Source organism: Amblyomma maculatum, chromosome 2 (assembly GCF_055883805.1).
Source record: "Amblyomma maculatum isolate TAMU_Amacu chromosome 2, ASM5588380v1, whole genome shotgun sequence".
In the NCBI taxonomy this organism is placed as follows: domain Eukaryota; kingdom Metazoa; phylum Arthropoda; class Arachnida; order Ixodida; family Ixodidae; genus Amblyomma; species Amblyomma maculatum.
In genome coordinates, this window is record NC_139345.1 from 122,204,284 (window position 1) to 122,276,372 (window position 72,089).

The 72,089-nt window shown below is 42.7% G+C and overlaps 1 protein-coding gene across 1 annotated transcript; it reads right to left on the minus strand.

Annotated features, from left to right (window-relative positions):
- Positions 1-9,026: 9,026 nt before the first annotated feature.
- LOC146199735 (calcitonin gene-related peptide type 1 receptor-like) lies at positions 9,027-33,369 on the minus strand. The gene is made up of 17 exons (XM_084595225.1): positions 33,324-33,369; positions 28,789-28,924; positions 27,491-27,601; positions 24,109-24,194; positions 22,280-22,442; positions 22,076-22,195; positions 21,225-21,331; positions 20,020-20,111; positions 18,448-18,574; positions 18,161-18,314; positions 17,911-17,977; positions 17,020-17,086; positions 16,551-16,636; positions 14,471-14,603; positions 14,095-14,136; positions 13,362-13,451; positions 9,027-9,173 (listed from the first exon to the last, which is right to left on the minus strand). Exons 1-17 carry the CDS (start codon positions 33,354-33,356, stop codon positions 9,099-9,101), a joined length of 1,689 nt encoding a protein of 562 aa, XP_084451351.1. The 5' UTR covers positions 33,357-33,369; the 3' UTR covers positions 9,027-9,098.
- Between the last annotated feature and the right edge of the window lie 38,720 nt (positions 33,370-72,089).

Here is a 72,089-nt window from a genome sequence, read left to right on the forward strand (position 1 = left end):
GGTCCGTTTTCGGTCCGTTTTCAACGGACCGATACGGACCAACTAAAGAGCTTGCGAGTCTCAACCAATTTCCGCCAATATAATAACTTTAGTCACCACCAACATTCGTTGTTGTAGCGTAGACCTGGATTCCGGCTTGGCTGTCACGTTGCTGTGAATTTTTCGAGAGACCTCAAAGGAAAACAAAACTGTCCTCCCGTAGGCAAGATTGCGTAGGCATGAATAGAAACAAAAACTCACCTATGCACGCAGTATTAATGACGGTTGTTAGCAGCGTTGACTACGGTTTGGTTTGGTAAAACTTTATTTCCCACAGTAGGGGTCCTGGAAGACACTCGGCTAGGCGCCAGGTGTAGAGGGCAGCTCCCACGTCGGCACGGAGAGCCCGAAGCTCTCCGCCGCCGCGCGGACCTCCTGGACAGCCCGAAGCTGATCATGTAGTGAAGCACTTTTTAACACTTTGTCCAAACGTTCCTTGTTCTTGGCGTAGGCGTCGTTCGATGCACAACCACACAGCATATGGCTATCATTGCCCAAATATCGACGGTGTCAGACGAGGAGACAAGTATGCGCTTCTGAAGCCTGGAATATGTAATGTTTTCAAAGCGGCTAAGACTGCAGAGAAAATCGGTCGATTATGAATATAAACGCTTGTTAAGTTCATTTTTTCTGTTTTGTTCTCGTTAAAATAAAACGCTTTTAATTTAGTTTCAATAGAAACAGTAGCGAAGGGATCAAACCGGGCTTAAATTGCTTTCTCTTGCTGAAGAAGTCATGGTGTAAAAACACGTGGTATACGCGAATGATGCGACAACGAAGCGTAAACACACTCAACTATTTGTCAGCGTTTAAACATTGTGACAGTACCCCAAAGAAAGTAAGACCGCTTTCAATCTGCGCCCCCTCCCCTCCTTCCTCTCCCCCTGTCTCCCCCCCCCCCCCACCCCAGGCAGATCCATTTTTTCTCACTATGAGGATATTTTAAAACTGCACATCCTCCCGTCACTTATCAAAAAGGTCAGGAAAGAACCGAGCTCGCTGGAAACTTAATCAAAGCAAATATTGATTTTCCTGGAGTCGTCTCATTTCTAAAGCGTTACACCCACTAGGAAAGCAATTCCATCAAACTGTTTAGCGTTCAGCAAACATAACTATGAGTTCTGTTAAGTCCACAACTCCTCATGATTTTTTACTTCTTCAGCGTTGCTATTGAGAGACATCAGAACCATTCGGGGCGAATGTTCGATCGAAGAGGTGGTTCCACAAATCGCTATGTTTGCAGAGTGCACAAAACTCGGGATTGCCTCCGTGTAAACAATACTATCTTCTATTTGTTTGAACTGTTTTATTTTGCCATATTGTCCTCTTTGCGGCGTCAAGGGTAAGGAGAAGGCTATTCACTGTGCTCCTTCTCTACCCTTAGAGGCCAGTGAAGTTTGGAATCAAATAGAGGGCATCGAATTTTAGTAACGTTATGGAACTGTTAACCAAGGACCCTTCCTCTTTCACACTAAGCTGGACACTGAAATCAAATTATTCTACTGAGTTTATGGCACGTGTCAACAAATTTCCAGTCCCCTTGTGCCGTCTATTAGGTAGATGTTTAAAAAAAAGTCTGTACAGAGGATGTGTGCACGATAGAATCAATTTCATTTCAATAGCATACCCAATAAAATATGTCGCCCTAGAATGGGCCTTAGTAGAGTTTGTACGAAGTTCGCATAGCGCAAAAGATTTATAGCCTTGCGTTAAGCATCGCTTTCTCCCAGGTAAAGGAACCTTACCTTTGTTTTTCTTGTTTTTTAGGGCGTAACATCTCAAAGCGACTCTGACTATGAAACACGCCGTAGTGAAGGACTCCAGTATAATCACAAATGGAAAGAAACAGCGCTACTAAAACGCGGAAGGAAAGTAGAAACACACAGCGCTTGTGTTTGTCTGCTCTCTTGTGTCGTCTTAGTAGCGCTGTTTCTTTCCATTCGTGATCATGTACCAACCAGCCCGTATTCACCCTCTTCTGGACTCCTGTATAATTTCTACCACTTTGGGCTTTTTACTGGGCACTTTCATCGCACAGCAGACGAGCGCTTTGCTTTTCGCCTCCACCGAAAAGCGGCCGTCGTGGCTGGGATTCGATCCCGCGTCCTTGGGCACAGGTTTCGATCTCTGTAATCTCATTGAGCCAGCATGGCCGGGCTAGCCCTATCTTTTGCAAGAACTGAAATACGACGACGGCATTGTGCAGGAACACGATGCACATGATTAATCCGATTGATTTGCTTGGTGAATTTAATGCTCCAAAGTGACTGGTTCAATATTTAGGGGAATCCTCCAAGGTGGAGAAGATTTATAATAAGGGAGTAACTACTCCGTGACGTCCACCCAAACGCAGCCCGGATGAGGACGAATGTTTCGTTAACTACAGAGTTTCTGAGAAAGCTGTATAGCTTTCCTTTGTAGCCGTATGGCTGAGTTTGGGTTAACATCACTGAGTATTTATTGCCTTATTCCAAAGTGACTAAGGCGTTGGGAGACGTCGTAGTGAAGAGATCCTAAAATGTCGACCGCATGGGGATCGGCACGGGAGCTTTACTTTTCATTTCCATCAAAAAGCAGCGGCAGCAGCCGGTGTTCGATGTTGTGTCCTTCATTTGAGCAGCAATCGAGCGCCCTAACCACCGAGCCACGGAGGTGGGGCAGTGGGTAGGCTAACAATTGAAATATTTACGGGACAAAAAATTCAAAAATGTAAAAACATTATCATGGGAATTTAATTGCGCTAACTGCTATTGCGATAATAATAGTAGCTATTGATGCATTCATGTCGAATTTTGATTCTTTCTTCAAATGATGTGTTCGCACCCCAACGTGTATGTTTGTTTTCCTGCAATCATCTACCCGTGCAATGTTGTTGGGAGTAAGGCGGTTTCCCGAAGGTGTCCAGTTTTGGTGGCAGAAGCTCAAAGAAGATACATCGAAATGAAATAGCGTCACATCCGGTCTAGTGACGCCACTTTTCTCTAGGTAATAGAAATTATTGTATCGGTAGGCATCAGTTCCCTCCACCTCCCGCCAATAAATCAATTCTATTACCTTTAACACTACTTTCCCAGATTCGTCTTTAATATAACATGATCGCCATTATAGGTAACTGAAGACGGTTACGAGTGTGTAATGCGAATGTTTGAGCCTACGCTCTGTTGTTAAACAAAAGTAATGTTTCACGAACACCTGTTGTTCTTTTCTCCGGCAAGGTAAAAGAGAAGAAGGTGAATCCGGATTCAAGCAGGGCTCGAAGAATAGTCTGGAGTGAACGTCTTTTGAAAGATCGCTTGCAGTAATGATAGGTAACATGCACGTTCGTTAGACAAGATGTCTGGAACGCACTGAATGGAGCCCTCGTTAAAGCACGCATCTTCTAAGCACACACACCTATATAAGCTAGCAGGCCATCCCGGCCTGCTCGGTGGTGGGTATGACAGCGTTCTTCGGAGTTGGATACAAACCCATCACCTCCTGCAGTCGAGGCAGACGTTCAAGCCACAAGGCCAATCGTCGTCTCTCCTCCTTCGCCTTCCCTTCCTTCCTCTACTTTTTGTCTTTTTAATGCAGAATGTGCAGAAAGGGAGACATACCACCCATATTAAAGCAGTGTGAAACACAACACGAAGAGGAACAGGAGACGACACGAGCGCACTTTTCCTCTTCGTCTTGTGTTTCGCGCTGTTTTACGATGTATCCATTTCAACTCGCCCAGTTTTCGGTTCTCGGGAGACATACCTCTTGAGTTTGCCACCAGGCACGGACATAGGCGCGAAATCGAGGAAAGAGCTTACGCCCCGAGACGAATGCACTGGAAAATATAAGACCAAGATTAAATTTGAAGAGGGATAGCCGCAGCTCTATACGCGTGGCATGCTAACCGGTACGCATTTGTCACGGAGTAAGCCTCGTCAGAAATCACCGGACGTAGAAGTCACAGTGCACAGAGTGACAAAAAACTAACCAGGGCCAGCGCTTCAACTGGAGAATTTCGGTTTATTTGCCTCTAGGAGGCACACGTTCACGATTAGCACAGAGATAAGACAAAAGGGCCATTTTTTTTTACCCTACACCAGCTACACCGGTGCAGCAAATTTCCAACACCCCCAATGGTGTTTGCTACACTAGTGTAGCTGGTGTAGGTTAAAAAAAGTGGCCCTGAAGATTGCACCGTGTCAATATATTGCTTTTCTGTGCAGCTAAACAATGACCTGGACCACTTACGTGCTACACTCCTTGCCATTCTCATGCTTTAAGGGGGGGGGGGGGGGGGGGCTTTCATTCCTTCAGCACAAAAAGAACTGGTATATCTAGACGGTACTAATCTCTTCCGACGCTTACTTCTTTTTTTGGTAATTTTTGTTCACTATTGTGACTATGAAGTTCCTTGCCTTTGCTTCTTATCTTAGTTAATAAACACCCCACCATCAGTATCGTGCCCTGCCCTTTTCTTGATGCTATCACGTTTGTTTTCTTCTGTCTTTGGTTTCATGACGGGTATTTATTCTTTGCTTTTCAATAAACAATTTAGTTGCGTATAAGCGCTATTGTTGTATCCTTCTACTCCTCTGTCCTCGTTTTTTTGCGCTACCTTTGCGCTACTGCTAAGATAGCAATGCTGGGCAGCTGCCTGGTGACAACGCGTTGTACACAATATCGGAGAACGCTTTGCGCTGGTGCCATTCACAATGACACCGGGTATCCAATCTGCAAAGTTATTAACGGTTTATGGGCTTAACTTCAACTACAAATAGAGAAATAGCTGCGTAACATCTGCACTGTTATTTGTGCACCTAGCGAAATATATTAAATATTAAATGTACGTTTCTTCCATCTGCGCCGAAGAAGGCGGCCAATCTCGCCCCACGGAGTTAAGTCAGGAGACAGTGGCGCACTAGTTCCAACGGACTGACGTTACTAACACACTCCCATAGGTGACGAGATCAAGTTGTGAAATCAAGGCTAGTTTGTGTTAATTACTGCTGATAGCAGTTTCTGAAGCAATCCGCTAGTTAAAACCTCCAAGTTTATTTATTTATTTTTTTGCAAACCGTTTCAGTTTCAGTTGTCACAACCTTATACAAATGCCTTGTTGGTATCGCCACTAAATTACACTGTTAAAAGTATATGAAACAACAGCCGAAGAACCGAATGCATCTATCTGTCGTAAGTAAATATATTCGCCGAGCACTTCCACTGTTAAGCTGCCTATTGTAAACTTAGTGAAATTCACATATGTTGCCTAGTTTTTGAAACATGCATTACACGGCTATTTGTTTTTTTTGTGAGTGTATCGTGTACTTCGCTTGCACTTTATTGTACTTTGTAACCATGTTCTTGCTAATTCTCGTTTTCTTCATTGTAGTACTATTATGCTTATCGATTTTATTTGGTACTCATAATTATGTGGGTATTTTATTTTACTTGCAGTTTGCTGTTCTCTTGCATATGTATGCAATTGTAGCAGTAATGTTGCGTTTATATCATTATTTGTTCCTTTCAATCCTTGATCCTCTATGGCTGAACCTGAGAGTAATATTTGTATTTGGACCGGCCATTAGCCTACTGAGCTATCGGTCCAAACAGAGTTTTTATATTTTATTTGGTTTTGTGAATAAAGTTCCTTGGGAAAAAAACTGCTTCTCATAACCGAGGCTGTGGAATATTACCACGTAGATGAGCAGCGCAAGATAACAAGGACACAAGAAAACAATGAAAAACAAGACTAGCGCAGACTACTATCTTAGTTGGAAGCCTGGGTTAGCCCTGTTTTTAATTGTGTTCTTGTGTCCTTGTTTTCTTGTGCTGCTTCTCTCAGTGATGCCTCACCGACTGGCCCACGCGAAGGTATCAGTGTAATATTATACCTCCGTTTCCTGCATATGCTCAAGCGCGGAAGAGCATACGTTTTGTAACTGATTTCGCGTGGCGGGCGTCCTTTTAAGGCTTACAGTGGTGAATACGCATAAGCATTGCTGCTAATGCGTACCGCACAAGCACACTGAAAAGGAGGACTCAAAGAAAATTATCGCCATCATCGCTCGCTCTTCACACCTGATGTGAAGACTCGCTAATGGCAAGATCAAAGGAACATAAACGCCACATAAATACGCCCAGAAACAGTATGACCGACTTTTGATCGCTATGGAGCTTCCTGTGACCGGTTGACACAAGCTAGGCAGGAACCCCTTTCATCTTGCCTTTTGTCGTACAATGTGTTTGTTATTTTTAAATTAGATGCACCCTCCATCACAATTTCAGTTGCTGGTTCCACCTCGTCCCTCATGCTGGTCTTCACCGTTCGTCGTTTTTTTTTTTTTTTTTTTTTTTTTGGGGGGGGGGGGGGGGGGTTGTTAGGAAATCTATCATTCGTAACTAAGCAGCAGAAGTTCATCATCGCTTGTGCATAGGAAGCTGAGATTTGAATAAATTAGGTGTAAATAATTGGGGTAAAAGGCAAAAAGAAATAAAATATTTGAAAATGCACCGAGTCGTCTAACGACTTAGGGATCAGTTCTTTTATGGAAAAAAAAAACGAAATTTGATTGTATTTTGGGTTTATGTTATGAGGCACAAATGGTATACGACGAGGGTATGACGGAAGGTTCACTAAATAATTTAGACTACCTGGGGTTGGTATAATGCGCTGGCGTCGCGCGTACGGCAGCGTTTCATCATTTCCCCATCATCCAAATAGGGCCGCCATAACTGGAATCGAATACGTGACTGTAAGATTAGTTTCGGAGCGCAAATGTCATTGAGCCACCACCATCTTTGATACAGAGGTGGGAACCCAGAAGCACTGATTTGCATGTCGGAAACATTTCCCGACCTCTTTACTGGTCTGTGCTAATGGCAGTTTTGTGAGCATGCACTGCGGTTGGCAAAAGAAAAAATGTTTTATATTCCTTGGCATCTGCTCCGGGTTTCCTTTTTGCGCACCGTAGGGAAAGTGTACTACAGGCCGAATAATGAAACTTACCACTATATTCAGATCCCTCGTAGCTGGCGTATTGCTGCGTCTTCTCTAGTTTGCAGCATTCTGTATCGGCGAATACACTCAACATTGCAGAATACATCATCTCGGCGAATAATTCCTACCAGGCTATATATTCGCTCTAGTTGGGTTTTCTTTTCTTTTTTTTACTTCATTTCTGTCTTTCTATTTGAAAAAACGTAGTATAGCTGTATGTCACCAAAGCTTTTACGCATTAATGCATGGTAATATCCATGTTTTCCTTGCTAAAACATTTTCATTCGTTTTAGAAAGAGTTCACGTTTTAGTTCATTTGATTCAATTCCTTTTGTCGATCTTTGGTTCGATCATTTCTTGATTTCATAATATTGAACTCATATCAACAGGTTCTTCGTAATTGGTGACTGCAGACAGTAAACAAATGTATGTAGGGCTTTTTGGCTCTTAAACTTTTCAGTTAGTTTTATGATGCCAAAGCCTTTTGGGCAGAAAGGTATTTTTTCTTCGCTGTTGAACCTAATGAATCTCTTTCGGTTGGCGAGCCAGGAAATTTGAAAGAAAAAAAGGCACTCGTGCGTGATTACTGCAGTAAACAGAATTTTTCAATAGCGACGCAGACCCGCTCATTTTCGATGGCGGTTTCGTGTCCGACAATGGTTCAGAGGAGCTGTATTGCCTCTTACTCGATTGTTGCACTCGTCTGGATGTAGGATGTGGTGTTGATCATTTGCTATCCTATATTCAAGCTTTGCGTGGAAATCTTATCTTCTTAAAGATTTGTATCACTCTGTTTTCAAGTGTCGCAGTGCTCATCCATGTCAGTGATGTAATTTGCAAAAAGCATATTTTCAAAGCAGTTTAAAGCAAAATGCTGTCACCCTCAGTCGTATAGACAATAAATATTTGAGCGGGACAACTAAACAACATTAAGAAAAGAGACAGAGCTCACTGGCAGCATACAAAAGTGAATGACCTAATATTCTGCTCCTAGCAGATAGTTTCAAAAAGATCGTCGTTAAGGTAGGGTGCTTTAAAATAAGAGGGAAGATATAGTTCCTCTAGTAAGCGACTTTTTGTAGCCAGTTGCACAGATTTTTTCGTTTCTAAATTTCATTTAGCTTTTCAGTTTCTGAATACTGTGGAGAAAAAGGTAAAACAACTCAGGCGCACCAAGGTAACGTGCATTCAGCATGTTTCATATGACATTTGTGTGTTTTTACAAAATGCCCAGTTATAAAACCGTGGATTAAACCTAATCACAGGCAGGCAGTATTTATTAGGAAAGGTTTCTAAGCGCACAAAATCACTGGAAGATGTTTAAGTTCATGCTCAATAATAATAAAAACAAAAATATGATGAGTTTTGTGATGCAGAGTTCATGTTTCACCTTGCAAAAAATACTTCTGTTCTTATCGCATAGACGCTGGCCACTGTATTTGTTTTCAAATATTCTTAAACATGCTCACAACGCATGGTACTTTCCTTATGAGGGGAACTTGATTGGTTGTTTCTAAATGCAGGGAAGTTCCAACAAAACAGCTCTTGAAAGCAACGCTTTTAGCCTTACGCCCTTTACTCTGTCCTATCAGGTTCTTTATTTTGCATTGTTAAGCATTAAACTAGTTATCATGAAAAACTTGTTCGTTTTCGTTCTAAGTTTAGATGTTACTCTAGAATAACATAAATCACAGGACGCGTGGTGCGTAAAAGCTTAAAAAAACGTTAAAAACAGATATACAAAAGCAAATGTTAGTTAGCGAGGATCATAACCGTAGGGTGGGAGTGGCAGTGAGCCGGTAGCCAGTTTTTTAATAACAAAAAATCAGAATTTGTCTTTTTCATAGTGTCAGGAGCTTCGGCACCACAGTTCTTTATTCGGTAACATGTAAGCGGGTAGCACAATCGGCAATGATGTATTATCCAGGGTGATGTATATGTGCACATAGTGAATTTGTGTGAGAGTGTTGTTGCAGAGTGTCCTTGACTCTGCCATTGTTTTACCTACCTTACAAAAAAAAAAAAAAAAGAGCCATCATAAAATATTCTAAACATCAGCCTGCATGTCTGTTTTGTGTTTGTTTCATATCAGGGTCTGTTGAAGGTGATTTGGCGACACGGACGGGCTTCTACCGTCAGATGGACGTCTTGGCAGAAACTGTAAGAAAAACATCTGCTTTGTAAGCCGCGGTTTCAGAAATAGATAACATATGGTCACGAAAGTTGCATAAAGTTACAATGTTTCTTTTTGCTTTTAAAAACTTCGATATACCTTTAACACTTTGCGAGGCACTAGGACTCTCTCAGGAATAATAATGTCTAGAATTCCAAAATGCAAGACCGAAATGCAGTTCTTAAACAATTTATAGTCTGCATGTTACTTCTTTTCTTGCTTGAACAAGCACTCAGACCTGTGTGCTGTGTCAGTCTAGTTTTGGCGTTACGTGATAAAACAAATATAAAATCTATTTTTTATCCCTTGCAACGAAAGTAGACATGAAATTATGAACGCCAGCAATAGTTATCGTGGTTTTATCCTGTTTTCTGCGTATCAGTTCGAAGTTGATAAGCCATCATAGACTAGCATTAACTGCCAGTCATTTGCACAGTTCAGTCATGCCAGGGGATTTAAATTGAAATTTTTAAAAATCTTTTGAATGAATGAGGATTAGACTGCATGCAAGAACGAAGGTTTTGGTCATTGCGGGGCTGAAAGCTCGGAGGCAAAATGCACTGCATGCATTTGCTGTTAATCGGCATCACAATCTAACGACTGATAATAACAATGAAATAAATGCCAGCGTGATCTTTCATATTTTATTGCACACATGCGGCAAAACACGTAATGATACAACCAGTATGAAACATGTATGCTTAACTACGATCAACAATAACTTATAATGTGATCTCCAATGGCCGCCCCCGAGTTGTATCCTGTACAACAATTCAGATCACTCTTACTTCGAATAGACACTTATTTACACGGTTTACTTGGGCAGATATTCACTCATTGGTATTTGATAACAAGTGGAATAAGAGGCACGACGTATACAATGTCGATATTATAATTAACAGCAAAGGACGCAGTTACTACATCACAGCACAACTAGGCTACACATTTGGCACAGAGCTAGTGCAGAAACCTGCGGTGGCATTACTTGTATCATAGACAAGGACGTCAAAAATGTACATACGTCCGCTACACCGCTTAAGGGTATCACATGGGCATAGCACAAACGACACAAAAACGTACCGTAAACCCTCGTTTAAAATTTTGTCTTACTAAAATTTTGCTATAAATATACATTATAGAGCTCTAATTCGGAGCTGCAGTATTTGGGAATGGCTATTGAAACTTTTCCCAGAAGAAAAGCAATTGCTTGCTGAGACTTAGAAAAGCACGAACGCTTTTCAACGACACCTTCCGCTTATACCAAGGTGAAGAGCTACGTATCTGCGCCGTATCCGGACAGCTGTCTCGCGTGTCCGGTAGCCATACAGAACATCTCTGTACATATGGGTAGTGTATGCTGGGCCACCGTAATATTGGGCGAAATCGCACGCACATTTTTTTGCGAGTTAGTCCGCAGTAAAGGTCAAAAACTGAAACTACTTAAAAAGTGTTGTTTTCAGCAGTCGGTACGTATGTTAACACTCATTATACACGCAGTTTTTATGCCGTTTGACTTCTTTTTTGTCTAAGGTTAAAGGTCTAGTCTATTAAGATCGTCAAAAAATTCAAAGATTACCTCGAATCTGCTTCTTAAACCGTTCTAAAAGCTTCGTCCAGCGGATATATGACAACATATATTATTCGCCTGAAAGTAACCAAATCTGCCAAGCCACCCTTGATAAATATGATCACTCAGGTAGCGTGAAGCGGTTCTAACTTTCTCAGAGTTTCTGGCTAAATGAGGTGCGTTGTTCGCTCGCTCAAATGGGTAGGACCCCAAGTGTCCGTCGGCGCTTTCTCGGCACGTACCTTTGGGCAAAGAAGCCAACTAACCTCCCGCTTCACGTCTATTTCCTCCCTCCTGTGGGGCCCTCCTGCAACTAAAGCTGCTTGCAAGAATCCAAGACATATTCGGCGATCTCGCTGGCAAAGGCAGTAGTGAAGAATTCGAAGTTAAACTTTAAATGCTGAATTCAGTTTTCGTCGTAGTGTGACGTCCAAAAATACTGCTTTCAGTCCTCTTCCCGTATTGCGCGCTTTAGCATGGCCAACTGCAACTCTCAGTAACTCCCTTTCGTCCACCTTCCCAGCACTTTGCCTTCCAGATTCCATTATCTTTTACTAAGCGTTATAAGAAGGCATCGAAAAGAGTTTTAGTCCATTCTGTTTATTCTGGTATAACAAGGGTCTACGGTACGTAAACATGCAACTCGTTTTCAGCGAGCACCACACCCCAAATGCGCTAAAAATGGAGTCGGAAAGAAGATATTGATTTCTTAAGTATCCACGGTTATTGAACATATATTGCTATTAATGTTCAACAGCAACATATTCTCATTAGCATCACTGTAAAATTCAGTTACACACTAAACATGCTTTTCAGTGCAGGTAGTACGAATCGTAACGTAAGAACGAACGATTGGCAACACATGTCCTTAGCAAACAGATGTTAACTTAGCAAACGCTGCATTGTGTAGGGACCACATATTGTAGCGTCTTTATGAGCAGTCATATCAGTCAGTTTGTCCAGTAAGAAGAATATTTTTCCAAAGAGCTTAAAATATTATACGCAACTAGCAGCTCAAGTTGTTTTATTATGTTCTTCGCATTTTTATTAAAGGGACGTTGACACGACTAAGGGAAGTGCTTCTAGTGGTGTTAAAATCTGACATTCCAAATCGCATTGGAGCTATAACCGCATTTCTTTTGAAAAGCCCTGACGAGCTCCATTTTCAGCGCCTCTGAGGCAAGGTCTGATAAAAACACAGACGCATTGGAGATAGTACACTCTATAATAACAAGAGCAGAGTTATACACAACAAGTGTGCCATTTGGCAGGTACGATGGAAAGGAATGGCGCCTCACTTGAATGGGGTGAGGCTTGAACTTGGGGTGGGGAAAAATTGGGGTGCAAGCAGTGATAACGGGGCTGTAAGAGGAAGGGTTGTCAAAAGCATATAAAGTCACATTGCATTGTTAAAAAATCGGTCGAGTTTTGAGCCGACAGCTTCCAGCACGATGCACGACATGCTAAAAGGATGCTGTTCGCGACAATTCAGCACTGCTGAAAATTAAAAAAAAATGTGATTTTATGTAATACAATACAGAAGAAGCCAGTGACGTAAGCGCGAAAATAAATACAAGGGAAGGAACTTCGTCGCATGTGGGCATTACAAATATATCGTCTATACGTTTTTTTGTAAGAAAGTATCATCTATACAGTGTGATGCGGACCTTTTAGCAGGTTCAAACTGGGCTCTTCTACATGCTCGCAGGCAGCTTAACTTTTGCTAAAAGTTGGCTTTACTTAAGATAGCCACTTTGTACAGAAAATATCTGTTTTATGTAACAATAATGCATATGCGTGCAATTAACCGTCTGCATTTAAAAAAAGTGATCAGTATTTTTACACAGGCAATATCTGCTTCATGTATTGTTATGTAAAGTAATGTCCTTTAATGTAATGCATTGTTCGAAGTTAACTTTTTTTCAGAGTTATTTACCGTTCGTCGCAGGATAAGGGGAGAGCAGAGAAGGGTAGGCGTGAGGTGAATAGGAGACAGTTCAAGATGCTCAAAAAAAAAAAGGGGGGGGGGGAACAAAGACAGTACACTCATTTACTCATGTTATGAGGTTACAATGTTTAAGCAAAAAGCAATACAAAAATACTCAGGTTCATTCACTTTACATGAACTAGTCATGGTGCTGCTGGGATGCTCAGAGACAGTCGCATCAAAAGGCACTCTAGTGCAGAACAAAGCTATGCGCACGACATAATACCCTGCGTGCCGAAAATAAACAGCCCGTGACTGGGCCCGTCAAGTTGGTCAATGAAACACATCATCTCAATACGGCGAATATGGCAGCATAACGTAACGAGACTGTACATACTTTTACTTGGAATGACACCAAAGCTCCACTGTTAAAAACGGCATTCCTCTTTTCAGTCTGGAAGCCATGTGATATGGTGCACACAGGCGGAATGTCAAAAAACAGAGGGACAGTTTTGAAAAGGTAGAGCTCTCTTCCTCTTTACAGAGGTGGAAGCTTTTCGGGATGCATGTGGGAGCACAAACAAGAGTCACTGTTAGCATAAACGCCACCACTGCAGGGTTGTGTTCAAATGACACTGACGCACTTATATTTCGGGGGAGGTTTCCGAAAGCGACTTACACTGATGCTGGTATTCGCGTAAGACATCCGACGGCCCTCGTTTCTGAACCATGGAGTCTGCGACAAGGCTTTCCGCAGGACGCCCAAGACCTGGAGAGCAATTTGAACGGCGCGGCAAATTGAGGCAGCCTGCTACCCCTTTTAATTTTTCACATGCAATGCATACGAAATATATGGCGTTCTGACTCCCAACTAACTCTATTAGGTTGTGATCAATAAATTGCAGTTTATTAACTATTCTCGGTCAAAAAAAAAAGAATACAGTGAACCTATTGGGATAACGGAAACTTTAGTCGTCATCATCAGCCTGACTATACCCACTGCAGGGCGAAGGCCTCTCCCATATTTCTCCACTTAACCCGGTTCTGTGCTAGCTGCATCCACTTGACCCCTGCGAACTTCTTAATCTCATCCGCCCACCTAACTTTCTGCCGCCCCCTGCTACGCTTTCCTTCTCATGGAATCCAGAAACTTTAGTAAAGCATCGTAATTGTATGCAGTAACAGCGGAAACGCACTACGACTGAAGAAGAGCCCGATAGGAAAATCTTACAAAACTACAAAGAGTACTTCAGAACAACTGGAATGTTAGACGTTGCAACGCAAGTGTGGAATATTTTGTCGCATTTTGTTACTCGTATCTGCAGCTATTTCAACTTCTTTTTTCGAAACGGTAACGTCGTTTTACATGGGAGCTCACAGTGCAGCTGATACGAGCCGCATTTTGTACTCACCTCTCCGTTGAAGAAGCAAAACAGAAGTGCGACGCAAAGACCCTGCGAGGACAAAAATGTTATGTTAGCAATGTGGTAGTGGTCCTCTCTGCATAAAGCGCTAATTTCTTTCATCCATGAATAAGATCATCGGCAACGCTTTAAATCCTCCAACATCACGGTTTCGCAAAAAAAAAAAAAACCGTTATAAAGCTGTAGTATACATTCAAGCAAAGTGATCTTATATTTAAGCAAGGAAAACTTATATTAAGGAAAAAACGTAAGCAGGAGCTTCAGCGAGAATATGTGATGTATATTTTAGTGCAATTTTTGGTCGCTTATTAAGTTCCTCGAAAAGTGCATTGGCGTGATGGGGAGCCGGGGAGTGTCATAGTACCTGTAATGATGTAACCAGCGCCGATACAATCTCGTACGTGAGGAGTATGGAGCCCTTGTCAGGTCTGAACGGCGTCACGACGTAGTGCAAACCTAAAAGGGGTAGCAAGATAACTGTCGCCCTCACGGCTTTTCTGTAAAGAAAAAATGAATTACGTAGTAAACAAAAATCTTTTCAAATGAACCCAATATAATAAGAGACATGACTATTATAATAGGCGCTTAGTCAAATGTTTTCACCCATACCGGTTTTCCGCATAGCAAATAAGTCGAAAGTGGCATAAGATAAAATTTTGGTTTGATACCATGATAATTCCGCAGCTCTCTATTAAGGTCTGTGAGTTATCCTTGCAAAGAATGCACCACTGATTATTTCAATTGTTAGTGCCAGCGAGCTTATTTACAGCGTGCTAACGTAACACCTCAAAGGCCTCTAGCACGATTGGTCGGCCACATGCAAGAGAAAACCGCTTCATGAAATAATTTTCTTTCGTTTTATCGGCAGATATTTTTATGCAACATATGTTTCTACCGCACTACCGGAGTTTCCGCCTTAATGGACATGCTGTGCTGTAGGAGGGCCTTTACAGCCTATGCATTTATTTTCTTATTTTCTTAATAACAGGCTTGGCGCCGGCTGGTGCTTCTTCATTTGACCAAAAAGGAAAGATGATGCACAATCGAAAAGATGTGAAGCCCTTGGTGCAATTATATTCAGTTTTTGTCGCCTCCATATTTTCTCATCGGCGCAAATGCGACTATGCAGGCAGTTAAAGCTGGTATAGATGGAGCGGAAAAACCCCGCCAGGCCGGCGTTTTTAGCCCGACGGCGCGCACTCGACGGTCGGCGTCAGAAAAAACGCGCGACGCCGTCGATGTGGACTTTCCAGATATTTGAAGTGCGGACGGCGCGTCGTCCTGCCGAATCGGACGCTGCCTCGGACGCGCGCCAATAGTAGCGCCGAAAACGGACATTTCCGGTTTGAACGACTGCAGTCAACATGGCCGCCATAGTTGATGAGCGATGCGATGATTTGGCCGCAGAAATGTGATTATCATGAAAATAGACACTTTATCAAGCATGGAATTGCGCTTTGTGAGTAAGCGACCTACTCTCAGACAAAATTTTCTATTTTCTCCCGAAAAAGAAATGTGTCGAAGAAAATCGCACCTCTGGTATCCGCGGCTCAACGGACATTCCGAGGTAGGCCTCTTTATTCATTCGAGAGTGCAGTTCTTTTCTGCGACCTATTACGCGCTACAATTAGCAAATCAGCGTCGGAATAACGCTCTTCCGTGCTTATAACTGAAGGGACAGCATCTCTGCTCTCGCGGGCCTTGCCTTGCGGTTATTTCTACTCGCTCATCGCATTTGCTTTCGCATCGAAGGATATCCGGCGTCGCTCGCCGCTTCGTCACTCCGTGTATTTCCGGTGGGGTGTTATTCGACACACGAACATCGTGGAAAAAAACTTCTTATGTATTCCGGACTTTAGACAAGGATCTAAGAGTTAGAGCCCCGGAAGGTGAATTCCCAACACAATGAGAACTAAATTTTGTCTTTATCGGCTCCAAACCCTTCAGCTAATCATTTTAGTTGAGAGCCCCCTATTATTGCTGAATGCACCCGTGGGTAGTCACAGGGTTAACAATAAATAGGACACGGAAGCTTTTGAAAATGTGGCTACGAATAACGCGACGAGGTCTTGTATTCTGAACGTAATATAAATGTACTTTGCACTCATGTTTAGCCGCTCGGGTATACCATAGCTTCTTTTTGAGTAAAAGGTAGGAAACAATACTCCGCCTTTAGTATTCTGCTTGAGAGAATATTGCCTTGCATATTGTGCCAGCTTGGATATTTTAGGAGCGCTGCAATGCGCCGGCAGTATTCAAATACGCTCACAAACTGTCAGTAAAATGTGCAAACCTCTTTTACGTAATTGAAAATTACTTAAATATTTCACTTGGCGCATTCTAATCCAGATAACCATAGGTATTCTTTATGCATCAGGTGTTTGTCTGCCTTTATAGAATATTAATCCCTATACTGTAAAGCAGAACCTGATGTGCAAACTCACCTTGTGCTTTCATTGTCGGGATGATTGACAGCTCGGAGCTTTGTGACCAGAACTCGCACGATGTTTATGAGGAATGCAAGGCTAAGCTGTGAGGATATAAAAGACAAGAAAGCGCAAACAAATGTAGGAGGCAAATGGGCTCGTTACATCCGGTAATCCAATATCTGTCTCCCGCCTATCATGTTTAATCTGTATTCGTAGATACGAAGAAAGCAAGAGAAATTCACTTGCTTTTCTCTATGACATAAAGAAAACAGATGCATGTACACATAACGAAGAAAAGCAAATAGGTACGTGACATCTTCTGAATAATTAAACGAAAATAGCTGTTGGAGTTTTTAATAGCGAGATAGTAAACCATTTCCTGCTTTATTAGTATAGTCATAACAAAAGTTCCCTGAGGATGAGGTAGACTGTGAAAATGCATGCGCCTGCCTTCATTGGAAGTGAACGCCGGAAAACTACTTACCAGTATTGAGAAGCAAACAGGAACACTCAGTATGTACGTGTACCAGACGTCATGTTCAACCCAGCACCTGAGGATACAAAAAGAAACAGTGGAAGTAAATTACGTATTCCGTCTATCCCCAGTCTATATCATAACATTTTATTAACTATGTAGAGCCCAGATAATAGCACTTACAAGAGACACAGCTGCAGGACATACAGAAACTGTATCCAAAAAGCCCCTCAGTGTGGTTGATGCAAGTGTTTGAACTTCGTGATCAAGTTATGAGCTCGTCTACTATTTTTTTGTTTAGCCAAATTATGATTTGCAGGGCGAAAATTATTCAAAGCGTTATGAAAACATACGAGCGACACGGTAATGAAATACTCTACACTAATTTATACAGTCTGGGATTTCTTAAAGTGCGCTGACGTCGCGTAACACAGGGATGCTTTTAAATTTTGCATTTATCAGAATATAGCTAAAACAATCTATCAAAATATCGTTGAACAATTTAACAAATCAATGAACCAGCAGCCATAATGCAGCAGTCATCGACTTGTGTAAATTCTCCTGTTGCCTATTGATTCCATGGTCAGGTGAGTCGCTAAAAGGAATATTTTTGCATTTTAGGGAGGAATGGCAAAGCTCAGAATCCAATATATGCTCTAGGATGCTACATCGCACAATCACTTGGGCTGCTTTCATCGTGCCCAATCAAAAAATGTAAAACTTGTACACCACGGCCGGTTGACCAAGCAGGAGACATTAGGAACGCCTAGCTGAGATGACGATTTATATGGATTGTTGGTGGAAGCATTCATTATTATAATCGTAAAAAAGCACTCTCGAGACGCATACATCGCTGTTATGAGCATTCATGGCGAAACGAGATGACCGACAACTACTCACATTTTTGATGCTTCCGGATCTAGACCACGCAGGACTGCGTAGCCTGTTATTGGAAGCAGTGGAAAACCTGCGGGTAAAGTGCTTTTAAAATCAAAGCGCACAAATATTCTTTTAATAACAAAGAAAGGGCCGTGGGAAACATAGAATGGGCGTTGGACAAGCTACGCGCAGGCATTGAGGCCAAGAGTGCCTTCATGTTTGCATATTTTCACCCAAGCTTCGTAGAACCCTCCACGTGAGGGACGCTCACCCCAGCCGATGAGCAGGAACCATTTTATGATCTTCTCTTCGGCGATGAAGGCGAGCACTAGGAGCGTATGTAGGTACAGACCTTCGCAAAACATCCACAGGTAGTTGCACAGCAGAAAGTACTGCGTCACCACGTGCAATGCTTGGCACCAGTTCTGCAACGTAATGCAAAAGATGGGGGCTAAAAGTGGGGAAATCATTCGACTTTGCAATCAGGCTTTCATTGAATGGCCGGGCCACTCATTGCAAAAGTAATTGACTTAGAGTCACCCTTGCAAGTGACCTTACCGGATTTTCGGCTATCACGTGTGGCTGAGCGATGATATGAATGTACCAAAGAATCCAACAAAGGTTGTTGACGATGAACGACGTGAACAAATTTTTATGAATGGTAATTCTTCTGCAACGAAGTGACCTGCAGAGAAGAGGTTTCTTAGAGGCTACTAGCATGGTATTCTGAGCATTTGTAATATATAATGTCATCCCTTCTTGCCCGACATACATTTCTTTGTTTTAAATAATCCAAATTAACGCAAGCAAAAAATACAAATCTTCTTGCTCGGCTATAAATATACCTAGATCGTCAAAGCTTTATTGCAGTGAACAACATAGCAAATAACGTACTGAAAAACATCAAATAAATTGTTTGAAGAAGCGAAATTAAGTTCTGCGCCTGAAGACGAACAGTTCGGAGTGTTTTATCTCTATCCACTTCCGAGTGCTTTGTACACTAACAATAGCAGCTCGTCAAAGATGTCATGCGCAACCGCAGCTGCTGCTCTGAATAGCGTATCAGGACCATATGGCCATCATGATGCTTGATTAAAATCTATAAAATATTTCAAAGCCTTCGAACCAGAACGAACACACTAGGAACGACTTCCTACACGCACGCCTAAAGGAGATCATATCTGGGACAACTCCGTGCTCGCTCAGAATATATACAGCAAAAATAACGTGTTTGCCAGCGTCTGCATCGTCTGTTTCGCGTTCATATCTTTGCAGGAGGTGCGCGCGCAGCCTTTACTTAATTCGAACTTCCTGCATAATAAATTGAAAGATGGCAATCTATTTCTTAGTTAAATATGTATGATTTGACGCGCACACATGCGCCGAATTCATGATTTTCGCTTCCCCTCACCGAGTCCACGCAGTACCTATTGCTTTAGTTTCGGTGGGAAGAGGGAAATGGCGAATGCTTTTGCAATAAGGGATTACATTTTATCTTGCTCTGACGGTAACTAGTGAGTGAACATAAAGAATAAAAAAAATCGATCGTTGCGACAACGAGCCGTACTCTCGGCTATGCCACCCAAGTGCCGTAGCCTTCTACCGTGCTCCGTTTCCGCTGCATGCAAATTTCCTGCACATATGTACCGTACATCACCGCGAACATTCTCGACCAAAGCAGATTATTCTGTGTACATGATAAAAATATTTCGAAAGGTATTCGACAACTTTATGCTGGCGACAAGACAGAAAATGATAACAACGTACACTGTCTGCGTCGTAGCAGGAAAGAATCAAAGATAAAACAAGGTGTAGAAAACGGGAACACCGCAGCGACCGGCGAAGAGAGTCCGTTCATTTTATTTCCACCTTTTTCGAGAGCCGCTGAGGCCTTTGTTGGAAGGTGAAGCCTTCTCAAGGAGTAAGCAGAATACAAATGCCTAATTTTTGCTGTATGTTTGTTTCATGACTGTAAAATTCAAAAAAGACTGTCCGTGTTGTTGTAGTAGCATGTAAAGACGGAAGTTTGGCTGGGGGCGATTTCTTCCTTGTCTAGAAGTAATGCAGAGATTCGGTTTAAAATTAGGTAATCCACTATAAGAAAATATAATGAGAAAGCCCGTTACTTACCTGAAGTAGCAGAAAATGAACAAAGACAGCACCAGAGCCACCAGTGATATTGAGTATCCTGTGACGTATAATGAGTTGACCAAGTTCCGAAACTGCAAAATAAATATTGCGCAGACAATATATGTTCTCCCGTTATTTAGTAATGCAGGAAATAACGAATAAAAAACCTTTGGCTTCCGGGGGAACTTCAGTGCCGTAGAGTGATTGTTTAAAGGCTCTCCGTTTGGCTTAATGTGAGGATTTCAATCAAGTCTAGCTTTGGTCGACTGGACTGATACACTACCTCTCTTCTTCACTCGAAAATGCTGAACAGCTGTAGATGATGTAATGTGGCAGTCAAGAAATACCACTCTCCACGAACCAAACTGATAATTGATTATTGAACAGTGAACGACTCCGATGGCGCAGACATAAGATTAAAAACATACATTCTGGCAAAGTTATCCATACATGCCTTGCGGAGACCGGCAGGGCCGAATCTGATGCAGAAAAAAGACACACAGAAGCTATTGTGTGTGCGTCCTTTCTTTCGTGCCAGCGTTTGCTGTAGCAGACCTCGAAAAAATATTCAGCTTTATCTCTTCTAAATTATATGACAGCAGCCATATTTGACCAAAAGGTTCGGGTACTTTAAGCGACAATATGCCGCCTTTCATTTATGATACCTAATTCATTAGGAAGCACGAGTGAATACCGTAAAGGGCCTTTTACCTCTCTGGAATCTTGAAATGTCAATCTCGCAACTACATTTCTCGCTGTTTTACGTGCCTACTGAAGAAACAATAAAGGAAGAAAAATGTGAATTTTCTTAAGCTTCTTTTAAAGGCCGTCACTGACACATTGTTAAGTCACTTAAAATTCTGTCAACAATATTGACTTAATTGGTTTCTTTTGAACAGGTGGAAACTAAAGAAGTGGTACATTACTTGGTGTTCTAGTGATTACGTTTCCAGTCACCAAAACGTTTCTTGCTTACAGTCAGGTATTGTTACGAAAAATGGCAGGAAGACAGGGCAGCGTTCGTATCAATATTTTAATGCAGTGAAAAGGTTTACACTCAGAATAATATTTGGGTCAATTTAAAGATTAAGCTATCCGTCTGTCGACTCATTTCATGTGCTTAAATTCGCAAAACATTTCGAAGAGTGAAAGTGAATTTCTTGCGTTTGGAAATTAATCTCTCTGATGGCTAAAAAGATAGATACCTGCAAGTCATGAGTGTCCACACACGCTGTGTAATTGGACCACACAAGACCAGTGGTGGGATGACGGAACCACGTGCCGTTTGATGTACAAACTTTGTGTGCTTGTCCTTCATGCAGAAAAGAGAAGAGGAGCCGACGGATAAAATTATTGTGATATAAAATCTCTGCCTGACGCAGTTGGTGTACGATGTACGAGTTTGAATAGGTGAAGCAGAATACAGGAGGCACAAGTCTCAATTGCCAAGCCATTATTACCGATCTATATTCAGATTGTACGGTATTACACAACCACACTACGACAATATGAAAATCCAGTTTATCGCAATTTCAAAGTATTCGTATTCCTGCTTTACTATTTTTGTTTTTCAAAACTCGATGACACCCTTTTTAGATAGTTACATGGTGATGCTTAGCGTCGTTTATTAACTTTGGCAAACAGCAAGCAGATAGTGACCACAGAATAACTATGTCATGGTATTCATTTTGGCATTCACTATTAGTCACGCCTATATCGAAATCTCTAGTCTGACTTCCTTCTCTATTAGATGCATACTTCAAAATACTATACTAGCCCAAATTTATGACCACAGAAAAGGCTTGCGAGATACGTAATAGAGAGGTGACAGAACAATAAACGGAAAGCTTTACACATGTGGTGACGTATGTATTTTCTAAATGCGATATCACTTATGCGATTTCCAGTGATACAAAAGTAACGACAATTATGCATTGCACTTTTTGAATTATTTTGATGCTTTCACTAACATACGTATTAGGGCAGGATACGTTCCCCTGAATTCCAATCGGGATATCACTGATGGCATTACATCGCTCGCAACGGCCTTACTCACTGGAAGATAGGAAGCCCGCCACAAACTGCGGGCAGGGGGCGTGCACTGTTAGTCCAGGCGGCGTGTCGTCCCAACAGTTCCAGCCATCCCATGTGCGTGGACACAACGTGTGGTTCTCACCTGCGAGAAAGCGAGCTGAAGAAGACTGCACACTAACCACCGAAATAGGGGCGGGTGCGCTGAGCATTGCGCTAGCGTTCTTACTGCTTTCCGCCGCCGGCTTGAGCAGCACGTGTTCGAGGCAGTGCTTGAAGTGGTCAATCTTCTCCTGCCACATCCAGTTCTCTCCTCGCGCCGAGCTCTGCTCCCAAGGTACGTAGTCGCCAATATCTTGAGCGATACTGCGAAGTAGCTTCAGCTCAGGCTCCTGAAATGGCCAATATATTTGCTCAGAAGTTGCAGCTAATTAAAAGAAAAGTCATTGCGATAACAGTGCTTGTGTCATCGTCCTCAACCTTCCGAGCAAAATACTAATTGCAAGCATATGAGTCACAGGAGGCATGCTGGAATAAATATTGATCTAAGTTGGCGATGGAGGTCTGAGGTGAATGTTTACGTTTTTTACGTTTTGTGGCAGTACTCAGAAACAACACCATTTAGATGCTCAAAGCTCTCGTTCGCGCTAATGCTCTGTGGAGGTTTTTTTTCCTGAACATTTTTAAATTCGTTTTACAGAGCCTGTGTGAAAAATGGGCAATAGGCGCTGATGCTACGCAGTCTTCTCGATGCGTGTGTATGGGAGCAAATCTTCTTATTACCCTTGTTTTTGCGGCACCGTGATGGGCCCCTCTTTTAGGGGCATGCTTATTAAACTGAACGCGCACCTATTATATGCATTTACCTCGAGAGGCTGATGAATATAATTGTATATAAAGTCGCTAAATTTTTAAATTGAAGCGGCATTTCTTTAGTTTTGTCGGGTTTCGTCGGAAATTTTCTTCAAGCTAGATACACTCAGAAAAAGGGAAGACTCAGTGCCGAAAAATAACGGAACGGTTTGGTTTCTCATTGGCCGTGATTGTAATGACATTTTCTTAATACGATTATTTTTTTTCACTAATTAGGCAAATTGTCGGGCAATCGTTTATTCAGTCGGCTGTGACATGGCAGTGTTACTCTATGCCTTGAAAATCTGGGTTCCTTTGAGCAAAAACAAAATGCTATTCAGCTGTGCTGCGCGTGTTCCTAAGATAATCAGAATACAGAAAAGGCAAAATCGAGAGAAAGCATACCTATCACAAGAGAGGAGGTACATTTTGAAAATTCCTGCCTTCACAGTATTTAGCTCTTTGTTAATTCAAGATTTTGGATTCACACACTGATGTTAGACGACGGAAACAAAAAGAATTATGAAAAGCGCAGATGAATTATCAAAGAAAGCGAGGTGAAGAAGACAGCACTCGACTGCGCAGGGAATGTTATTTTAGCGTAATGCTGCAGCTGTGTACGAAAGTCATTGCAGATTAGTCTCTTGAAATTTGCACCAGAACCGCAATCTCCAATCTTTTATCGTCCCACTCGTTTACTGTCCTCTTTTTTCTTTTTTTTTGGTGCCCTTGGAAGCTACCACATACCGCTTCAACCTAACATAAAGGCCTGATCAACCAGACCTGAAAAATTGTGTATGATGCAGTGAACTGAAGGCAGATTTACTATGTAATATTATAAGAATATCATTGAAATGTATTAAAAGCTCATACATTTTGACATATTCTGTATGATATTTTTATGATAATGTAGAAGATTTGTGAGAAAGTACCTGCACCAGGTTATAGAATCGCATAGATTTTTTTTTTTTCGCTCTTGCTAATATTCTCCCTACACTGTTGGATGAATACGTAAGCTCTACTTTGTTTAAACGGCAATTATTTATTGCCGAGGATTCATTACAAAACCCAAATAGCAGCTGCGAACACTATTAAAATTCGTAAAATCATTTTTTTTCTTACAAGCGTCATTCGCCTAAGGTTACCGTTTTTGAAAACTCCTACCATTACATTCTACCATTAAATACAACGCTAGCAAGCGCTTACGTGATAATGAGAGCTTGTGCAGGCGCTGTAGTTTCCCGTCTCGCCCTGCCAGGATCCATTCGCCAAGCAGCGGTACTTCGCTGTACCTGCAACCAGTTAAAATGCAATGTTGGCAGTGGAGCCTAAGGGCAACAAATATTATATATCTGGCCCTGCAAATGAAACAACTATTGCTGGCAGGGTTGTGCGAAGCACGCTAGAATTTCTTGCCTGTTTCTCTAGTGTTATGTTCCTCTTTTGTGGTTATCAAGGATAGAAATAATCCGCGGCGCGAGATATTCAACATGAAAGGCTTGGTTCGCGGTCTTGCCATAGTGTTCGTGCTGGCGAACTCTCTTTCGCCACCACTACTCCTAAAACTTCAATGAAGCTATCGCTCTATTTTTCGAAACTCTACTTGCCTGATGCTTGTTTATTTTCTGTCATAATTAAAAATAAATTAACACAGAGTCTGAAATTTGTTTGCACCTATGGGCTGGTTTTTCGAACAGGAACTGCCAAAAAGACCTAACATAGGAAACAAGGCTTAAAAACGATAAAGCTAAGAAGTAAAAAACGGTAAACTAAACTTTAGTGGCGTTCTCGTCATTAACATTTTTCTTCCAATAATTTCGAGTCTTAAGCTTTAAAACAACGCTGTCAGAAGCTCTGCCTCTCTGGTTTCAATAGCAGAAAGCAGTGGGGCCTGTTTTCAATCTCGAATGCTGCCGCATTAAGTGCTCGCGAGGTCTTCTCGGCACGCATTTTTCAGGCTTAGACAGTAACCTAATTTACTTAGTGAGGGTAATTGGTGGTGAACGTGGATGACTAGAAAAGTGCCCGGCGCACTCCGAAATTCTCAGATATAGCACATTTGTTACTATTGTGTTCGAGAATATCCCCTCTCAACATTTTGAGCAGAAATAAATATCCTCTTTCTGCTATTCCTATACTTGCTCCAGTACATGTTTTTCTTTTGGTTTTGTGAAAGCCACAATGGCAGTATTTTTTTTGTTTTATTTTTGATGTCTCAAATTTTACATTGGTTTCCCTTCGCTCGTTCCCTTAACGCCTCTTTATTGCACTTGTTTACTTATGTGGACGGGAAGTTGCTAAGTTATATCTTGTTTCCATCAAGATGAGAAGAGCGACATCATCTAATACATCAACAAGCCACACTTGTTTGTTTTTGTTTTGCAATATAATTTTGCTGTGCCTTAAAAGTGTTACTTCCTTATCACGAGACTGTGCGCTTGGAATATTTTTAAATCCATGTCAGCATACAATGGGACGCAAAACAACTGCATATATTACAAGGCGCAAAAAAAACTTCAGGTGTATTTGCTCATTTATTTCGACTCGTTCATAGCTAGACCAACACATCTCGTCCTGAGATAATGTGCCCAAACACAGACTGACTGCTTAATGCAACCTTCTCACTGTCCTTGCATAAAACGCCACTGCAACCTACAGTCAAAACTTGATTTAACGAAACCCGATTTAATGAAACTACCGGTTTAACAAAGATATTTCCCTTCCTTCTCGGACGACCATAGGGTCTAACGCCTTGACGAATTCAGTAACTCGAATGAAAGAAACCAATTTTGTAACCTGTCCCTATTTATCGTCCCGTTTCTCGATAACTGAAGGGAAAAGGTGCTGAACTCTGCTTTGTAGGGAACGCCCCAAAAGTTATTCGTTCCAGGCCAACAGTAATATCGCAAAGCACCTTCGTGCTGTTTTTATCAAACTGTGCTGTGAAAAATTAGATTTATAATTTTGAGCTAGATTAACGAGATGGCGGATGAAACAATGCGTGTCATTGATCTGCTGCGGCAGTTTGCTGGAACACACAGGGTGAAGATGAAAGACGTGCTCGACGCACTTTAAATTTAAGCGAAATCCGAGCGGTCATTGCCTACAGAGCGGAGACAAACAACGATAACGGCGTCTTTACTAGCAGATAAAAATTTGCGGTCCCCTGGGGCTCTTCTTCTTGAGGTAAGAATTTTGTAGCGAAAGGTGCACTACTGTAGGTTTTCAAGCCGTCGGTGGGGCACCGTGGCACGAGCTGCCAACTTGGGTCTCTCGTTTCGCATGGGACGGTTATGTCCGAATCAGCCTGCCAAGACACTGGTATTCACGTTATCCCTATAGGCCATCAAGGCGCGTTCAGAGGCTTAGTTAAAGCGGAGCTTTTTATGCGGGCTGGTAGCCTACGCTATCGCGTCATACCCTTAATGGCGGAGCTTAAGTGTCCCCCATATTTAGATGCAAAAAAAAAAAAACGCCTTTACCACCACTACCCAAAAAGATGGTGACGTTTGATACGTTTAACGCAACGCTGGTTGCGTTCGATGCAACGCTCGATCGTTCGCAGCAAAAGCTTTTGCTCCACAGTCGGTTCAGCAGCGTTGAACCCGTGTATTATTTTTTGTCATTTCCTTTGTCGTTTGCTTAGAAATGTCTCTCTCAATTTAACGAAGTCCCCGAAATAAGGAAATAATTCGTGACATCGCCTTCTTTTGATTGAGATTTAACTGAATATGCATGCTACACGAGGCGGTAGCTATATAGCCCTAAACTTCTTCCCTAGCCTTTCTCGGTACTAACGACACCAACAATTTCTCAGTTAAAAGCATTTACTTCGAATAAGTGAAAAGGATATATTTGTCAGCTCTAATTTTGCAGAATATTCCGCGAGAAATCTCTTAAAAGTGCAATTAATGTACAAAAAATGTTCGCATTTCTCGAATATAGCGTAAAAACTTGATCAAAGCATCTCTATAGCTGTTTCCAGCAAGAGAAGAGAGCGAACTAAAATGTAGTTATCAACAGCGGAATAGAAAATTGAATAAGGAAGAAGGAATATTTTTACAACAAAAAGAGAGAGCATAAAATTACGGCACAGCTATTTCTGGTACGCAACAAATAGCTACAAAGTGCGAATTCTCTAAAAGCCATTCATTGGCGGTGGGCCTTGCAAGCAACTGTAAGCGCAATTCTTGCGTCTGTGCTTGTGTAACCTTGTCTTGCTTTTATTCCGGTTTTGCGAGCCCCTCCCTCACACACACGCACACATACATAAATTCACGGAATTGTATACAACACGTTTGAGCACATTCATGCTTATTTTAATTCGGCTCTGAAGGACGTAGCTCTCTCCTATGAATCTTAGACTACATACCTTTAATGCCACATGCCACGATTGCATCCACGTTGACCTGTAGCAATTCGTCTATGATCAAAGCCTGTGAGCAATGAGAAGCATTTTTTCTGTATATGCCCCATATGAATTATATTAGTTTACGTCAGGCGGCTTGTGAAAGTTTTATCGGGCTCAGAATGTAGTAACTATGCCTGTCTTGCATAAAAGAAAAATACGTGCGATCTCTGCACTAACCGGTGGAATTCACTTCTCCGGGAAGCAGGTCAGGACACGGTGCGCGAGCAGTGGCCCCCAGTGGGGTAGGTGGCCAGCACTGCCAGCCATCAAACCGCCAGTCGCAGGAGGCTGGGTCAAAAGAGATAAAAAAAAAGAAAGGGAAAGGTCATTAGCACAATTATAAACACCTAATGTGCAACCATCCTTGACCCCTACATAAACAGATACACCCCTTCTGAATGTGCGGCTTCTTTTTTACGATAAAGCACAGCTGTCTCCGGTACACATTTTGTAAGTCATCATCATCATCTCTCGTTTGCGCTTTTATTACCGTTCGACAATTAAACTTGCCAGAGTGAGTGTGTTTCTGCCAACTACGTACGTTTTCCAGTGTTTCACGTATAGTGGCTATCCCCGCGCAACGCCTATGGCGGGCCGCCAGGTTCTTCATAAATGTAGTCCGCTCAGGTGTCGACATGTATTTTAATACTTTTTACGTAATACATTACTCCCAGGAATCAAAAGCAGGACGGGCAGACTTAGTTCTTCTTTAGGTGGTAAGTGGGTGTATAGGGGTCACATGCGCATTTAACAATATGCTGGGAAGCGTGTATGACCGGTTATTCTTATACCCCACTAGTGAAGCTAATGGCACCCAATTCTTACGCTGAATCACTGAATCTGTTTTTCCCATTTGAAAATGGCCAAAAAGGCGATGATTTAATTTATTCTCTGCCTTTGCGAATGGAGAATTATTTTAAACGACTATAATAGCCATTATAAAGCAGTCTTATAGATTCAGGCGTGAAGTTCACCTTGGTATATAACGAACTGAGAAAAGCTGATCACCTGCGCTTTTTATGCAAAGACATACACACCGAATAAAGAGAACTTTTTTCGCTGGTATGCCAATAATGCACTAATTCTGATTAATCTTTGTGGCTCGTGCTTCTACTATATTACATCTTGTCGAGAAAAAATTGCAATCAATTTTCTTCGGCTAAAAGAATTAGAACTTTTTATGATAAAATTTTTTCTCCTCAACAGATGTGTCGCTGTTGGCTGTTGTACACAATTAAATTGATTTCATAATCATAACAAAATGTATCGAATTAACAAAAAGAACAGGCAAGAGAAATTCGCCAGCTGTTTCATTGACTCTGCTATTTCTTTTCTCTCTTTTGATGTTGGTATCGCCGTGACGAAACGCATCACTAGGAACCTCAACAAATTTTACTCAGCTGCAAACGCGGCCTGCTTCATCTGTCCATCCCCTTTCCTATCATCCTCGTTACGTTGGGCATGTTACTGCTCACCTGTGTCGTTGTCGCCAGCATCAAAGAGGGCCCGCTGCTCGCACTCACGAAGGGCCTTGAGCTGGGCGAACACTTGCTCGGAGCGAGTGCCTTGGGCACTGGTGCTGCACCAGGGCAGCAGGCAGGCTGACAGGAGCTGCATCGACCACACCGCACAATCTGACGAGGAGCGACAGAACCAACGTGCTTTTGTCTGACGCAGGTTGAGCGCTCAGTGCGTGAGGCTACTTAGTCAGAAATGACACAGGTTGACGTATACTCAGGCGCCAGTGTGAAAGCGTGGAAAGAAAACGTCATAGACCTACCAGTGAGTACCCGCGCTTAACTAAGTGCATGCGGGCCACTCTGCCGCATCGCAGGAAATATACTTGGTGACGCTAAAAATGAGAGCAAGTCGAGTGTCTTTGGTCCTACCTCATTGGGGAGGGGAAGGCAAAAGAAAGAGGGAATGCGTTTTTCGATTGCTGCAGTACGTAGCGCAATCGCATCGAGGTGACATGCCATTCCGGATATCATTTTGGTTATGACACTACGCGCAACATGTCACGTGCTTCATAATTATGACTTCCTTAAGCCTGTATGCTATATGTGGGACCTATCTTCTCTCTCCTACAGTGGCCGAAAAAAACGTAGCTCGCTTTTTAAAGGATTGCTCATGCATAGCCAACAGCCTATCGGAAAGACATCGTAACATGTATCTAATTACTGTACACTGTGATGTCTTCAGTCACGAGCCCCACCGCTTCGAGTGCTTTTTTTGATGCGGTGACGACATACGGAATGTTAGCGTACGTTGACATGGCTAGGGTAATACATTTGGACCTCTATTCGCAGGAGTATGTGGCACTTAAGTGAACTGGTTGCTTATACTTCCCCTCTAAAAACGCGCGCGATGTATAAAACGAACCTATTACCTGATTTATTGTTCAATCTGTATTTACAGGTGTGGTACTTGCCTAGTCATGGCACCTAAAATATCTTTTGTTTTAACTCTGGACGGATAAAATACAAAAAAAAAAAAGATGAGATACTTGTGAACATTTTGTTCCAGTCTATATACAACAAAAACAACAGGGAAAATTCATGCAGAAATGTTTTGAATCGCTGCCAGGCCAGCGCGCACGGCTGCTTTCGCGGACGCGCTGCAGGCTAAGATTCTGCTATTGCTTTCGAACGCGTGGTTAAGCTGCTACAACAGAGAAATCATTACGCTTGACAGTAGTCGCTGAACACAATATGCAGGAGTGCTGGCTGAGAGAAGCACAGGGCAAAAAGTATCAAGAAATAAGTCACAGGCCGCGTAAGTGGTGCAAGTACTTCAGCGCTGCTGACGTGCTCTATTGCATAATGAATTACATTGGCATGGTGCGGCTGGAGTGTCTTGGGCAACCTTTAGGACAGCATCAGTACGCTTCTGTTGCCAGTAATATCTGACGCTTTTAAACGTCGCACCAGCGTCTAATAATCTTTTGACTTCTTCTAAATGCAAATAATATATAATGCTTTAAATATCTTGTTCTACTCTCGAGTAGGTACAAGAATGTTTTGGCGATCCGAGTGTTTCCCGCTAAAAAAAAAAAGAACAAGAGCTGATAGTGTCGCCATAGATTTTTCCTCCCCATTGCTTCTTGGGTTGAACTTGTGTTTCAACCCGATAAACGCCATGGTTAGGAGCCAAAGTAAAAAAATGAGCATAATGGACTAGCAGTTGCCTTAAATGCACTGTTGCCTCATAAATATATCAACAAAAACTTTATATAAACCCAAAGGTATATAAGTTTCGTATATCCACTATTGCGTATACTAGAACACTGCAAAATACTCAGTCTTTCAAGACTAAGCTACCACTTGTGCATCTGGGCATCTTTTATTTGTCATCTATGTTGTGCTTGGCTTTTCTTATTCATGTTGGTGACGAACGTATGCAGACCTTGTGACAAACAGAAAAACCAAGACGGTAGCTTTTTTGTCCTATAGTATTCACAGGCAAGGGGCAATGGGGTTCTTGCAGCTCCTGCGGATGTTTTAAGCAGGAGACTTTCTCTCACTCTTGAAATATTTGTGACGTTAGCGATGCATAATTAAGAAGTCGCACAACAGTGCCTAAGAGAAAACTCCTCGGACTCTCTGTACCTGATGGCACTACATGCGGTCAGCATAATAGTATATAAAAATAGTTCCTCTGCTGTTGCATATTGCTACGGAAGTTAAATGCAAGAGAGTCACTTTTTTACCTCTTGAATTTTCTCCTAGAGTCAGCTTTAATTCTTCACCAGTGAAAGTAATTTATTTTATGTACGTATCAGCACTAATCAGTGCTTGAAATATGGCACTGAAGGGGACTGGTATAATTTACGTCGAAAAAAACAGCTAGTTCCGTTAAACAAAAGCTAGGAAAAATAGTTTTGCGATAAAAGCGCTGAGTATTTCACAATAAAAAATAAATCATATAGTCACGTAAGGGCCAAAGACTTCTCGCAGATAACAAACGAAACAGCCGACACGTGCCTCTTCATTAGGAAAAGGGGAAAATTATTTCTCATATAATGGAGAGAGCGTATATCGCCTTGGCGACAAGGTGAGGAAAACCTTTTTGTGCTACAACTACATCTGTCAAAACGAGTGACATCGCAATTTCTCAGAGAATGGTGCGAGAAATGCTCGACTCATGAATACGCCGGAGGATTCGCCACGCTATGAGAAGCGGAAAGGCCCAGCTCGAAGAATTCCAGGGATAAACCTAAGTCAGTGCTAACGAAATCCAGACACGTGTAGCATCATTCTGCGTTTCCAAGAAGCAAATATTTAATTAAAGTTAAAGAGCGGTTGCAGCCTTCATCTTTGTGGTTGGGATGAGGGTAGTGGTTTTGTACGAGAAAGGTACAAAATAATCGCAATGCGTGCTAGCAACAGAAGCTCAGAGGCGTTAGGTTGAATGCAATGCCTAGAGAGAGCGGCTTCCCTGAAGGAATCAGGCCTTCTTTCCAGACATCTGCCGTAAGAGTGAGGCAACCTTCGAAGATAGTAGAGAACGCTTCTGCCGTATAGGTGATGCAAGGCCTTGCAGATCGCATGCAATTTTGAAGGGGAAGATGACGATAGAAAAAAATATGTATTAAAAAAATGAGGTTTTTAAAGGTAATCAAAATTACTATACTTTTTTGGAAGCCAGAGTTTAGTTTATATGATTCATATAACGAAAAACGAGTGACAGAAGGTGCGCACTAGCAATCAGGGGTCAAACAAATTTTTGTCTAAAACGGACTGCATTCACGGGAACACTGAACGAAAACTGCGGATCAAAACTTCCATAGAATTCAGCCGCTATAAAGGACTTCATTCCTCCATAAATTAAATGTCAGTTTTCCTTTTATCCCCGTGAAAGGCTAAAAACAGCGTTAGTAAAACGAGCTTTTGGGCAAATTTGTTACTTAATTTCAGCGATTGGCCGTGTCGTGTGCGTTTTTTCCTTCCTTTGTGCTCGTCCTTATTTCCCGCTGCAGTTATGTGGAAATTAAGAGTGCGATTTCGTACTCTTCGATGACCACAATGGTTGTAAATAAACTATATATCGAACACCTCTTGCGATTTGTCGTCTGTGGCCAGTAGAGAGCCCTTCATTCAAAACTAAGTTCATGCGCCATTGAGGCTCAACAAAGTTCAGATAGAAGATGGAAAGGTGATAGGATCCTCTCCGATCATTTTAAAACTCTGTTCACGGGGTGCTTTTTATTCAAAATGTTGCTCATCACTTTGCTAGGAAATGTATTCTGCCCAAATTACTCATCAAAACTTGACGCTTATAGAAATCGTCGATTTCAAATGCTGACGCCGCAAGTCTCAATGCTAACCCAAGGCTTTCTCGCGGAAACTGACACCCATAAGATTTCAGTCATAAAATCTCTATTTCCCATTCATTTTATTGCGATTTTAAACGTAGAGGACGCATGCGTTACTTTCTTTTCTTATTGAGTCGTGACTGTTTTCGAACACAGCAATATTGAAGTATAGCATAAATTAGCCGAAAAAAAGACCAGGCCCAAGAAGTCTGATCACAATATTCTATTTCGCAGAGCTGCGGCGCGCGCTATGTGGTAGAGAACACTGACAGCACGACAAGAATCTTGATTCTTTAAATATTTTATTGATTTTCTACGGCCATAAAAAATTATTTACAGGAGCACAGAAAGTATTTTATAGGTCCCATTCTTCCGTGATCAAAAAGAGTCGGTCACGATAATCAACATGTTCTCGCAGAATCTCTAGCCTACCTAATTTCCTCGAAACTACACATATAAAATATCCTCATTTAACTCGGATTTGCGGCTGCCGGCAACGTATCGCGCCAGGTGCTGAATATCCGCCTAACCTGGACGCGAATTAAGACTTCCTGTTGAGCAAAATTAGGCCACAAAATTCATGCTTACAGCTCATTTTCCAACTCCGCATCGAGGTTCACATTTTTTTCTATTGAAACCAATTAGCGGTGCTTATATATTGGGCGACGCTGAAAGCACGAAGGTGCGACAACTTACCACTGTGACCGACACCCGGCAATCTCCACTCATGGTAGTGGACTGGAGTTGGTAGCCTGGAAGAAATAAAAATAGAAGTGACAAGATTAGAGGTCATTGTGAAACCGAAATTTTAATAATCATCAACACAAGCAGCGTTGTGAAAGAATCCGTTTCAGAAGAAGGTTGTCTCCCTTACCTTTCAATTTTAACCCAGACCTCTATCGGAAACGGCCGCTTTACCTGCAATTCTCGCATCACATCCCTCCACCGAACTTTCTCCAACCTCTACTACTTTTGCAGCTTCTTCGTAATCAGTCGGCTACTGTTGTTAGTGACCATTCGTAATCCTACTTTATCATTGCATTCCCTGTCCGCGCCTCGTCTTTTATCTGCGGTTTCGCTAAAATGTCTCCTAGTTACATTTCGTTCCGTTAAATTACTGTCTCTTAATTATATCTATCACTTTACGTTCCATAACTCGCTTTAGCATAGGCAAGGTGAAGCTCATAGAGCACTAGTAAACAGCCATTGATCCCCTGAAAGTGGCTGCCATATGCAGTCGTGAGCAATATGAGCAAGAACAAACATTTTGCATAAAATTGCGAATATTATTGTTTTCTTTATTAAATATTATGGCAACCTACAGATATCATGCATCCGAAAGAAACCTCTTTAAAAAACTAATCTGTTCTTGTCAAGCAATAATATAGAGTAACCAATAAATGATGCTCAAACTTTGTTATAGCTCATATTGTTCATGACTGTACGTCCCATGTATATCTTATTTTCTAGTTATTTCAACCTCATTGTCCAGATCTGTTGTAACAGTCTCCGGTAATTGGGACGTTCTCTTACTACTCCTAGTGGCGCTACCTACCATGAACTGTTGTTCCCTTTCAACACTGCTGAAGCTCACCTTCGTTTTCTACGTATCAAGATTTCCACCCTGTATTATTCTGCCAGGCTAGGTAATTAATCGAGCAATATAATTTATACCCTAAGTTAATAGCAAGATTAGATCGCCAGTGAATCGCAGATGGCTGAGGCATTCTCCGTGAGCCCTTAACACGCCCCTTCTCAATCTCGATATTTGAACATCTCCTGTTAACAATCTGTAAATAGCTTTGGAGAGTTCATGTCTTCTTCCTTGAGATCTTCCAAAAAAACAGCGCGAACAAACGGGGACGAAAGGAAGAAAACACAGGAACAAGCTTTCTTCCTTTCGCCCCCGTTTGTTCGCGCTGTTTTTTTGGAAAATGTATCACCAACTCGCCCGCTTAGCTATCCTTGAGATCCTTCCTTACAAGAATTTTAGTGATTTCGTAAGGGTGGACCGTGGTTGACGTGTAGCCTCTGTAACTATCGTTCTTCTACACAGTGGCTCTTTAATACATTTACCCATTGCAGGCTGAGAACCGCCAACATTATTCCAGAGCGCTCCACAACAGTCGACCTAACAGGTCTATGTGTTGATTTTAAACTCATAATCTGTAACATCTAACCAACATTGGCAAAATTTTCAAAGAGGCGTATAAATACATGCTGGCAGCTCTTGTGCTTTTTGAACCATTAATATTTCCAGTCAGAACAACCATAAAGAAGCAGAAAGTTATACGGCAGTGTGAATTAGGAAATAGCGTATTTCAGAAAGTGTAATAGAATGACATTAGATGCCTCGGATGCGCACATAATCTGTTTCCTAGCCATTCACACCCGTAAAAGAATATTTCGGTTTAACACCAAAAGTACCGTTAGCGACCATTCATAATACTGCCTTACCATTTGCATGCCCTGTCCACGCCTTGGCTTTCACATGGATTTTGGCTAAAATGTCTCCCAGTTGCATTTGCCTCCGACACTTTCAGCTAGATTACTATCTCTTAATAATATCTATCATTTTACAATCCATAGCTCGCTTTACCTCAGGCAAGGTGCAGCTCCTTTTATACCTTTTTCGTGCAGAGTACTGGTAAACAGCCGTTTATCACCTAAAAGCATCTGCCGTATACATCCCGTAAGCTGTCATACAGCTACCATAAACTGATGTTCACTTGCAACGCTACTAAAGCTCACCTTTGTTTTCTACGTATCAAGGTTTACAACCGCTGGCTTATTGTACTAGACTACCTATTTAGCCGAGCATGGAAGTTTCCAGTTTACCAAACTGCCTATAGGAGGTGCAATATTAAAACAAACACCCTTTTTCCATATTTCTAGTATGATTTTCATAATCAGTTAATAAATTATAGGACTATCATCGCTGGCTACTTTAGAACGGCTTCGTTAACAAAGAACACGCAAGTGACAAGACGCTAGGTATAGAGGAGCACTCTTAACGTCAATTTTAGCTCCTGTCATCGGACGATGTTCCCCCGTCGAAAGCTTTTATGAAGGAAACTAATGCTATTCGGTGCCGATGCATTCGACAACATGTAAATTTTCTAACAGCCTTTATGCACTATTTCGCATATGGTTAACGAGCATTCGGGGACAGCGTTCCGTATCAAGTTCTCCCGGATAGTTGTTTTTTTGTTTGCTTCATTGTAAGGTAGCAACTCCCAATCCTCACTACTCGAAGTGTAGTTTCGGTTCGTATCTTCGTTTATAGGTGTCTGGAGATGCGCTGGAGGGGCGTCTATATTATACTGTTGCTCATGCGACTAATTCATCAAGCCTGAAATTTAAATAAAATGATTTAGAAGAACTGAAATAAAGACCGACTTGAGAGCGAAATCTCCACAGTGCGTTCAGCATGAAACCGCTAACGCGGGGTATAAAGGACCATTCTTAACGTCAGGTTTAGCGCTTGTCATCAGACGTTTTCCTCGTCGAAAACTATTATTGCGGAAACTATTTAACCTCGGTGCAGGTGCATTAGACTACATGTAATTGATCTAAACAAAACTCATTTTTTATGTACGCCTCTGCGGAAGCTGTTGCCTGCCAGATCTAGTCACTCTTCAATGAAATAATTTCCTATGGAAGTTTCAGCTTGCCAAACTGCCTATAGATATAAACCAAAGCCTCCTTTGCAATATTTCTAATATGAGTTTCACAGTCACTCAATACATTACTGAACATTAATTGTTGGCTACATTAGAACGGGTTCTTCACGGAGGACAAGCAAGTGACATGCGTTCGCTTAACAGCTAATACAAGCTGCTGCCTGACAGTTACGCCTAATGTGGCATATGTCAGCGTTGTTCATGAAGACGTACTCTGGCAGGGCTGCCAAAAGTAACTAAAAAGAAAATGTTCCTGCTAGTATTTGTGTGTAAGTATTCTTTAGGATGCAAGGCTGTGGAAAAGAAATATTGGCGTTCAAAACAAATAAACACAATGCTGATAAACCAGCACCGTTGCTTGTAGAACACTGAAAGCAAGCTCCTTGTGCGCATACATGACTTCGTTACTTTCAGAACAAAAAAATGCAAATCATGCTCTGCAAGATCAAGGCTTCAATACGCTAGCAAGCAGCTGACCACACGGCTGCTTGGGTAAAGACTGCATGGAGGCATGAATCAGATCTGAGTGTAGTCATTACCTAGACATAAACCTAGAAACCATATTTCAGGCATGCTCAAGTGACGGCCAAATTTCAGGTGGCCAGGGCCTGATTTGTGTCTGGCATGTAAATATATGCTAAAAGCATTGCCAAATTTTCATACCACCTTCTCTCCAACTCCTAAAGAGCGTTTCGCTGCCGTGACAACACACAATTACTCTATGCCCTTCTTATCTCATTATCACGCTCTGACACCCATCCTATCACTTTAATTTCACGTGATATGCCTGTCACACGCATGTGCGAACACACATATCCACGCACACTAGATTCCCCTGTATCTTTTAAGTAACATTGCTCTGCCGTGAGAAATTCCTGTGTTCAAGTCCGCTAATGTGACGAATATTTTCCTGGCATTTTTTCTGCTTCCTTAACGCGCAGGAGAACTATTGGAGGATTGCTGAAGACTTTTAAATCGACCAGTAAATCTAGTTCCTTAAGAATAACCTAGCCCGTTCAGAATTTCCAACGTAAAAAGCAACTGATACCAATACCGTTCTGCTGCCAAAAAATGTCCTAGAAGGTCACTAATAAAAATGGTGACAATCAAGGACTGTTTCAGAATTACCCTTTTGATGAAACAATAAAATTTACCCTCTGCAGCTCAAAGAAGTCGTTATTTTAAAGGAAACCTATGAGTACTTTACACTTCATTGGGTAAAATGGTAAATAATATCAATGCAGAAAGAACGAACGAAATGATTCGAATAACATTATATTTCATTATTATCATCAAGACCTCCTAGACTAGGCATACTGCAGAGTGAAGGCCCCTCCCAAATTTCTCCAATTATGTCAGTCCTGTGTTTGCTGCATTCACTTCATCCCAGCAAACCTCCTAAACTCATCTGCCCAGCTAACTTTCTGCTGCCGCCTGCTACTCATGCAATTCCTTTTAATCCTCTCTTCCATCGTAAAAGGTCGTTAGTTATCTTGCTTGCCTTCGCGTTACATGCCCCGTCCGTGCCCATTTTTTTTTTTCTTGGTTTCTACTCGAATGTCATTAACTTGCGTTTGTTTTCTGACGTATCCGACCCACTTTCCTTCTCCTGAAGCTGTTGAACTAGAGTTTTTCTTTCCATAGAGCACTTTTTCAAAGCCGCACTATGGGTTACATTTTCCGCGCAATTTTTGATGGGAAGTATTGATAACATTGCAGCTTGCTCGTAAATAACGGCAGTGGTCCAAGGTGAGCGGTAGCCATGTTACTGTCATTGCAAACAGAATTAGTACGTATGGTATGTTCAGCATATTGTGCAATTTTGTTTCTGACAACATCCTAAAACATCTGTGATATTTATTTCGTTAGAGCACCAACTATTCATAATTGCTAAAAATGCTTGATTCTTGACGTTCAACATGAGACCACAAAAGAAAAATCACTTGTTTTGGTGGTAATGTTTCCAACGTAGTATAAGTGGAGTCCACAAGTTCACACATACAAAGTGTATGAAATTATTTATTTTTGTTCGCGTTTTGTGATGTCGCTTTCATTTATGGCTTATAATTGTATTTCGATTTGTAATACTTCCTCTTGTCAAAGTCTTTCATGTTTCACGTTGTCTTATTATGCTGTAGTTAGTGTATAGCGAATGTTTGTGCTTGTATTTGCTTACATGCCGATTGGGTAGCATGAGGCTCCGTCAAGCTTTCTCTTGCGACAGCTTTTTCCTCGTGTATCCTGAATTATGCAACTGGCACCTGATACAAATGAACTCCAACATATTTAGTATTGAATTAGGAAATCAGCCTGCAAAAGTCCCTTTTATTAAACATATGTTCATGCTTATTTTGCAGGTGCAGTTACTACCAAATAGAGATCTCTTGCCTGTTTACACATGCTCTTCGTTTCTTGACAATAGGTACTCAGTCACATAAGTACAAAGTGTTCAAACACTTGGTTAACCGAAATGTAGATAGATAGACAAGTATAAATATTTCGTGAAATGTTTTCTTCTGAAAATATACCACTTTTTTGATGCGTTTCGCTTATTAGCAACGTTTTCGTTTTCAAGTACAAAACCTATGGATATCTAAAGTTTTTTAACTAATTTAATACATAACCATCATGTTTTCGTTTATACATACGCCAAGAATAAAAGAAAGCGATGCGCAACTCCTCTTCACTGATATATCCAAACTGTTTGCTAAAAATTGTTCTCTGGGTTGTTATACCTAAATGTAGACAAAAATAATTTGAACAGGATAAATTTGATAACATTGATACTCAGGAATCTAATTGTTTCTAAAGAATGTTGAGACATGCTAGTTGAACGATGTGGACTATATGCGCGGTTTCAGTGTTTCTACGTCCACAGGAAAGAACTCGAGCAACAGGTCTCCTTTAGTACAGCACGAGTTCTCGCTTTCTGCAATCAATAAGTTTGTAATCGAGTGCAGCAATTTCTGATTTTACAAAGCCGTTCATTTTTTTACTGCGATGCACAACAAAACATTCGTTCGGAAACCCGGCTTCATAACAAAAAGCAGAAATAAGCGATGCGGCTCAAGGCAAATGTTGTCTTTGGATCAAGAACAATTTATTATCAGGCGCATAAATGCGATGGCGCTTCTATCTTAGAAGACTTACGCTCAATTTACGCGAAATAGAATTGACGGTATTACTGCGGCAAGTAGACTTGTCGGTGTGGCAGCTTGCAGATGATTGCTAACACACCAGAGGATACCCAAAACATTCCATTTCCAAGAGATAAGTGAAGGCTTGAAAGAGATTACTTTTAAAGTATTATATAAACTTCTTGAACTTATGTTTTTGGTTGCTGGAAGCCAATTCGTGTTTTCATGAAAATGGACTATACAATGTTACTTTGCAGTTTCTAATCAATAACTACAAAAAGGCAGGTTCTGAGCGCAGTCCACTTTTAATTTATTTCTTTGTACGTTTCCTTGCCACCTCTCAGGAACCTGTATGAAGGGCAAGAGGCCACAGTCTGAACTGGGCATGGTCTTACTGATTGGTTTCCTATTGAGAAAGGAGTGAGGCAAGGCTGCATACTGTCGCCCTGCTTATTTAACCTATATGCAGAGTGCATCATGAGGAAGGCTGGTCTGGACGAGTCTTTACTGGAGTGAAAATTGCTGGAAAACATACCAACAACCTTAGATATGCGGATGATACCACTTTAATGACAGAAAGTGAAGTAGAACTCAAGAGACTTCTGATGCGCGTACAAGAAGAGAGTGAGAAGTTTGGGCTTAAACTGAACATTAAAAAGACAAAGATCATGGCGTCTTGCCCTATCGAGTCCTGGAGCATCAATGGACAAGAAGTGGAAGGTGTGACATTTTCTCTTCTTGGGCTCCAAGATTACCTCGGAAGGAGACTGCAGCCATGAAATTAGGAGACGCCTGCTTCTGGGAAAGACAGCAATGGTTAGCCTTGGCCACCTAGTAAAGAGCAGAGACATTGGTCTGCCAACCAAGATCCGTATAACTCGCGCTATGGTCTTTCCAGTTGTTATGTATGGATGCGAGAGTTGGACTGTGAAAAAGGCTGACCGCCGAAGAATTGACGCGTTTGAATTGTGGTGCTGGCGAAGACTCTTGAGAGTTCCTTGGACTACCAGAAGATCAAATCAGTCGATATTGTCGACCATAAACCCCCACTGCTCATTGGAGGGACAAGTTCTAAAGTTAAAGCTCAGCTACTTTGGTCATCTGATGAGAAGAGAGGAGTCGCTGGAGAAAGAATTGATGTTGGGAAAGGTTGAGGGTCGCCGGAGAAGGGGTAGGCAGCGAACGCGATGGTTAGATGGCATCCTCGAGGCACTGCAGATGAAGTTATGTGATGTTAGGAAGATTGTGAGAGACCAGAAAGCGTGGCGTGACATGGTCCATAGGGTCACGAAGAGTCGGACACGACTGAACGACTAAACTGAACTGACGTTTCGGAAGAGGATGGCTCTGGTCATTATTGCAGGTTATGTCTCTCAAACAAGAGAAAAAACGCATGACAGCTGCCAATATAGTAGGCAATAGCGGAAACATCAGGACACACTGTACTTCACAGTGTAGAGTTCGAGTATTGCTAACATGCAGTATTAAAACTGGAACCCTAAACAGCATACAGGACAGGCATGTTCAGTTTGCCGGAGCTGATTCCCTCTGTCGGCCGCTAATAGTGAACACTGAGTAACTGAATGGAAATATCTATAAAGACCTGACACATCACGGTAAATAGGGCTCGAATATGTGTTGTTTCGGATTTCGTACTATTCATATCACTGCTGAAGATGACTTAAATGATGCTTCTGGCACAGCAATTGAATAGTTTTTATCGTCGTAGCAAATTAATGAGGTGTATCATATATCAAAACTTACAGCAGTAATATTTGATTTGCAGCCCACGTACAGAGCGCGTTGAGGGGAGGGGGGTGGCAGACTTACAAATTATAAGCGCTTTACCAGATTAAGTGGACCTGAATCGCCGAGAGAGAAACAAACTACGTGGTCAACATAATCGAGCATTTTGCTCAACCATGCCGCTATGAGCAGCGTATGCATAAGCAACTTAAAAAAACGATTAAGTCATGACAAACTAACTCGCCGCATGCAGAATACGATAATGCTTCGAGAAACGTGTCAATAATATTTGTATTGTCATAAGGCAGTCAGCCTTGTTCAGCGTTCTGCTGACCTTACCTCTTTTGCTTTTAAGTGTTCCCAACAAAGCCTTTTCAAAAACAAGAAGAGAAAGTCGACAATTGTACAGAATGCGACCGTAGAATGTGCATCTATTTCGAAGATGTGCTTTTTCGCTTTATGATTCATCCACGCCGAACAATTACAGTAATGTGATTCGCTCACCTTTTTCTTCTATCTGTCCCTAAGACATGCGTGCAGGCCGACCGTCTTTCCTTTGAACGCTGCTTCTTTCAGAGTAGATAAGTGCCAGTGAGAGGTGGCATCTGCTGCATTAAAATCCACGAAACAGGCTGCGCCAGGAATCCATTGGGCATTCGAAACCACACAACCCCTCCCATTGCCCGTTACAAAACGTAGCCGGCGTCCAATGGCTACCTCAGCAGCGCAGCGGTGGGCAAAGCGTAACTCGAGTCTGGTCATCTAGACAAGCATGCCTACCAAAGCGTCATTTGCAGATTGCGTTTGCACAACGTGGAGATAAGCTGAATACGTGTCGCAAGAGAGAAGAAGAACAGAGAAACAAAATCAAACAGCAGTAAGAGCTATGAGCAGGGTAGACTCTGGACGTTTTGATGAGGGCCTGCTTTTGGAGCTGTTACTTAGGTCCTGACCGTCCACCATTGCCACCTGGTGTCTAAGCCAAAGTAACCGGAGATGAATGTCATTAGATTGCCGCAACGCATGGCATCAGGTCGAAGGCACAGCAACGAGAGTAATTGCTTGCAATGGGATTCAAATGAAATCATCGGGGGATCCGGATACCAGCTACGGAAAGCTATGGGAGAACTGGAGCGACTCTCCCACTTTGCTCTGCCCAGTTGTGCTCTAAACAGTTTTCGCGCCTAATCCCAAATTTAATGTGCTATTCTTTTGATCAATAATAGTGCTTTCGCCTTACCTCTCCTACTGGTGGTAATACAAGGAAGTTTTGACCCTCCCTCCCCAGGCTCTATGTACTCCACTAAAAATCAACTGCCGGGTACTCCACATTTTTTCAAATGTTCAAATTTTTACATACCTACTAATTGCAAAGCATTTAAATTTGCTAAATCCTCGCTATTACTTAGGCAATATAGCACACCCTATCCGAGAGACCGGGGAAAGTAAGAAGAGGCAGCGTAGATTGAATATCCTACGTCATCCAACTTTAAAACTGGTTTCACCAGCGCCTTTCTTTAGGTTGCTTTGTTCGTCGTGGCTTGTAAAATGGGCCTGCTCTGACGGCTTCGATGCAACCGCTGCTCATCAAAGTTTACGATGCCCGCATACACTTTCGCTATGGCGATTAACAAAAAGGCATTCCATCAACCGGCATATTTGTTCTTGCTTGACGCAAATAAGTTCTGTGCATCAAGGACGAGAGAAATGGAGGAAAAGAAACTACATGCAGTGAGGCTTCTTGCGAAATCCGACTAGTTCATATCTGCTTCGGAAGGGTAGAAGCAATAGCTGTTTTGCGGCTGTGGGTAAAACAGCCTCCCCGTTCTTACTTCCTTGTATAAGGTAAATCCAAAAGCAAAGCATTCTATTTTACCTAAATGGTACCTGGTCCGTACTATAAATTGATGGGTTGCAATGGCGTGTCTATGAGTAGAAATGAAGATATGTCAGGTAAAATGGAGAGTTCATGTTGAATCGTCAAGCGCAGCTAGCGATTGTAAGGAAGAGAATGATACTACACGACGGGAATGAGCATGGTCCTGGAGGCGTTTTCAGCATGCAGAATGCCATTGAACGCTTATATCTTTGAGGCTTATATGTACACCGGCAGTTATGGTACCAAAATTGAACGGCGTTTTCAGCAAACAATACTGACTAAATTTTTCCCAGTTGCTTCCGGTGTATCTCAAGATCCAGTCTTAGGACCCCTTCTTTTCCTCATATACATAAATGGCTTGCCGGCAAACCTTACTTCATGAATTGTCTCTTTGCGGATGATTGTGTTATCTATCGTAAAATTAACAATGATTGTGACGTCTCTATATTTCAATCCGATATTAACAGCATTTCTGGATGGTGTCAGCATTGGAATATGAAGCTTAACATGAACAAGTGTAAACATATGCGTGTCACTCGCGTCAGCACATCAGCTCCTTCGTACTACCTCAACACTGTTCCTCGTGAATCTCTCTCTTCATACAAATATTCAGATTTTCACATAACTAATAACTTGTCATAGAAATTGCATGTTCATCCCGTAATTAATAATGCTAACCAAACGCTTGGCTACCTCAGAAGAAACTTTTCGCATTGTCCCAGCGCACTAAAACGTCTCCTTTACAAAGCTTTGGTTCGTCCAAAACTGGAATATTCAGCTGCTGTCTGAGACCCAGGCGTCGTTTCACTCATTATAGAACTGGAAAGTGTGCAGAATCGCACATCATGCTTTATACTGTCTAACTATCATCGCACTTCTAGCGTGACTGCCATGAAAGCTTCCCTGTCATTGCCTCTTCTAACGGAACGCAGAAAAGTATTTCAGCTGTTTTTGTTTCATGACATTTTTCACTATAATACATATCTCAGAAAGACACTTATAACGCCACCATCCTACACTTCATCACGCATTGATCACCGTCACAGAGTAGGAATTGCATTATGTCGCACCAAGTACTGCCATGACTCCTTCATTTAAAGCACTTCTAACAGTTGGAATCACCTTCATTGCTTAAATTACATATGACATTGCTTTTCGTACAGCTGTTACGAATCTTTTTTTGCTCCAATGTTTCACATACTTTTGCAGTCGTGTTTTAGTGCTTTTGATATTTTAACATCTACTGCTTGGTTTGTTGCTGCTTAGTTTGTATTTTTATATCTTGTTGCGCAGTCAACATTTATTTATAAAGACCATTTAGTTTTGTGTTATCGTTTTGCTGTATTGCGTTTTACCTCCCTCTGTAGTGCCCTTGGCCCGTGAGGGTAAATAAAAAAATAAATAAATTCATTAATTAATAAACTATAGTTACGCGAAACTCGTGATTTCCGCATATACAGTATGCAGTTTCCTGAAGAAAGGTCAGTATAGTTCCAACTGTTAGATGTGTAAACCAACTTCGAATATTACGTGCAGAAAGTAAAATCTAATTGCATCGGATGCACTCTGTTTGATAAGATTAATTTGGTAGTGTACGTTTCTTTTCAGCCTGAATAACCGTTCATCGCAGTCTTTCAATTTCCACCAAAAACGTCATATTGAAATAAAAACAGCAATATTTCAATCTTTTGATCTGGTAATATTTACCACTGCTGCCGCTACACGCGTGCGTCTGATTACCTACTTTCCTGGTATCCTTCAAACGTACTCTATGCTGCAAAGATCATTATATGCAAATGCGGGATTGAGTTAAAGCATACCCTAAATTTTTGCACAGTGTGTCGCGGGCCAAAAAGTTAACACTAAGTTACACATTGTACTAAATTTAGGCGGAATCTCTAGCGTCAGAATTATATTTTGCAGCAGCGGAGTAGAGGAGCGTGAAAGCCTGCAGTGCTGAAAGGGTGCAATTTAATAAATCTACAATATCTCGCGCACAGCACAGTTTTGCTGAACACGTCTTTTTTTTTGCACCGGTTCCTGTGAAACAAACGACCGCTGCTGAGCGTATATCAAGTAGGATAAATGTTACCTGTCAGCAGGCATATCTCAATTTTCGTTTGGGCTTCTGGATAATGTGTGACCAGCGCGTTCTGGGATTTCCCAGGAAGACAGGCCATTTCGAGACCGCCTTTACTCCGTGACATTTTATCCCATGCCTGACTGACTTCCCAGGTAAATATACGGGCAGCTTGCTTCAATCTAGGTTTCTGAGCCCGCATAGGCCTCAGAGAAGGCTATCTCAGTTGTACTGACTGCCAACCGATCTTCTTGCATGATCTGCCTAAAATTCGGTGCCATCTGTTAGTAATCCTGCCCTGCATGGGGGCTGATTGTGAAAAGAAGATACCGCTCGACTGATCAACGAGTCCGATTCTACAAAGGCGTGCATGTTCTGTTGAAAGCAAATTTGCCTCTTAAGTTAACCTGTAATGCAGATGCTCTCTTGCAATCAGATGAAAATTCAATATGCTATACCTGCCTCAGAATTTGTCGCGTTAGCGGCAAGTTTTCTTCTTGGGATGCAAATGGCACACTATCTCAAAAGTTCAGCGTTTACCTGTCATTATAACGTTCATGAAATTAGAAAGAGATGACACATTTTTCATTATTATGCGCAATATAATATAGTTAATATAGGTGCAGTGTTTTCTGCTACTTCATTGCCCTTGCGTCTACCGATTGTTCTGATTTTAAGCAAGTTGTGCCCATCTTGCTCGCCCTCAATTGTTTTCAGAGTTGTCAGCTTTGTTACAGGAAGCCCGAAAGGTTGATATATGTACTAGTAAGAGAGATGTGTCTTATGCGTGTTCCTCTCTGTGTGCCCTGGATATATGTTGTTCTAATTTGTGCGGCCATCTAAATTTGTCAACTTCTCACAGATCTTGATTGCTTTTAAGCCATCAAGTGGTCCAGCTTTATATACTTTATGACATATTAAGTGTTTGAAAGTTGTGGGCGCACACTGTGAATTTCCCTGTTTGTTTTACGACAGCTGTCTTACATACGACTTCTGGGATTGTGAATTCATTTGAGTTTGTAACTGATGTTATCTGCGTCAATCTTCTGTTGGTTCCAAGAAACCGACTCACTGTGAGAATGAGGCCGCTCGGCCGAGATCACACCTAGGACGTCATTTTCAACCCCCGAAATGTTTTTAATTTATTTTTTTCATCAAAGTGTGCTTTGAAAAAAAAAACAAAGATACCCCGTAATGGTGGTTAAACACTCAGTTTTACATTCTGGCAAAGCCAAGTTCTCAATGAGCGAAAAATGTTGCCCACTTTCCTAGCCATGAACGCGCTGTAGTTATGAACGTAGTGAACGAGAAGGTATATTTGCTTCCGCGGCGTCCTTCTGTTTTCAGAGGAAAAGAAAAAGGTGTATTTAATTACATTATCATGATTGTTGTTTGAAACGCAGTGAGTGGCCGCTCTGATTTTAATGAGCCTTGCGGTAAATCTTGTCTGATGCCACACATGTTTGCTTACTTTGCTTCTAATAGACACCGAAAGCTTCCAATATTGCCCAAAGTTTACCTTGGTGTGTTTTGAGATCCAGAATTCGATGACCAGGGCTCCACTATAAGTAGAATAGAGCAGCAAGAAATGTGCCCGTCTTAGAACATTATGTTAAAATGGGCTTAAGCGAAATATCCAAAGAGCACATTCGGTCTTACAGGCAGTTGCACTTTGCGTTAGACTCGAACGGGCCAGAAGTTATTCAAAGGGCGCCAACAGCCACTAAAACCAAGAAATATCATGTGGGGATCTTGTTGTTGGTGATCGATGTGAAATAATAGCGTAATTATTAACGTATTTGATGAAGATTGAGAAAACAAAAAGGGTACGTGACATGTAATTCTTATAGTGCACAGCTCTTAGGCCCCCGTACCTGGCTTGAACGGCGTCACCGGTGGGCCGCACAAGGTTGGTCAAGGTTGCCAACTTATCATATTTGGCACTAGCCAACCTGCACTGGGCACAAGATTCTGATTAGCCTCCCACAGACGGTCATGGTCATCCGGAACAAAGGCGTCTTAGGCAGTCTGCTGAATGTCATAGTTTGGAATCGCACCGACATTCAAATGCAATGTTCAGGCGTACCTTCGTAGTGTGGGGAAGCTCCACCAGCCACCTGCCCTCTGCTATGACTGGAAGGTTAAATACTGGGCAGTTGTAAATTCTCTTCACACATTGAGACCAGAGGGAGAGAGTTTGAGAGGGAATGGGTCGTTTAGAGGCTAGGGAGTATGGCGGGAACGGAGACATGCGTAACCGTAAAACTCTTGTTTGGGCTAGTTGGTGCATTCGGATTTAAAAATATTACGGTGCGACGGACGAGAATAAAGAATGCTCACAAACGACAGGACTCGTTTGTGTGCCTTCTTTATCCGCGTTCGTCGCACCGTATTATTTTTGAACCGCAACCGTAACGCGCACGCCACGCAAGAAAAACCTATCGGGTAGCTGCCATGGAAAGAGGAGGATATGACGAGCCGCGAGCGATGGTACGAAAAGAAGCGGAAGGGTGACTACAGTAGACGTAGATGTTTACGGTGAGAACAAAGCAATGGCAAAACACGAGGGCGAGAATAAATATACGCATCTAAAGCTACCAAATGGACTGCTCACGAAGTCCGACTCGAACGTTTTCGTTGCCGATGCACTGGCTGCAATCCGTGTGGCGTGATCGGCGATTCTGCTCGTCTTCTTGATCTCTTCAGAATCATCTCGCTCCATTTCAGCGCCTTCTTCTTCCCCTTCTCCTCCTCCTCCTTCTTTTTTGGTTTCTTCTTGGCGTCTTCCGAAGCTTCTTGCTCCATCTGACCGGCTTCTTCTCTTTCCTCTCATCTCTCCTCCGGTCTTCTTCTTGGCGTCTTCCAAATGCTCTTTCTGCAATTAACGGGGTTCTTCTCCGTTCTCTTCTCTCTTCCCTTCTTCTGTGGCTCAAAGCAACTAGTTGTCATGGTTACGGCGCATACGCTGTACTACCGGCGGTACTCACCCGAAATGCACCGCTGGCTAGCCTAGTGTAGTTTTCGCTACAAAAGCGGCTGCAGAGAGAAGAGCGCAGTGATGGAAAAGGCGGAAGCTAAAGGTGGAAATTGGAGAAGATTACAGCGTGGGCAGTCGAAAGGAGACACGTTCAGCTTCTGCGGTACTGTATGTAATGTCCCGTGGTGAAACATGAACGCGCAGAAGTGGAGCGTGTCCAAGCCGCGCATGCGTCGGCTGAGACGAAGTCCACGAGGCGCGGCGCCTACTTTTCTGCTGCTGTGACCTCACCTAACTCCAGTATCGACGTCCCCTTTAAAAGACCAATAAAAAAAAAAGTTGTGCCAATTCTCAGATCACAGATCTCCTTTGCAACAAGCAAGAACATAGAAAAGAGTGAAACCTGAAGATGGCTATGCGTGGGAAATAAAACAGCGGTGCTAAAGTGTCTCTGAATAAATGTGTCTCTAAAATTCTTGATCTCAGCTTACGCCGAACCCAAACTATATACCTAGAGACTGCTGGGCAAACTTTGCATTTAAGGTATCATAGTCGACTGCGAATTTTTTTCTTCAAATTTGTCAGCAATTATCTCTGTGAGTAGTTTATTATTATACGTTGATCACCACAAGAATATATCATATTTCTACTTGTCGTATCAGGAACTCTTTCCTCCCTTTCTATACATCTCTTACCGAATCTCTCAATTTTTTCTATATAAGTTTGCTGGTTATCCTAACAAGGGCATCGAATCTGGCAGCTTTAATGTCGTCAGTAGCAAAATGGTTACCATACTGCTATCACCTTAACTGTTAGAACACGTCCTGCGTGACACTAACGGTAACACTAGATTTCCCATGTTGTCCGCTATGGACAGAGCGGGCGCTGCAGCAAAACACACAGAAATGTCACAAGTAACATAAGTACCTAACACAGTGTAACATTGCAAGCTGCCGCCGTCACTTAGTCGGTATAGAGCAGCGGTAGCGAAATTCGGAGGTCGTGTGTTTATATCCCACCAGCACCCATGGTTCTTTTTCTACTAATTTGTAACACATTAGCTCCATGATTGCTTTAGATCTCACATTGATCGCTACCAAAAACATTCAGCTTGCTTTCCTAGGTGTCAGCGGCCGTTTGCTTCAATTGTGTGCTCTCCGAAAGACGTCCTAAATTTTCTTATATTGTTTTTCTGGTCTGCGGAAATAATGAGATATGTCAATCAGTTCCGGACAGGCTCGCATTTTCGTGGGATATGGCTTACGAAATCGTATTCTCACATGTAAGAATGCTCCAATACAATAAATTTTCCAGCCATGTGTAGTATTCCGCTATATATTCTTAGAGGCTCGCCAAATATAAGCAAGTAATCCAAAGAATTATCAGCTGCTCAAAGCGAGCGCAATACAAGCATGAAAGGTAATTCTTTTCTACTCATCTGAAGATTCGCCACTCCCACCAGCATGTTCATAATTCTAGCAGTCTACCTTACTTTACTCCACAAATGCCAACAAATCAAATGATGTCCACGAAACCATAGCCTGATTATGCACACACTAACAAGTGTGCCACTTCAGGTTAATTATTCAGGTTAGGTTAACGTTCGCTTGCGCGATATGCTAGTGTATATCGCTGCCTCCTCTGTAGCCTAGTTCTCACTCTGTGAATACCAAGATGAACACAGATATATCCCCGGAAACACCGATTCGAAGATGAAGCGCAGTGCCAGCAAACATTGCTGGAGCGCGAGAGATGCTGCGACTCAACGTACACAGCTGGCGCGCAGGAAGCACGGCTTCCTGAATCCCGGCGGCCTTGGACGTCGGCACCTGAGCGATCGTTTGCTTACACATATCGGGCACTCGGTAAAAACGAATCACGCAGACTCAAATCATAGGTTTCCGAGGCGTTTGCCTCAGTGGCGTCAAAAGAAAAACATCGAAGCCGTATTCCGGGTCAGCTCAGTGCGTGGCCGGGAAGGGGCACCAAGAATAAGTTGCACCCAAGGACACGCTCCCCGCACGGAGGCAAACAGCGAATCCCCCTTGAAGAACTCAAGCCCCGTCACGGACAGGCCAGAGTAAACAGTCCGAGCAGCCAGACTGCGAACGCGTCTATTGAAACAACACCGATGGAGGACCTGTTTGTTTCCGCCCTCAAGAGCGCGCGATTTGGCACTTAATGTTAAGGCACAGGCACCCGTGAAACAGGTCTGCTCCTTACTGCAAATGGCTGCCTGTTTTATATTTCTTTTTCTATTTGTTTGCTTTATTTCGGCCCAGAGCAGGCAGCTAGTGACAGGTACAAGTATGTACAGTATGTGTCTGCCGTTGTTTAAATGGTATATGTTGTTTCAGACTAAACAAAGAAAGATATACGAGCGACATATAGCGAAGGCGGAATGTGGCTTAACTTTTTTGTGCAGTTTGGCCGTTTGCTCGGTGAACAAACTACTCGCTGTGAGTGTTTTGCCACTACTTGCTCGCTTTATTCTGTCCATTGAAATTGTGGAGTAGGAACGGTACGTATTATGAAAAAAAAAACTATCAGTATTAAACCAGTAGCTTAAGGTTGGTATATTCAGCGCTTAAATTAAAAGCTAGCAATTTTTAAAACATTTAAACGACAAAAATAAACTGAAGAAATAGACTGAGCGTAAATCAACCCGTGTTATCATCCCACCACTGCCCCACCCCCCTTTAACATAGTACATACTACAAACAAAAAAGAATTGCTAATTTTCTTTATTACCTCGCAAGCAGACACAAGCACAAAATAGGTTTCTGCTAGAAACACTGTTTTTTGCTTTGATTTCTCGCTCTCTAAATTTATAACAAATGCCGGAGGTTCAACGACTGTCACCGAACTTAGCGGAAGAGAGGAACTGAGTTTTGATGAATAATTCAGATGCAGAAAATGAGAACAGAAGCGAAGAAACTCGGTTACATCTTTTTGTATATGCAGGACTATCATTGTTGAGTATTATCAAACCCTTTTTGCGCTCGTTCCTAGTCCTCATTTCATTTCCACAAAGTTTTCAATTGCTAACGATTTTTCTTGGACGCATCTGCTTGATTTCATGAAAATTTACGCATCAGAAGCGATCGCTTGCCGACTCTCAAAGCAACCTGTTTTTTCAAGGTCTTATTAAGGCACGACTCTCCGCCATGCAGCCTTAGGTGCCGCGTTCGGCGAAATCAAGCCGTTCTCATTGTTGCCATCCGTGAAGCCACTTTCGATCCTCACATTTCTTACATGACGCTTCGATGCCATACCCACATTTAGGGGTAAGGCCTATGCTTCCCTTACTGTATTCAAGTTCCCAAGAAATTTAGAGCGCAGCCCTTTGGCGCCCGTTCCTGGGTTTCGCGTCGGCAACGTCGGCAACGTCGGCCTCGTAACCAGCTCCGCCCCCCTTTCATCCCCCCAGTTCGAGCCGGCGCTACGGAAATCGGAGCATCGCAGAAAGAGGGGGGGAAGGAAAGGGGGGGGGGGGTGTCGTAAAGCCACTTAGCCGCCGGAGGCAGCGCTAGCAGCGACTGACTGATGCCGCTGCCGCCGCTAGCGAGTCAAGAAAACGTGAGTGCGTAGAACACCGTCGCTAACATGCAGAAAGAGGAGGAGGGGGTCCCCCCCTCTTCCTGCGTGGCGGCGAGGGTGCTCTCCGGTGGCCGAAACGCCGGCTCGCTATCAGCGGATCACGGTGCATCCTGTTCTCGCTCACTTCACTCGCTAGCGGCGTCGGCGGCATCGATCAGTCGCTACTATCTGTTCGTCGCGCAACGTTCATGTGGGCCCACGCGCTGCTTCCCGCAACCTACCAACAACTCAATCGCTCTCTTCATGTCTTCTACCACAAAGCTTCTTTCATGACAGCCAAGAACCGTTAGTGGAGTGTTTCTTGATGTAATACGTGTGAAAAATGAAAACAAAAAGTTGTCTCTATTTGTACATACGTGCTTTGCTCGAAATCTTTTTTTTCCTGTATGCTTGGTAAGCTATCTTAACTCTGTCTGTGTACACAGACACGATTACTTCAATAAACAAAAATACTTGCTGGGCAATAAAAACACCGTTATTTTTTTACAGCATTAGAAGATCCTTCTACACGTCCAGCTCTGAATACTTGCGACATCTATAAGTGGCCCAACGAAGAAGAGTTAAAAGGCTTACGTGCTTGCGATGTCCTCCACTACTCTGTCACGTACCTAATGTGATGAGCGTGCAATGTGAAAACACTTAGTAACTGGTTTTTGATCACAATCGTCAGTGCTCTGAGTAGTGAGCACTGGTTTTACGTTACTCAGCAGCAGGGAAGCCATATTCACACTGATGTTGATATATGTCGAATCAGCTAATCCGAGGCCATCCTTCATTACTGAAGTCGATAAAAAAATCACACACACGTACACCTGCATATCGTCTCCTTCGGCAAGTGTTCTATCGGTTGTTATTCTGCCCGCAGGGCTGAAACGGGCTTCTATCCCTTTACGTGACGCTTCATTGCCGTATACACTTTTTAGAATTAAACCCAAAATTTTCCTGGTTTCCTATCTATATATCGCAAGTGCGGCCACACTGTTGTTGTTTTTTCTTGCGAAGTGCGTCTGGAGCACGTGTGAGAGGCTTCGATCTTGCATGTTAGAAAAAATTACTAGAGAGCAACATTTTCCCTGTGCAGATTTGGTCTTTTTGAGAACATGGCATCGAACGGAATAAAAAAGAAAACCCTTTTAGCAGGCTGTCCATTAATTCTAAACACCTTCTGCTGTTGTTTAGAATTGACTGATTGATTGATTGATTGATTGACTGATTAATCGATTGAGTAAATGGACGAGTGAGTGCGTGCGCGTTGTGTGTGCGTGCGTGTGTGTGTGTTCCGGCGCGAGCGCGTTGTAATAACGAATTAGTTATATTCATCGTCATGAACTGTTCTCAGCATTCCAATGTGGCAGTGACAGTTATTTACGCCGCCTTTGGCACGGCATCAAATTAAAGCTAAAAACCTATATCCTTGACCTGCGTAAGGATGCGACTATGTGCTCCAGTCCGGGAAGTAACAGAAATTGGTATGATGCAAAAAAAGAAGAGAAAGCACCGGAACTCTGAAGAACAGGAGACATGTAAGCCGAAATATAATATAAACATTTAGGCGAAAAAAAAAAAACAACTTCGGTATTGATGGTTACCTTCAGAAAACAATCTATGTGATAATAATAATTAACCTTTCCTTATTTTCACTTATTTTCAGCAATAATCAGCCACCTTTCCTGGAAAGCCACGTGACGACTGTTATGTGATAAACCCACCAGTTTTAATTCGAGAGACTGCTTTTAATTTTGCCTTTATATTGAGCACTCTTCCTTTCCTCAGCTTCTTTCTTGCGATTCGGATTACATAGACTCAATAACAGATTGCTTAATAATTTATTCATATCTGCACTTTTGTTACTTACTTAGTTGTTTATTGCATGTTTGGAGCCCTCAATAACATTTTGGCGCCCAAGCTTCAGCCCTGGCCGAAGGATGCAAACAATAAAAAAAAAGGAACAGTACTAAGCCATAACAGAAAGGGTTAAATCACCATCTCCTGTCGAAGCGATTCGGTGGTATAGCATTAAGCAAATTGCGTTCTATTGACCGGTTAGCACGGGACTGATCGCCATCGACCGGCGCCCCAAGGGAGCCCGAAAAATTGACACGGGAGGCACACACCGCGACAGCGGGGCCGCTATGTTCGAATTGTTCGCGTTGTTGCACATCCACCGATGCATGAGGGAAGGACGATCTCGCCTCTCGTTCAAGCGAGCACTTATCCAGCAAAATCAATGTCTCACTTTAAGCCTGCGATGACCACACACGCACGCACACGCATACACCTGGAATGCTTTCCGACCGGCCGCTTATCGGTCACCTCTCGCGCGAAGCTGGAATGCCTGAGTGACGTGTTAGGAAGGGCGGGGAGCAGGCAACTTTTAAAGATAAAAAGAATGTGCGTAACGGTGTGTCCGCTCTCGGAATGAGCGAGATGTTTTAGATGTCCAACGTAGGTCGTCCACTCGCAGTGAGTACAAAATTGAAAATAGTTTCACTTTTAAAGCAGAGAGAAATCCACTGCGGACGTCAACAGTTATTTGAAGTAGGAAGTACACTTACCCATGCTGGAATGTTTTTGCAGCCAAAGAAAGTTGTGCGTTGTTGTTTGTAGTCAAGTGACGGAACTCAACTCAAGAATGTCTTCTACGCCATGCATCGATCATGAAGTGTGCCGTACTAAGAGCATGCTGGGACACTACATGCCACAAGCACCTTACCGGAGAAATTGAAAGTGCTGAAGAGGTACAATAATTACGCTCATGTGTTTGAAAACTTTGTTTCAAGCCTGACTTTATTTAAATGCCAAGAAACCCGGAGTGAAATAAAAGAGCTGCAAGCTAAAACTGAAACCACTAGAGCTGCACCCCAGTTTATGGCAAAACAATTTTGACGGTTGCGGTTCTTACTACGCCCAGCTTCTCTAACAGTATGTCCTCCTAAAGCATTCATTGAATTTATGTCTCCAGAAATGCTGTCCTGGCTAGCTCCAAATTTTAAGTTCGAGAAGTCGTCGCCAAAACGACACTCATACTCGCATGCCTTACTCAGACAGTTCATTTCTGAAACCCTTTAAAAATTTCAAACTCCGAGGAAGAGACAAGTAGCTTATGTCGAAACAAAGGAAAGCAAAACAGTTTGTATCATTGGAAAATCGGTTCCGAAGCATCAGCGTATATTGATTCAAGCCATGGATAAGCAACTCTATACTGGACGCTCAGATAAGCAGTAACAGTCCAAAACCTTCAAATTACGCCGTATTGTGAATAAAAAGCCAGCATTCTTTCTCCTTATATCAAAACAACGCCACTCATTATTTCTGGCGTTGATTGTGTTCAGGTTACATACATAATTGCCATGTCTGTGGAATACCACTTGAAGGGAAAGAACTGCCTTTAAACTGACAAGCAATGTTGAAAGGAACAGAATTCTTGATCGATGACTTGCAGCTTCACTAAGCCTCAGTCACCTCAAAAGTCTTCATTTTTCTTTTCTGCTATCGCTAGCTTGTAACTCAATTAGTAACGGAAAGGTGAAGGTGCAAATGATGATTTCCATTTGATCAAATGTTCAGCACATGCTTTTCTAACCGCCGACTCAGATTGTTTACCTGGTGGCAGTTCTTTGCTAATGTGATGCACGCAATGTGGTCACTGAATAATTTGCGCAAAAAACATGCATTTCTTCACTGGTTAGGAACATTAACTAAAGAATACCATGTTTTGGGAAAAATTACGCCGACTTTTAAAACTTGCAGACATTAATATCAAGCACTGAGGAGCTAAGACCGTTACCTTAATTTGCTATATTCCGTTCTTCCCGGTAAAAGCTTTTCTCTTGTTTTTTTCAAAGTTTGGATTTAATGGAAACGCGGAGCCTTACATTGTTTTTCTTTCTTTTCTTTTGATTTGTACCGTCTCGCCTTCCTAGAATTGAAGGAGCCCGTGTGGAAACCAACTAAACGGCGCCAACTTCTGGAATCAAGTTTAGGAATACTTAACTTGGAGAACGTTTCCAACAAGTAAATTAAGAAACTGCGCCGGGTGCCAGGGAATTCCGCGGATTCCAGCGGCGCTTTCCGAGCATACGCCCACGCATTCCACATTCTGCACAGTGCTCGCAGTACTGGCACGTGACTCACCGGCCACGGATGTTTATGAGAATAATACAGCGCTGGCCTTCTGGTCGGGACAAGCAGCCTTCAGAAGCAAAGGCCAACTACGTGACCGGCAGGACGCTTGCACACCGGTCGCTGGGAGGACGACAAGGGACTCCCTGACTGGGCCGCATGACGCCGGCTGCGCTGAGGACAGCAGCCGCGGACATCACATCCGGGCATTTCCAAACAGCAGCACCTGAGGTAAAGAAAACGTCGTGCACTCCTTTATTTGCGGTACTCGGTACTTTTACTTGGCCTTGTGTTTCGTGCTTCTGTGCAATCTATTGAAAAATTGCAAGGCAAGAGTAATATACGATTATGAATGCAGCACGGAAGAAAAAATAGCTGCACGAGGCTGCCTTTTTGGAATATGCTAACTCGAATTTGGAATGCGTGGGATACCAAGAAGGAATAATACTGGAAACCAGACACAGAACGTCTCTAAACTCGTCTCATCTTTAAGCTTAGCCACGGTGAACGCACTTCAGCCGTTGAACTTTGCGAAGAATGTAATCATGCCAGTACTATAGAACGGAATGTCCCCTGTGCAACGACACCAGGCACATATCGCGCTCACCGCACCAAGGAGCTAAGTCGTAATGGGGAGGGCAAGCGTTTGCAGACGTTCCTTCTTATGTTCGCAGCAAAATTATTTTTTTCTATATTTATACAATTGCAAGTCACGAATTGTCATAAAGAGCCAGCAGCTGATGCTGTATAGTTTCCTGCCGCTAGCGCGTTCGACGTACGCAAGCGGTTTTGTAATTACGCCCCGGTCTTAGTTTTCCTCCTTTCGTGCGCACATTTCCGCTTCTCACATACACAAAATGAGGAAAGTAACTTGCAATTATCTGTAATTGTGCGTCCGAATCAATTCCGTCTTGATGCCCGAAGCTCGCAAAAAGTACGGCGCCATTTCTTCTTTTTTTTCTTTTGTTTCTGGATTCATCAATAGGTGCCCAAAGACAGAAGCATAGTGCGAACACGGAAGGCTCGAAATGGAAACGGGTGGCACGAGGCAGGAGGAAGACTCAAGGAACCACCGTTTGATTGTTCTTTTTTAAATATATATACGGCTGCCTACGTAATGATTGATTCCAAACAGCACGTGGGCTTACGCTACCAGAGAAACCCGAAGCGGAGGAACGGCCTAAGCTCTTCGATCAGAGGGCGTCGTGTTAGTCTCATCTGAAGTTGCATTATCGAGCGCTGTTCTTTGTATCGCCACGCGGCACCAGCTAGTATGGTGTCGAAAGCAAATCGTTTTGTACGATATGACAACGGGTAAAACGTAAGGCGGGAAAGGACCTGATTGTTTGAACGCTTTCTTCGTGGTGGTCGCTTTGCCAGAACATGTTCTTAATATTTTATTGATTTATTTTACCCTCAGGGTACGGAGTACACTAAACAGAGGAAGGGCAGTTTACAACCATAAACAAGTGCAAAACCACCAAGTCGGAGGGTTCAGAGAATAAGAAAATATGAAATTCGTCTATCGTTTGTATGTCCGCTTTGGGTAGGTGTCCATCGAGGGGTGAGGCAAATACTGTGATTTTCATTACTATGAAAGAAGCCGTTGTGAAGGACTTTGAAAATTTCGACCACCTGGGACTCTTTCAACTTGCACTGACATTGCACAGCACACGGGTGCTTCGAAAACTCTGCTTCAATTGAAAGCAATGTATAGGAGAGGAAAAGAGCAGAATCTTCCACACGTCCCATTGGACACCTGAGCCGCGCCGCAGGGGAAGGGTAGAAGGGAGATGTGAAAGAAAATATGGTGTTGTGGGGAAGGGCTACAGAATAGTTTCCTCCACCTCAGGACTTTCATGTGCACTGACGTCGCTGTGTCAGATTCTCGATGCTAAGCCGCAGAACAAAACCATGTTAAACAGTGCTTTGCCACGTCTTACTTTTAGTGGCTTTAAACCCCGGCAAATTTTTGCTGCTCATTCAGAGGTTACTCCTCTTTTCTAGATAGGCAGAAAATCGAATGAACATTGAGCAAATGGTGTTCTTTAACTTGCACTGTAATCGCACACATGTGAGGTTCATAATGCGCCTACTGTAAACTGCGGTCACCAAGTCAGACGTTGATGGCCAGACCTTGCGCACACAACCAGAACTCCTCATTCCCTCAGTGGCCGCTCTTTGTCATCGTCTCTTCTCTCTACGTGTTTTACACGCCGTTTTATGCGATAGTTTATATTGCCACTTGCGTCAGCTTTAGCTAAACAGTACTTGGTTTACCTAACCGAGCTACACTATCTTGTGCCTGACACATTGTATTTGATTGAGTAAAACATAGCACAAAGCTGTTCATTCAAGGTACCCCTCGGAAACTGCCAGTAGCGTTTTCCAGTAATTATCTGGAAAGCAGGGAACAATCGCAGAAGCTACTGCAAACTTCCACGCGAATGCGAACCATCCTTTTCACATTTGTAGTCGCCCCTCTATACGTGAGTAGTTGCAAGCGTTATTGGGCCACTACCGCGCTCACATGCAGTGTGCTCGCAAGCGTGGTGTTCCTACTTAAGTGGCACATTGAAAATGACAGCTTTTGGGGCTCGCACGAACGTATCACCGCCATCATCATCATAATCAGGCTGCCTACACCCACTGCAGGGCGAAGGCATCTTCCATATTCCTCCAATTAGGCCGGTCCTGTGCCTGCTGCATCCGCTTGACCCCCGCGAACTTCTTAACCTCATCAGCCCACCTAACCTTCTGCCTCCCCCTGCTACGTTTTCCTTCCCTTAGAATCCAATTTGTTACCATAAGCGAAAATTGATTATTCACTCTTCACATTACATGCCCTGCCCAGGCCCATTTTGCCTTCTTTATTTCCACTAGAATATCAGCAACTTGAGCTATTTCTTTGACCCACTCTACACGCTTCTTATCACTTAATGTTACGCCTACCATTTTCCGTATATAGCCCTCTGCGTTGCCCTTAGCTTAAGTAGAACCTTCTTCACTAGCCTCCACGCAGCAGCCTCATAGGTAAGTACAGGTAAGATGCAACCATTCTATACTTTCCTCTTGAACGATACCGGTAAGCTACTAGTCATAATCTGCGAGTGCTTGCCAAATGCGCTCCATGTGAACCTTATTCTCCTTGTTATTTCCCTTTCATGGTCCGGATCTGCGATTACTGCCTGTTCTAAGTAGAAATATTCGCCTAGTGCTTCCAGTGCTTCGCTACCTACGTAAACTGCTGTTCTTACCGAGGATATTGAACATTACCTTAGTCTTCTGCATATTGATTTTCAAGCCTATATTTCTACTTTTCCTGTCTAGGTCATCAATCATTCTTTGCAGTTAATCCCCAGAGTTACTTAGGAATGCAATATTATCTGCAACTCGCAGATTAAAGAGGTATATAGGTATTCTTCATCTACCCTTATCCTTAAGTGCTCCCATTCCAAGTCTGAATGCTTCCTCTCAGCAAGCTGTGAAAGTACTGGGGAGATCTTGACTCCTTGCCTAACACCTTTATAGGAATTTTGTTACTTTCTTTATGCAGAACAATGGTTGCTATACAGACACTATATATATATATATAATTATATCTAAAACAGGTCTGTAATTTTTTAGGTCCTTAGCGTCCCTTTTGTTATGAATTAGGATAATGTTGCGTTCTATCATGGCTACCTTCGATGACACCAGGCCCAACGTATACAGGGTGGCCAGATTTTCTAGCACGATATCCCCCCGACTTTCAACTAAATCTACAATTACCTGATCCCCTCCAGATGCTTTCCCTCTTTTCATAGTTTCTAGTGCTTTCTTAACCTCGTCTTCCGTCACTAGCGGCACGCCTGGCTGCTTTTCCCTACTGTCAATCTCATTATTGTCCTTGCCACTTTGGCTACTGTAGATATCAGTATAGAACTCCTCGGTTACTTTGGCTGTCTTGCAGACATTCGTGATGATATTACCCGCCTGGTCGTTTAGCGCATACATCTGATTTCTGCCTATGCTCAATTTCATCTTCAACGCTTTAAGGCTCCCCTTTTTATTTTACAGCATGCTCAATTTTTTTCCATGCTATACTTCCTTATATTGGCTAGTTTGCCCTTATTGATTAGCTTTGATATCTCTGCCAATCCTATCTGGTCTGTTCGATTGGAAGCTTTCATACTTTGGCGTTGCCTTATCAAATCTTTCGTCTCTTTAGACAGCTTACCGGTATCTTCTTTAGCTATCCTACCTCTTTATCAAAAAAAAAAATATATAGCGCGAATAAACGGGGACGAAAGGAAGAAACCACAGGAACAAGCGCTGTACCCACAGGAATCAGCGCTTGTTCCTATGGTTTCTTCCTCTCGTCACGTTTGTTCGCACTGCTTTTTTGGATAATGTATCACCAGTCGCCCGCCTAACTATATATCCTGTTGAGTATCCGACCTCCTACTTCTACACCGCACTCTGTAATGATATCTCTGCAATTATTGTTTATTTCCTCTACGCTAATATCGCCATCCTCGGTTAGAGTTGAATATCTATTCTGTAGCGAGATCTTGAACTCTTCTGTTTTCCCCTCACCGCTAATTCGTTGGTGGACGCTTTTCTTACTAATCTGTTTCGTTCCCTTTTCCGATTTAGCATAATTCGAGACCTTACTATCCGGTGGTCACTGCATGGCACTTTCCCGATTGCCTTTACATCCTGCATAATGGCGGAGTTAGAACACAGTATGAAGTCATTTTCATTTGTTGTTTACCCGTTAGAACTTTTCCATGTCCACTTCCGGTTGTTACGTTTGCATTATTTTCACCAGCTGGCATGAACAATGAAATTACATGTGATCAGTACTACATAGTGTTAGTTTTAGACCGGGTAAGCCCGACGTTTGTATGAAAGAAAAAGTATGAGTAAAAACATTCGCCCTTGCAGCAGTGAGAAATAATGAAGTCAGCATGAAAATACAGCATACATACAGAAGGAGTGACTGGCAGTTATTGCGCGCGCCGTGTGCATTACTGAGGTCATGAGGGCCAGTGAGTTATCATGAGGTGACTACAGTGCGTAACACACGCGATAGAACAGCAGGAACACCGCCTGCGCTACCAACCATGTCCGAATGTTTCCTTTGTTCTCCTTCGAACACACCGAGCTGCTCTCAGCGCGCGTAAGTCCTGATAAGTCCTATCGCAACTGACGGAACACTTCTCTCAGTATTACGGCGTTGAATGTCTTTTCGCTCCTAGTTTGATGAAAGCTACGAAGTTATTGTAACTTAACTGCCGACAATGGTCGATTCAATTTTATTGCTTGTGTGCGGACGTGAACGTATTGCTACTGGATAAAAACGTTCAAATCTAACAAACGTCCTCGCTTGCGCAGTGGAAGCACTTTAATATGTGTCAATATAATAGTGGCGTTGAAACCTACTAGGGCATCTCACCCGTTTCAGCTCGTGTGACTATTATTTTGCTGCTTTAAATGCCTTCACAAAGACTCCCGCCAGGAAAGGAGACGCCAAGAAGGCGGAGCATTTACGAAACGTTGATCACCGCTTGCATTTTTATGGGCACAGTGAAGGCTGCGGACTTAGAGAAGCTGTACCTCCCGACCGACAGAGCACGAGAGGCCCGCCCCGCGTATGGCTGTCAAGAAACCGTGCGGTGGGCTGAGGAGAAACAACGAGAGACGGCGACGTTGCGCCTTGTTCTTTGACGCTCATCTCCAAGTCAATGCCACCGAGCGGCAGGCGGCTATCGAACGTGCGTGTAGTAAGAAGCAGAAAAAGAGTGTAACGTAAAGGACAAGCGTGGGTACCATGGCAAGGTTCTTCAAGCAAATCGCAATAACACGGTGCCCGCAGCTTCGTTTCGGTGATGTCAGCTTGGTGTTGCTGACGTCACTTACAGACTACGAGGCGCAGCGCCCGTGTCAATCGAAGACGCATAATAATGAACTTGTTTGATATTGCTGCGCTTCTAGAAGCTTAAAATGGGCGCAATATTTACTTAACGGTGGCTAGCGGATGTGTTCTCTTGTGACTAGTTGCGATAAGGATAACGGTAGCAGTTCCGAAAACCTGACTGTCTCAAGCTTACCCATTGTACAAGAAAAACAGAGTAAAGAATGCTAAATAAGTACTTCTCTCTTCTTGAGCTTTATTCACAATAAAAATCACATAGTTGGATTGTTCAAAGAACGATGTTCAGTATAGCGTAGGGCATATTGCGATAGAGCAGATCCAGACCATGAAGGGGAAATACGAAGGAGACTAAGACTGAGATGGAGTGCATTTGGCAAGCACTTGCAGATTATGACTACCAGCTCACCAGTATCGCTCAAGAAGAAAATATACAACAGTTGCATCTTACCTGTACTCACCAATGGGGCTGAAACATGTAGGCTTACCAAGAGGGTTCTACTTGGGTAAAGGACAACGCGGAGGGCTATGCAACGAACAATGTTAGGAGTCGTTAAGAGATAGGAAGCATGCAGAGTGGGTCAGAGAAATAACTCAAGTGACTGATATTATAGTGGAAATCAAGAAGAATAAATGGACATGGGCAGGACATGTAGTGCGAAGAGAGGATAACCGATGGTCGCTTAGGGTGACAAACTTGATTCCAAGGGAAGGAAAGCATAGCAGGGGCGGCGGAAAGTTAGGTGAGTGGATGAGGTTAAGAAGTTCGCAGGGGTCAAGTGGATGCAGCTAGCACAGGACCATATTAATTGGAGGAATATGGAAGAGGCCTTTGCCCTTCATTTGGTATAATCAGGCTGGCAATGATGATGATGATGATGATGATGATATTGCGATACGTGCATATAATGGCACTGTTCGTGGCGACGCAAACGACAGTTCACGTTTTACTCTCTATCTGAAGCACAAAATAACAGCAGTTTTTGTTTTTTCGCTTCGTCATATACATCTTTTTTAATAAACAGGCGTAATGTTGTGGATATTTTGAGCTTGAAAATGGAGCATTGGGCCGTATCAAGATGCGTATACCAACCATATATGATGATTCATGAGATTCGAACTCTAGGTAACTACTTTTAAAGAGAAGTTTTAATGGACATATTTCTTTCTGTTTCTTTGTTGAAAATTACCGCGACTCTTTTTACTCAGCCAGCATTTTATTAAAGTAAGTGTAGTTGTGAGCCAACTTTTATGTGAATATCACGAGCATATACCACGCGAAACGCACAGACATAGCAACACCAAACTTGGCAACTCTATGCATAACTGGTGTTAAATTGGCTTGAATGCTAACCTTATTATACATACTTCAGTATCAGCGCTCAGAGTACACCGTCTTACGATAAAACTGCAGGCACTAATCCTCCAAGGGTTGCAGTTCCAGCTTCAGTGAATTTTCCCATAAAAGTGTTATGCGTAATTTATAATTGTGCGCTTTTACTCTAACATAGTTAGAAACTTCTCTGTCAATTTGATCGAATCTCTCTTGGTTGTCATCAACGGCAAATATTTTCTAGAACGATCATCACTCGCCAGCAGTACTGCGTCGCTTTCAGGTGCGTATCAGCCTACCGAACAAGAAATAAGCACACTTCAATTCAATATTTAGAAGTCGGCAAATTCTGGGAAGGATATGCGCTCACAATATTTAATCATTTCAGTAAACATTCACACTAAATGATTTTCTTCAGATTATTACGTATTTGTCACTGTAAGAGAATATAGCTTTTAATATAAACATTGAACAATAAATTGCCTCGGCAGCAGTAAGGTTTTTTTTTTTTTTTTTTTTTCTAGACTAGCCTTAAGACATTCACTTGCAAATTCAGTGACAGAGTGCTTACTCTATGACGGGGTCGCATGAAGTGCATCCTTTCAGGAGGGGACAACAAAAAAACGGTTCTTTTAATCAGTTAATCATGGCTCTTGAAACTCAACTGCCATTATTTGCGGTATACAGTCAACGGATTGTACACGTTAGAAGGTTGATTTTGTGCGCATTGCGGACTACCTTAGATGAGGACTAGGAGGCTTTGTTACTTCTTTAGTATCGCTGAATGCGCCATAAAATCCCTAGATAATACACGTAATGAGCGCGCATATCAGGCTTTATCTTGTTTTTTGCTCTCATTGCTCCTGTGGGCTATGTGCCAGTGCAGATTATCTAGAAAAAATATTTTTCAGCAAAAATTCAGTCCTTCGAAACACCGACTGTGGACTGTACACCTGACTTACGACACTTCTATTTGCCATTTGTAAATGCTTTACTATTTTATACAAACCACAAATATTCCTTCTGGCTTACATAAACAATAATAAGAGCCCTCTGTTTCATACATGTGCTTCGTCGCATGCAAGTCGTTATAAAAAGGCGAGAGCTCGTTCCGGAATGGGCTTCTTTTGGTGTTCGCTTGGTGCCTCTGCTTAATCTCTTTTCTTTCTTTATTCAGTGTAGTACTTTTAATAGCCTGTTTTTCAAGAATTTTTACTGGAATGATGAAATCCGTCTCTGCAAACACCGTCCTTTGCTAAGCTTCGCGATAGTGCGTCATCCTCGTGTTCATAATGCGACGTCTCAATTTGGTGTCCCGTTTCTCAATCACCTGTACGCGTCGTCTCAAGAATAACAATCATCCGCATGTCGGCTTGCGGGGACCAGGAACAGCCGTTCATAGCAAGCCGTGGCGCAAGCGTACGCTGCTTTATCGCACCGCATTGATCAGTGAGCGAAGACAGGTTTGGCGCCTCGCTGTCGGCGCAGCCGTCGCAATACCGGCTCCTGCTTAGTGCTCACCGTGATCGCCTTGTCGAATTCCAGGGGCTCGTGGCGCGCATGTAGTCCTAATGCTGTTCCCTGCTGCAGGACATGTTTTTCTGCCTGCGTTGGGTCGTACTGGCGTGCTATGTACAGATGTTGAGATCTCCGTTAAACCTCACGTACTATTTGCACGTGCCATTTGGTGCGTTTTTAAAGCCGCACGCAGGAGATGTTTCTTCAGGAATGGATACCAATGCGCACGTGGAGGTGACCGCTGTCACTGTGTCCCTTCCTGCTGCAACTACTAGTGCTCTTGATGCAATAAAGGTTTGGTAAAACCAATGGAGGAATTTGGTAGTAGATGTCATCATTACCATCCGCCTATCTACACCCACTGACAAGTAGCTCTGTAATTAATCCGGTCCTGAGCCAATCGTGTCCACATAACCTCCGCAAAGTTCTCCATCTTATTCAGCCACTTGACTTTCTTATGTCCTCTGTTGAGCTTGGCGTGTCTTGTAATTTATTCTCTCGCTCTTAAGCTTGAGTATTTATCTTGCCTTTGCATTATATGCCGTGCGCATGGCAAATGCTTCGTGTTTTCGGCTGGATGGCAAATGCTTCTTTTTTTCTTTACATTTTTTTCTTTTCTTTTTCTTTTTTTCTTTTCGTTGCTTTACAGTTCCGTTTGCTAACCAACAATACTCTCTTCCTGTATCATAAAGCTTAATTGAAAATCGTACTTTCAATAACTGCTCGCTACCCTGCTCTTAATCCAATTAAAACTTCTAAACCAATAGACCATACTTTTTCTTCCAAATAGCTATGCCGTGTATAAAGGGATATGTAGCTCCAATAAGAAAATGCACAGAAAGTTCGCACATCTCAATGATACTTCATATAGTTCTCGATGAATGTTAAAATTGCGCCGTATGCATCAAAAAATAGCGCGCAGGAAATTCATCTTGAACAAATAATGATAAGTTTTTTTCGCTTACACTCAATAACTGTCATTGGTGTGACGTAGATAACGCGTCCACTCTTATCACTGGAGCTCCCTGCATGTAAAAAAAAAAAAAAAAAAAGAAAGCGAATACTCCTGGGCACTTAAAATGCTACCCACAGATTTACAAAAGAACAAATGCAGAAGCCATGACTGTTTGCGTTTCACCGGCTCAATCAGCACCGCGAGCTTCAGCTTTTTAAAGAGCACCGGTTAAGAAGAAACAGCGCACTCACTCTTTTTCGCATGCGTAGGAGACTTCTTTTCTGCGAAATTCAGCAAAGCGATATTGCGTCACAAAATTTGTCAGCCTATTTCACTGATTCGCACCTGTCGTCGGCAATTTCGCCAGCACAAATTGTTTTATTTATTTTCGGCTTACGACACACGACCTACGTGGCCTGCGCAAAAGAAAACAGAAAGCCTGGCTATAAGTGGCCAGTATTCAAACTCTTCACGTACAGGCTGTTCGCGAGCGTTTCCTCAACGTTGTGAAGTGCCGTTGAAGCTCAACTTTCGGAGCTCAGGGTCACTACTCGACGAGAACAATTTATTGCCCTCTCGATCTAAGCGTGCAGCTGTGATGCTTATCGAGGTGGACTCTCGTGCCCGTTCCGCAAGGCAGGAACAACTCGCAACGTCTCAATAACGAAGCATTACCGATGCAGCCTTCGTACCTTACCGGACCACGTAAAAGACCGGCCGCTGCGCCAGTCATCGGCGTGCCGGACTTTGCCAACGAACATGAGTGGCGCCAGCGCCATCTTATCTCGCCATCTACAGACTATTGAATATTCCGGGCCTGTCAGTGGGGAAGAAAAGCTTGCTCTCGTAAATAAAGCGCGAGCTTTGATTCCCATCAACTTCGGAGCGAGAGGCCCACGGAAGTTAGTGCGGTGTGTGCACTGGCCTCCAGCAAACCTAACATGCGGCTTGTACTGACATTGTCGCCGCTGCGCGTCGGCCGCTAGCTGTGTCTGAGACTACGCTTCATAGTTTGTCCAGGGAGGGTGACAAAGCGGGAGCATTGCGGCCATTCAGACATGGTTTCGGGCCGAGCGACCAGCATACCACAAGGACAAAGTTAGCACGAGCTCAATCGTTCAAGATATGCTTGTGCACGGTGATAATTCAGACTGCCTGCTCTGTTGCCGATACAAATAGCCCTGCTCATCTTACCATTTCTACAAATAGCCCCGTGCCGAAGACTCCTAACAAATGACCTTAGGTAGGCCAATCCATAAGACGTCTACAAGAACAGATCTTGTTTATGAATTTTCCGAGCAGATTCCATACAAAGACTGCCCTGTGACGTGCCTTAAACTCGGCGTGGTTGTTTTGAACCCAGATAAAAGCCCCTCCCCCTTGAAGTTTCAATTACACAGAGCCCTATTCGGCAAGGGAACAAACAGGTAGTGGAATAGAAAAAAAAAAAAAAGAGGCCAGGCCACAGGACACAAGGACAAACGTTTGGTCTCCAGAGCGTTCGGAGTATGTGCTTTTTCTTTATTCTAGTATTGATCTTATGTCTTCTTCAGATATATGAGCTACCAACTTGTCGATGACGCGATTATTCCTCGCGTCCACCGATAATCTAAACAAGGGAATTTTGCAACTCGAAGTTATTTATGAACACAATGTTTTTCATGCCGCTAGAGTGCACCTTAAAAGGAGACCGACGACAATTTTTATGTTAGAAGAACCCAATAGTACTATATTTCGTGACTTTGCTGTCACTTGTCGGGTAGCAAAAAATGCATTTATTGATGAGATATTGCGATAAGAAGTTGAGCGGTTTTTTTTTTCTCCACGGGTTGAATTCAAATAGTTCAACCCAACTAGTTAGTTGTATAAAATGACGCCATCCATTACGTAATACAGACTCCGTGATTGTTGACCCGCGGCGAGCTTTGTGGTCTAGCAGTAGCCGAAATCAAAACATGAAAGCTACCGCCGGCCTTTGCGTCGTGCCGTCTTCACCACAGTCAGCGGCGCTCAAGGAGGCACAAAGCAGCGCGCAGTGGTCCAGCGTAAGGTCGACTGCGGCAAAGTCAAGGAAAATACGTCGCATGTGCATACCGAAACATATTCTTCCGAAAAGCAATTAGCCGTTTCAGCTGCACGTAGAAAACAAAACTATTCGAGCACGCCTGCGCAGGAACACCACCAAAACTAAAAGCAAGGCCGCCTGTGGTACCACCAAGTGTTTCTCCTTGCCTTGTCTCATTTAGGTTGCCTTTTCCCCTCGTCTCCTCGTGATAAAAGAATGTTATTAAGTTGGAGGCGAAACCTACAACTCGATTCAAACATGCAGTATAATTAAAATTTGTCAGCCTCCGAGATCCATTGCGCGTCACGTCACTCGCAGTTGCGAGCTTCGGCCGTTTTGGTTCTGGCGGTGATACCTGTATCTCTATTGTTGCTCTTTTCTACCTTACTAAAACTTTGTTCTCAGTAAGAATGGTGTATTTGTGTTCATGAACTGGTGTTCTATCGATTCAAGCCCACTTCACTTTTCTGTTCAGTGTCTCTAACAATACATTCATACATGAATGAGAGCGCAGGACGCTTGCAGATGTTTTGCTTTTTTTTTTTGTCAGAAATGCCCCCATTAACTTTCTAGGACAGTGTCAACTACTCGTAGCATACAAAGCACAAATTTTCAAAGCAAGATTTTGCGCCAACTGTAAGGTAAAACCATTCCCATCGATATGTTCCTTATATCATCTAACGATGTTGTACAGTTTCTTCGGAATAAACAGAGGTGTCCATCAAAGCTGGACTTGAGAATTCAAAACGATGTAGAGACCTCTTAAAACTCTCAGCTGAGAAAACTCTGACTGCCGGAGAAATAAAACGGGTGCATGCTGCGTCCCATCAATATACGAAACACGCGCGGCCCCCCGCTGAGAGTAGAGGTGCTTGACAAATTACGCCAGATGTCCCCCGATTGCGCATTTACACGATGGCCATGGCTTCAACGAGATGTTGCTGATCGTCGGCTTGTAATATCCGTCCACGAGCTACTTCCGTTGACGCAACACGTGCGTCCGAGTACGGCTTCTGTGGCTAATACGCCATAAATATCCGCAACTGCCAGCAACCTCGTGATTTATCTTGTGTCAAGAGGCCTATCGAGCTCCTCGACCTTCAATACCAGGCACCGCGATTCTCTGTCAAGACATCCACACTAATAGGCACTCGAGACGACAAATAATTTTTCTCGGCATGTGAACAAAACGCAGCCGCGTGTATTGCATTATCTGACAAATCTAAAGCAGTATGCATCATAGGCAAGCGTGTGGGCATATATAAGGAGTAATTATGACTTTAATTCTTTAGCTCGTTAATCCAGGAGAACAAAATCTGGCAAGAGATACCTACAAAATAAAAGGCCGAACATGTAACTTCAAAACAATGTGCTGTCTTCTGAGACTTTTATTAGGAGTTCTAGTGGAACTCTTCAAAGATAGACGGAAGCGAAGCACTATCCGTGAAAGTATGCAAAGATCATGAAGAAATCGGCAAGCTGAGAAATGAAACTTTTATTAAGAGTTCTAGTGGAACTGTTCAAAGATAGACGGAAGCGAATCACTATCCGTGAGAGTATGCAAAGATCATGAAGAAATCGGCAAGCTGAGAAATTACTCTACACGATTGAAGGATCTATTCACATATAAATGATTACAAATGTAAAGAAAGGACCAAGGGTGAACAATATGAGAAGAGTAAAAATGTGGGGCTTAGAAGCGGATCCTGTCAGTCTTGATTCTGTATCCGAAGCAAAGAGAAGGCTCTCGAGCGAGTTGAAATGCTGATGTCTATAATTATCATGAGAAAGTCTCTTCAAGTGGCACTTAGATACCCTGCGATTTTAACATGAGGCATATATATGCACTAGCGTATCGGTCCTTTTTCTCGACGAAACAAAATGTTTGACACAATGTTCTTCAAGACATCCATCTATGTGAAATGTAAGACATTGACACCATTATCGACCAAGCTGAACCGCTGGTTTTAAGGAGTAAAAATGAAACAAACACGTTTTTCAGTGCACTTTTATAAGTAGTTCGCTTTCCGCAAAACCCGAATCAGGCAGCAGCTGGGGACGGCCGTACAAACGTTAGCCACCATCTGCAATGGTGAGATACATGTACAACTTTATTGAGAGCCTGGTAATAAACCTAAAATGAGATTTCTCTTTTACAATTGCTTAAATTGAACGCTATATCTTAATATAATTTCTGCGATAAATTAGCTTGTCAGGGTATGAGTTCAGTATTGCGGGCATGTTATTGCCCTGAGAAAAACGATAAAGATTTGAACTCCAGGGGCATCCTAGATATAGTTAAAAGCTGCGATCCATGTGGTTTAGGTTTTACTCGATTTTGGCACTAGCTTCATTCTACACAATCAGGTCAAACCCAACATGCAACCGAAAGCCCACCTCAAAAGAAGTTAAAATTTGAAGGCCACTGTGCTCAATCCTCTGCACAGAAATGGGCTGACATCACATGAAGTTTTGAAATGTTATCTTCAGCTAACTGACAATGATTTTAATCTCTTTAACCGGCGCTGGAATGTTTTAACTCAATATCGTTAATAGCGCCACTCTCCAGAAAATCCGGCATGGGCGGTGTCGGTATTGTGGGTGATAATCACGGGAATATCTGGGGCCTGTGCTACTTGGTCACGTGGCATGGTCAGGCACTGATTGGTCGGCGAGTTGCATGACGTCAAAGGATCAGATGACATGGCAGAATTAACTCGAAAATGGGAACGGAGGCGGGGAGGTGTATATGAAAATCGAAGCCTCTGGGGCCCATCGATCTCGTGTCAGTCACAAATTATGGGCCAAGTAGGCACGTGAGTACTGCTTGCTTAAAGCTGGTCCTTATGTCTGATGGCCATTCACACTATGCGATAGCTTATGCCTCTATGGTGAAGAGTATGTGTGAGGGAATAGAGGCAGTCTAAGGGGCTAGTGATTATTCTAGTTGCAAATCGCAAGATGGAGAGTGGTGATCCGCAGCCGGAGCCACAGAACGAGGCCATTTATGGTGTCGCTTCATACTCGCACCAAGGCACAGCTTAAGCGTCCACCAGAAGTTTACACAGAGAACTATTCATTCTATACTTAAGTTCGCAAAATATGTTGTACAAGCGAGAAGCCAGAACAATGATAAAGATAAAATATTTTCTGGGCTTCATTGAACGTCCAGCCTCTACAACGACGTCATGCTCCTGGGATGACGAGCGTTTCAAGTAGCTGCGACTAAGTTGGCAGCTATCTTAACGTATAAAGGCCATAAAGGCGTAGTAAAGCCGCCTGCATGCTTTGCACTGAGGTGTAATGCACGCAATGAAATAGTGTGACGAAGACAGATATATGTTGCGTAAAGAGCGCTTCTATAGCGAAGGGCATTGTCTCTAGGCAGTTTAAAAAATCAGCTAATGAAATAGTCTATAAATATGTTTCCGCATCAATCGCTCTTTTAAATGTCTGCGTTTAAATAACAGCCCGACTTTTCTTCGAATTTCAACTAAAACAGTGGCAGCTTAATGACACACTCTGGCCACTATGGTTTCTAATCAATGTAAAATCCAGAAACGAATGGATCACGGGCCACATTAAATACATAACTTAATTTGAGAAATAGTCTGCAAAGTGAGCTTAATGTTGCTGTTAATCAATTTCAGGAACAATATGGCGACAGTACATAGCGCGGTGTACCTCCTTCTGCCTAGCCTACCGAAAGCCTAGCAACAGCGCAAGAGGGTCCTGGGCATTAAAGCGACACACCTGCCAAGAGCAGCAATGCAGGCAGTCACCAACAAAAAGGCACCTCCAATTGCGCAAAAAAAAAAAAAAGAACGGCATGATGACCACCATCTGCTCAGCCTTGACAGATGGAACGTGCCAAGCGCGAACCTCGTGATGAAAACAGTGCCAGAGGTTGAACTGCTAATATTCTAAAAATAAAACCCCAGAAACGCCACCGTGCATTTGTGAGTATAAAACACTTTAAGAAATTGCAGCCTTATTACAGAGCATCTTTGCCTATTATTACATATACATAGCTGGAATAAAACGGAAGAACAGTATTGAACGTCAAACACCTTTGAGGCTTGACAATAAAAACCTCTTTCCTACGTAGCTGATCAATTTCGTCGGTTGAACAGTATCCCCATCCTAAAGGAAGCGGGAGCATTACTGGACGCCTTGCTGGTCATCACACGATTTCATTTTATGAATAATTACAATCAGTGCGTTATGATTTAGCCTGCACGTCTGGCAAGCTCGTTTGGTGCGTCGAAAGTTGCATATTTTTGACAAAGTCGAGAATCGAATTAAAAACCGTTAGGCGAGCCAGCTGCACCTCCAAACGTAACCACAGCAATGGCAAGTTGTAATTTGACGCGGTTGAGTTGCAAGTGCGACACCTCTTGGAATCAATGAGGGCTTCTAAGGTCACGCCGATGCTCACAATCAACATTAA

Coding starts and splice junctions, on each gene's coding strand:
- LOC146199735 (XM_084595225.1), bottom strand. CDS start 33,356: ATGAGTGGAGATTGCCGGGTGTCGGTCACAGTG. Junction 22,443..24,108: donor GCACAAGCTCTCATTATCAC/GTAAGCGCTTGC, acceptor TGGCCATTTCAG/GAGCCTGAGCTGAAGCTACT. Junction 13,452..14,094: donor TTTGCTTCTTCAACGGAGAG/GTGAGTACAAAA, acceptor ATTGCTCTCCAG/GTCTTGGGCGTCCTGCGGAA.